We start from the raw sequence: 72,089 nt of genomic DNA on the forward strand, positions 1-72,089 counted from the left end.
CAGTTGCCTCCTTGGCTGGAATTCTCCGGCCGTTCACGCCCCATGCTCAGCCAAATCTCTGTTCACTGCCGAGGATCAAGAGAATCCCACAGGCGTGAATGGCTGGAGAATCCCACCCATGAGATTTACCTTCCCACTTGACATTATTCCTGATGTTAAACTGGGTTGTGCACCCTGAAAATCTGCAGTTGTTCCAATAGATTCCCGGTCTTGTTCCAGAGCTTGTGGGGCTGAGCCTCTTACTGTATCTTAAAAGTCCATGAAAAAAGAAGGGAGCCTGAATGTCAATTTTCACCGGTCCTTTGCTTGGGACCTTTGCTGGGTATCTTGCATTCCATCTTCGGTTGTGTGGCTTACCCACGGGTTCAGGTTGATCAAGGCTTGTATTTCCAATGACTTGGCCATAAATTTATTTCTCAGTGGCTGTGGCAGTTGCAGCCGTTCTACCGGGAGAGGGGAAGCTTGTTGCTCAAATTGACACGGTGCTCCTCTGCCAGACCTTCTGATCATTTTGAATGGGGGGCTGAGAGTTGATGGTGGGTTGACTCAAATGCCCCTCCTGCTGTTGAAGACACTTAGATCATGGGATTTCCTCTAACCCATATGCTTTGTAAATATACTAAGATGCACCATCCTGTGGATTTTTGGGATCATGACGTTCTTGTTCTGTAAAGAGTATGATTCTTGATGAAATCACAATCTGAATTTCTGCACCAACATTAACATTTGTTGCAATGACATATTTCAATTTTATGTTGGGTTTTGCAGCACCTGTGAATGCCTTTTTTCTAATTTCCATTCAAAGATAGGGACATCTTCATTCCCAAGTTCTCTTCCAAGTCACACTCATTCTGGCTTAGCCAAAAATGTCAATTTTTTTCATTCTTACTGTGTCAACGTCTTGAGATTCCAATTTGACACCTTTGAGGGAGCACCATGACCACAGGGATTTCAGAATTCCTAAGATCTTCTCCTGTCAGTTAGGGATGGGCAGTCTTGCCCTCTATCATCCATATCCCAAAATTTAAAAAAAGGAAGTGAAGAAGATCTTGTTTTGCAATAAAGTTCCCTGTAACAATGTGCCCTCAACAGCTTAACTACTTCATTATAATGATCAGTGCAAAAGGTCAGTCCCCTGAATATTCTAATATTCTTAAGATTCATACAACAATATGATTTGAAGCTGCATACAAGAATTCGCATACTGTTTTTCATTCTTTAACTGCTGATGTCAGCTTTGCCAACTAGCAGAAGGGTCTCTCGCTAAATTAACAGTACACCCATTTGCTTGAATGGGTTTTGGACAAGACTTTACATATGCAAGGTCTTATTCTACAATAATTACATGTGCTCTCTGGAGAGATAATAAATAATATTTTCAACAAGATTTCCAATCTCTGGCATGACACCACTGTCAAAAACAGACTACTCACTGTTTGGTTTGGGCCTAAATTATCGCATTTAATTGGTCACCTGGTGGTTAGCCAATAACCTCATCCTACAGGAGGTAATGCTCGGATGGTTGTTAATAGGCTGGAGATATACTGTTCCCCCAGGAGACTCAGCAGTCTGGGAATAAAGCAATTTCCTATGTTGTACTGTGTACCCAGTAGTTAATCCTCTCCACTTATGAAATGCACAGTATTTAGCTCTATGTGTTATTGTTGGCCTACTAACTGCTGGGATGATAATAGGCAGTAATTCTGCAATGTGTGGTCTTCCACATAGAAATCTGCTGCAGCTTGCTGATTTCTAATTAAGTTTGTGGGATGGCAGACTAAACCAGTTAGGACTTCACTAATCTTAATATTAGTTGGAAACCCATGTCTTCCTTTGGGAACCCATGTCTTCCATTTATTTATCATGGTTTCATTTAACCACAATCTACCCACATAACATTAATCAGCTAAGCATATTATAAAGATGACAAATTGTAAATAGAAGAAATGTTTCCGAGCATGTTTGCAACTCTACTATTATCGAACAGAGGAAATCTGCCAATAAAGTAAAACATACCGGAAATGCAATCAATGCTAAAACTCTTGTCGTATGTTTCCATGCATATGTGCTTATTGCCACTTACACAAAAGCTAATTAATGTTATATCTCCACTTGGTGTTCAATGATGTTGTCAGACACTCACAGGTTAAGTATAATGCTTAGTACAAGCTATGTTACACTATTTCATTGACCTCTCAATGCACTTCGCCTCCAGCCTCAGAAGGACGCTTTTTGCAAGGCCAGGTTGAACATTTCACTCAAATCATTCACTAAATTTGGGGTATTTACAATGGTGGGTGGCTATTCCTTTCTTGAAACTGGATAAAATCAAATACAATTCAAGTTGAAATAACTTAATTATATTAAATTATTTTGATACATGCCTCAATAGCATGATACATGCTGAGAAGATGTTTCCCTTTGTGGGAGAATCTAGAACTTGAGGGCACAGTTTCAAAATAAGGGGTCTCTCAGTTAAAATTGAGGCAAAAAGAATTTTGTCTTGCGCAGAGGGTCATTTGGAATTCTTTACCAAAGAGAGCTGTTGAGACTGGTTTAAGTTTAAGTGTTAGCATCACAAGTAGGCTTACATGAACATTGCAATGAAGTTACTGTGAAAATCCCCTAGTCACCATACTCCGGCACCTGTTCAAGTACACCGAGGGAGAATTTAGCAGGCCCAATGCACCTAATCAGCACGGCTTTCAAACTGTGGGAGGAAACCGGAGCATCCAGAGGAAACCCACGCAGACACGGGGAGAATGTGCAGACTTTGCACAGACAGTGACCCAAACCAGGAATCAATCCTGGGTCCTTGGCATTGGGAAGCAGCAGTGCTAATCACTGTGCCACCATACATCAAATGTATTCTAGACTGAGGTAGACAGACCTTTGATTTACAATGGGTCCAAGGGTTATAGGCAGGGGAAGGGGGAGGGGGAGGGGGCGCGGGGTGGTGGGTGGGGGCAGACAGGAAAGTCGGGTAAGATAAGCCATGATAATACTGAATGGTGGAACAGGCTCAAGTGGCCAAATGGCCTACTTATATTTCTTATGTTATTATAACTTGAGGTTACTGAATCAGGCTTAGATCAAGATGAATGGATGCATTTTATTTGCTTAACATACAGGAGTGTGAATGAAATAATGGAGGTAAGTAATGTTCACAAAGAAACAGATAGTTTTCAGTAAAATAAGTGACAAATGGGAGTAAGAGATAGTTTTCGATTTGTAGAATGGCCAGGTGGACTGCAATTGTGTTTTCTGATCCTATTCATGTCCACATTTTAAAAAAAAGTTCATTGTTGCAATTGAGAGTGACAAGAAGAAAAATGATAATCTAAGCTCCATTCATAGCTTGATTCATGAGCAAAATATTTATATACTGCGCTCTCCAATAAAGAGGAGATACCAATTGAAAAAAAAGGTAAAACTGGTTGGAGAGGTAAAAATGTTACATCTCAGCTCCACCACAATACCATCAAGTAGAAGCAATGAGATTCCTGTACATTTATGTTTGTTGAAAATCCCCTCCAAAATGGTTGGCAAGTATTATCTTTCATGAAGACAGTATTTCTTTAAATCCCAGAGGTGATCAATTATTTCCTTGTTTTTAGGACTAGAATCTAAAAGAATAATTTCAAAAGGAATCCCCAAGTCGCATAATCATTGTTTGAATTGTGCTGGAGAAGATGATTTCGAAATCATGTCCCAAGTGGGTTGTAACTTGTGAACTTAAGTTCTCCATTCCTACATCAGCACATAATTGGTGAACAACTCTATTTAATTATGTCTATAACACATTATATTAACCAATACAATTACCATAAACATTACCATTAAAAGGATAACCATGTCACAAATAACCCACTTGACAGGTGCCATACCAAAGCTATTTAAATGTGCCATGGAGTCACAGTTGTTAGTTCATCATTGTTTTCTTGTGGCTCCTTCATGTTGTACCTTCATTACAATACCTTTGAGTGTGCTTTGCATGTGGCAAGAGTACAAAAGCATTTTCTCTTTGCTTACTGGAGTTGCATCAATGAAAAGCGCAAGACCACAAACTTTAGGTAGAATCTAATGTATAAGTTTAATATTTATTGTTGTTATTGTTCTTGAAACCACAGCAGGAATAAGATCCCATTTTCTTTACATTACTTTCAGCCTGTACCTTTGAGGTAACTGCATAGCTTCTGCATTGTTAAAACAAAAATGCTTCACTTTTTATCAGCCAATTTAGTTTGATTGACAATAGAAAATTCTGTATTTAACACACATCTTGATATATTGATTATCATTACTGCAGTGCAGGAAATTTTCTCAGTCCTTACCCGTAAAAGCTTAAAAAATGTGAATATTATTTAATTCTGAATGGAATGATTTGTAAGCTAAAAGGGAATAGAGACTTGAGTCTCAGGGTTAGGGTTAGGGTTGGAACAATCCTGTTCTCAGGATTGAAACAGGCACCACACATGGAGCCAAGCCCCAGTTGGTAGACTTAATGCCAGGCAAATATTGAGCCTTGGTCCTCATTAACAATATTTGCACAACTGCCAAAGCCTGTCACTGTTACAGAAACTGTTAGCCCATTTTGATATTTTATCTATTTTGTGGGATGTGAGCATCACTGACAAAGCCAGCGTTTGTTGTCCATCTCTAATTGCCCTTGAACTGAATGGTTGGCTAGGCCATTTCAGAGGGCAGTTAAGAGTCAACCTCATTACTGTGGATTTGGAGTCACGCATCAGCCAGACCAAGTAAGGGTGGCAGATTTCCTTCCATGCAAGACATAAAGGACATTAGTGAATAACCCCATCCCACCACAAATGGCAAGAGGGTGTTGGGCCATTTGGGAATTCTGTGGAATGGGAAGCATTATTTCTGTTCCTGGTTCTACAGCAATGATTGAAAAACATTTTAAAAACATTATTTTTTTGTTGCCCGATACTGCTAATGCTGCACCACAGTGGAGAATTCTGAGCAGAAATGGCCTGCTTTCTCCCTCTGCACTAATTTTATAGAAGGGGTTTAAGCAGGCATTTTGCTCCTTATCCATAAGCCATTTAACCTCTTTTAGGCAGCTGAATGGGCCATCCTGACATTGAATGGGACATCTTTCAAGTATATTTTGGACCTGGGACTTTGGCCCATTAAATTAATTCTTTTTGAGCCTGTCTTATACCCAACATTTTGATTTTTACATTAGTTTCATGAAGACTATTGCTGGGTAAATGAAAAGAATACAATAAGCAATGCTTTATGAAAAGCGATCTATTATAAATTAACTATAGGGTGGAATTTTCCCAATTTTTGGCTAAGTATGGCTCCAGGTGGTTAAAGCAGTGTATAACCTGCCAGCAGTGGGTTTTCACACTGTAGTTTTAGGAACTCCATGATGCAGAGCATGCACTCCATAGTTCAGGTGCTTATGGGCATCTATGAGTGCTTGTGCCAGAGGTCAGTGGGGCTTCCTGATGTCACTCCAGCTGCCCCTCTATTACAAGGAGGAAGTCAGGGGCCCTCAAGCATCGAGGGGGAGAAGGAGAAGCTGGTGCATTGCTTGGGGCCTTCCATCCAGGAGACTCTGAGAGTGTCCAGCCCATTTGATTCCCCTCTTCCCTTTGACCAAAAACTATCCAGCCCCACAAGCTGAGGAGGGTAGCACTACCACATGGCAGCACCCCAAAAGTAGTCTGGGACCCGCCAGGTCTCAGTTCTCCAGAGGACACGCACTACTGTCATCAGAGACAACAGGTCATAGCAGACAATAGGATGCCTCCACCTCTACTGTGGATCCTGGAGATATACCAGGATGTTGTGGTAGGGTTTGAAAAATTAAGATCTAGTTGCACAACATGGACACAGATGTTAAGCATTTGTAGATAGTGACCATTATGTAAGTTAGCAACTCCTCCTGTAAATGAAATAAATCTTATTCATTACAAGCTCTCTATGGCTTCCAGCTCTCATTAGATTTCTTCATGTAGTGCCACTGAGACAACAGCATCTATGTTCCACTGAAAGGCTAGATGCTCACTCCAGAACCTCCTCCATCTGCTCTCTGCAAAGCTGCCAGCTCATTGGTTGGCATTCCATCACAGTGGCAGAACACATCCATTAAGCCAGTGTCATCTTGGTAATGAGGATGTCCCCACAATGGTCAGAGCCACCTCTCAACCCAGTCATTGTGAATGTCTGATCTCAGCACATGAAATCCAGCGGCTAGACCTTTATGAAAAGTGTGCATCTGCATCCGATGACAGTGAATCTGAGGGGCACACCTAATTAAGGAGGATCTTAGATCACAAGAGATTAAACAGCCCACGTGACATTGCTATTATCTGATTCTGGTAACTGAGAGTTCATGAGTTACTTCAGCCAGACTGGAATGAAACCTTCACAGTAGCTCTTTGAGGGACAATGCATTGTCCATACTGCAAGTCATCATCATTCTCCTGCAACATAGAGACTATGGGCAACCGCTCCCTTCCCATGACATGAGCCACATCAGTGAGAGTGTGCACTGCCAGCAATCAGAAGGAGAGCTGTGCACATGGAAGGGACTTCAGGATGATGGAACATTCCCTTAGGCCCTAATCACCATCCATGAAACAGGAATTTATCAGTGCATCCGAGCACTCCTGCGTCTTCTGACCATCGCCATTGCCTGATAGCCTTCATCTGCTCCCTCCAGGATGTCCTCTTCGTCATCCACCTGGAGGATGTGTCTGCCTCCCCTCCCACCCCCACAAGCCCCAATGATCCCAAAGCCCAATGCCTTCTCAATATGGAGCCTCCTCACTATCCCAAGACCCACTCCTGTTTGAGGCTGAACCCCCAGCAGCAATGCCTTCTCGAGGCTGAAAACCACATCCCACCTCCTGCTGAACCACGTCCTATAGCTGGCTCCCCTCAACCTTTAGTGTGCCATCTCTCCCCCTGAGACTCATCGATGGCCCATGATAAACTGCATGTTTACCTCAAAGGTGAGTTTGCCAGTTTGTCATTTTGTGCCAGCTGTCGTGAAAGGCGCTGACCGTGGGCAGATCTTTCAACGTGAAGGGGGAATTGCTGTGGAGAGGACACTAATGATATTCAAATGAAAACAAGTGGGGTTCAAGTACCCTGTTATGGGGGAGTGGTGGGAAGTGGTGGGAACAATCTCTTTGGGAAATTACAGTGGTGAAAATGGTGCCTGTGAATTCCTGTGGTAGTTTGCGCCCCTGTTGCTACTAACGCCCACAGTGAATGGGGATGCAAAATCCTAGCTGTGGAGTTTGATAAACATTATTATATTTCAATTCTATTTATATATGAGTTTCTGATGAATCGCAACTAACACATCACATTTGCCATAAAATCGATGACGTAAAGCAAAAGGAACAGATAAATTGACTTTTGTTTCCAGTACCCTGAAAGGTTTCTATTTACAGTTACAATTTTCAATAGCTGTAATTTAGTCAGTATTGTCATCTACAATGAAGCTGGTGTTATCAAAGAAAATGCCGATCAAACAGCATACCTACACCTCACTGAGTCACAGCTACTAGAGAAATCAAGACATTTCAATTTCCTGTATCTCAGTGGATGACATTGAGACTGTAGTTTGTTGATAAAATGCATGGTTTCTCAGGTTTCTCTTCCGAGGGACTTTTTATTACCATAATTTACAACTGCCTCCTGAATATCAATGTTTGACTTAACTGATACACCGTCTGATTGATAATTAAACCGTTTAGAAGGAAGCAAACAGGCAGGGACTCATGTGCACTACCCTGCTGAGAGTTATTTGATGATTCAATTGCTGTGACAGGAACATGGTCATCACATTATTTGCACATCTGCAGAGATCTTGCTTCCTAAATGCAGTCAGTAAGCTGGAAAATAAAATAAAAATTAGCCTTTGTCGGATCAGTAAATCCAGCACAGTTAAAGAACGCTCAGGCCAAACTTGTAGCATCCAGTGCAGTGACTGCACAAAATGGCAAATTATATATGCACCATAATTTAAATAGCTTGCACACATGTAAATACTGGAAAACACACAGATATATATATACATGTTTGTAATATGATAAAACCTTTCCTTTTTGTGAGGGATATCTGGTGTACTTTATAACAGGGGAGGTATTTATTAACAATTACATTCTCATTTAAGCAGGGTAGTCTTAAGTTAAAGTTCCTTGTATTGGTTCTGTAAAATTCTGGAATCTATGAATGCATAAATAAGTGAATAAAGATGGTGCCTAAAAATCCTGCTGTCATCGGCAGTGTTTTAAATGTCACCGAATTTGCATAGTTAACAACCAAGTTACATTCAGGAATGTTCTGTATGGTGTGGAGGCAAACACTTCAATGGTTACATTTCTTCACAGGGGAAGTAGAAACAAATAAGACAGACTAAAGATTGTCTGTTTTGCCGTTAAGAAGCAACAGTAATTTCGCAACATGTTTACATCTACACGGGGATGCTTTATTTTGAAAGAACTGTTGAATCGGAAGCTTTAGGTTTTTCTACTGCGTACACGGTCTGGGCATATGCAATCAAGTCAATTGTAAATAGAGATGTATCAGATTAGTCAGAAGCAAGAAGAAGTATCTGAGGTTAGCAGCTGTAATTTCAGTAAAGTGCAGCTGACTAATCTATCACGTGGATCACTCTTTAGGCGAATCAATAATTTAAGGAAACAGCTCCAGCTTTATGGCATAGACAATTTCCTAAAGTGTGAATAACAACTGATTTTAAGTACCCGAACCTTCCTTGTGAAATGTCATTGTTACAATAGTGAGAGAAGATGCTGTGCTAAGAAAACGTATGCTTAACTGACTCAACATTGATGTCTCTTCTTCTCAGCTGAACTTCAACTTAAGTAAGACATTGAAATGTGGCACTGATGTATGAGAAACCCTTGAAGGGACTGCACTGAATGTACTACAAATTATTCACTGGGGTCATTGACATTTAGTTTTTATTTATTTTATTCTTTTGAACGACTTAATTTACACTTTGTAATCATTGTTAGGAGATGCATGTGAACAGCCTCCTGACAACTTACTGATCTGGTCTCCTTCTTTCCTTGAGGGGGATTTACACTCTCCTGACTTGGTAGCCTTCTCCAGAGGCCTGGCAGAATTTGGGAAGCAGCACTATGAAGAACCACAGATGATAGCACAACTCAGAGGTGGGCCAGGATAAGGTGGCACTGGCATTTCCTTTTGTTCTCAATCTCCTGGATGCCACATGAATAGTACTGACATTAATGTGTTTTACCCCAGCACTCAATATGCAATCAATGCTGGAATGCTACTGCATTATGATTAACTGGGAATCAGGAATGGGGTGATGTCACGGAATTGTTTGCCATCTTTCTTTATGATTAAGAAGACTGGAGAAATCATTTGGACAAGAACATACTGGCGATTGGATTTTGATGGTGATGCAGCTGCAGCTTTTTCAATATATGAAATGCATTACTTAAAGCATTACATATTCTGGAATCTTCTACAAGGGTGTCAAGCATTGAAGGGCTGAAAATACTCAACAAACATGAATATAAGCTTAAAAATTTAACCAACATAATCTTAAGCCTGGGCTGTACTATTGCCACAACACATGGTCCAGAGCTCACAATTCATTAAAATATACACAAATATAAAAAAAATCTATGATCAGATTATTGCTTCAATCTTTGTTTTCCATTGCTATTGGGAACAATAATGATCGATGATAGCCAACGCTTGTGTATTACATTGTTAGTGCGATGTTATGTTAAGCCAGAGGTGATACTGGAACTTATTCCATTGAATGGTACTGATACATACATATTGATAATAACGTCCAATAAGCTGATTTTCTTTCTAAGGTGAATTGTGCTTATTACAGCAATTTGAAATAATTTATTATCATTTCATTAAAAATATATATACCATGTAGTTAAGTATATTAATTGTTACTTAACATTATTCTATTTTAGATCATCGCCAATAAATTTTCAGTGAATATTTTTAATTGTGAATTATTAATAGGGCTGCTTTGTTCTCCGAAGCCACATTTCTTCACACAGAAATCTTGACATTCCACAAAGTCAGGAAGGTTCTATGATAAATGCTATAGAAAATTTTAGGAGATTTCGATGAAATTCGCTGGAGGTTTTTTCTTCAAGAAACTTGAGGGATTCTGTGCAAACAGTGTTGCCCTTGAAAAACATACAGAACTATAATCAATAACATGGAGCACACTCACTGCCAACAGCCAGGATGATACTTGCTGCGAGTAGAAAAAGAGTTCCAGAAGACAAGAGAGAGAACCTAACAAGGTTTCTAACAACTCTTGTAAAAATAATAGATATCAAAATATGATCACAAGCCTACCTTAGGAGTTAGGCTATAAATTGTTAAAGATTTGTCAAACCATTTACATTTCATCCATTTTTTTTAATAGTGTGGCATCTGTGTTTCAAAATGAGTCACTTTGATTCTTGAATAAGTTAATTTGCCATATTAAACAAAATATAAAGGTAACAATCATTTTCCCAAGTGATTATAGTCTATGTTGTTTACTGCCCAGAAAACTTTGTTTTATTTTCATCTAATTTTCTCTTGTTCCTCGTAGATTTCAGTGACCTATCCTGGAGTTGAAGGTAAAGGGATAGGGTTGATGTGCAGGGTGGTGGCTCTGAGGTGGAGATGGCCCCACCTCAGCCAAACTCTTTATGTGGGAGGCCAGTTCGTATATGTTACAGACTCTTTGGCCATAGGACCAGATGGCTGAGCCCAACTCTGCACTTCCTTTTCTTCACAAATGTTCACTTGCAATGGGGCTCACACAGCAGTGAATAGGACTAAGAATTGATTCCAGTTATTTACCCTTCTCATCTGAGAGCATTAATACCAGTTAAGAGGCCCCTACCATCCTATCTCACGTCAGCTGATTTCGCAAAGACTTGGCATTAATCTTAGGGTCTTGCAATTTTGTTTGGAGGAATATAATGGGACGTGTTCAAATGGCTGTGCTGAGTTTTCCCCATGTGTGACTCAAATCATGCCCCTGTTCCCCTCCTGGCAAAAATAGGACCTCCACCTCCCAGTTTGTTAGCTGATACATTATTCATATTGTCCCAAACACCATGAGGTCTTATTTCGTGCAATAACTCTGTAGCTCCTTATCAAATGCCTTCTGGAAAGCTAACTACATAATGGGCAGAATTCTCAATTTTTGAGACTAAGTACAATGGCGCACAGCTCAGCCAGTGTCTTTCCCATTGGCCAGAATAACAAGATCCCGCACCAAATTCTTGAAACCTAATTAATTAGGCACAGTTGAGTTCCTCTCCGAATCACATTGCAGGCTGGCAGCTGATTAATCTGTCTGCCATCAGCTTGCGGGCTCAAAGATACCAGTGCTGTATTTGAATGCCAGTCCAGCAGACTCAAATCACTCTCTCCAGCCCACCAGACCATGCAGGATGTTAGCAACCCAGAGGGAAACGGTTAGCAGCTTCAAGAGAAAGTCTGTTCCTTGATACAACCACATTCCCTTGAGCCCATCTTCATGAAGCACCTATGCCCTACTTGCATCTCTACCGACTGCATTGAGTGTCTTTGCACATCTCCTTCCAGTACACAATGTCCCTTTGAGCCCCATGTTTGCGAGCTTTTCATGTAGCCTTTTTGGGGTCCAGCTTCTCTCCAGTTAGTCTTCCCTCTGCCTTCCATCATTTGTTTTCTTCATCCACATCCTTGGCCCTCTGCTTGCCATCATGAGCCCTCGTTTCCCCCTCCCCCCCCCCCCCCCCCCCAACTTGCACAGCCATCCTTCCACATTGGCCCCCTTGCTTTCATCAAGTGGCCACCCCCACTCCCTCCCCACCACCTCATCCCTGGCCTCACCTTGTGCTCCACGCCCAGTCAAACCTCAGATCTTTGTTGCAGTGGCTTCATGAGTCCCACAGCACAATGCTGTTGAGGTAGGCACTGGTGTGAAGCACCAGGGAAAGGAGACCCCAGGCGCAGTACTGATCTGGCTCGGTGATGCCGGAGGGTCCATGGGTCCAGCAGCATGATGCTTTCCATGAAGACCAGCTTGGCATGGATATAGAGAGCAGGAACCAGTCTGTCCCAGCAGAGTGGCATACAGCACAGCACAATGGCAGAAAAACTTTATTGCATTTACTCCAAAGTCTCTGGCGAACTGAGGACCACTTTGTGCAATCCATACTTTATCAATCAGGTTTTAGAGCAAAGTAATTTCACTTTGGCATGACACAAAATTGAAAGTCTTGATGGGATGTCAGTGGGCAGCTTTTTTAATGAGCATTCATGGCATACAAATAAATGCAAATGACATTTGCATCACCACCAGGAAGAGCGACCCCCCATTAACCCGCCATTGGGAGAATTGAAATGTGATTTTCACCGGCATGTTTCCAATTTCTCGGCTCCTGCTAGATTCTCCACCCCTGCCCACCACCAAACCTGCTGTGGGCTGGATGGGAGAATTTCATTCTACATCTATAGGATCTCCTTTATCCATCCTACTTGCTACATCCTCAAAGCAGTCTGATGAATTTGTCAACCAGAATTTATTACCAAGCTGAAGGGTCAAAGTGGATAAAAACTAATTACTGTGGATGCTGGAATCTGAAACCAAAAGAGAAAATGCTGGAAAACCTCAGCAGATCTGACAGCATCTGTACGGAGAGAAAAGAGCTGACGTTTCGAGTCCAGATGACTCTTTGTCAAAGCTAAAAGGCATAGAAAGTGGGAGATATTTATACTGTAGGGTGAGGGAATGAAAGATGAGTCACTGCCACAAAAACAAGGGGAAAGGCTGCTAATGGCAGTCCATAGGGAGAATAAAAGTTGTGATTGGCTAAACGGCAGAGAAGCTGAAATCAGAGGGTAAACTGTGACAGATGAAGAGATAACAAATAGGTTAGACCAAGGAGAGCCAATGGATGTTATCTATCTTGACTTCCAAAAGGCCTTTGACAAGGTGCCTCACGGGAGACTGCTGAGTAAAATAAGGGCCCATGGTATTCGAGGCAGGGTACTAACATGGATTGACGATTGGCTGTCAGACAGAAGGCAGAGAGTTGGGATAAAAGGTTCTTTCTCAGAATGGCAACCGGTGACAAGTGGTGTCCCGCAGGGTTCAGTGTTGGGGCCACAGCTGTTCTCTTTATATATTAACGATCTAGATGACGGGACTGGGAGCATTCTGGCCAAGTTTGCCGATGATACAAAGATAGGTGGAGGGGCAGGTAGTATTGAGGAGGTGGGGAGGCTGCAGAAAGATTTAGACAGTTTAGGAGAGTGGTCCAAGAAGTGGCTGATGAAATTCAACGTGGGCAAGTGCGAGGTTGTACACTTTGGAAAAAAGAATAGAGGCATGGACTATTTTCTAAACGGTGACAAAATTCATAATGCTAAAGTGCAAAGGGACTTGGGAGTCCTAGTCCAGGATTCTCTAAAGGTAAACTTGCAGGTTGAGTCCGTAATTAAGAAAGCAAATGTAATGTTGTCATTTATCTCAAGAGGCTTGGAATACAAAAGCAGGGATGTACTTCTGAGGCTTTATAAAGCACTGGTTAGGCCCCATTTGGAGTACTGTGAGCAATTTTGGGCCCCACACCTCAGGAAGGACATACTGGCACTGGAGCGGGTCCAGCGGAGATTCACACGGATGATCCCAGGAATGGTAGGCCTGACATACGATGAACGTCTGAGGATCGTGGGATTATATTCATTGGAGTTTAGGAGGTTGAGGGGAGATCTGATAGAAACTTACAAGATAATGAACGGCTTAGATAGGATGGACGTAGGGAAGTTGTTTCCATTAACAGGGGAGACTAGGACGCGGGGGCACAGCCTTAGAATAAAAGGGAGTCACTTTAGAACAGAGATGAGGAGAAATTTCTTCAGCCAGAGAGTGGTGGGTCTGTGGAATTCATTGCCACAGAGGGCTGTGGAGGCCGAGACGTTGAGCGTCTTCAAGACAGAAATTGATAAATTCTTGATTTCTCGAGGAATTAAGGGCTATGGGGAGAGAGCGGGTAAATGGAGTTGAAATCAACCATGATTGAATGGTGGAGTGGACTCGATGGGCCGAATGGCCTTACTTCCGCTCCTATGTCTTATGGTCTTATGGTCTTATAGTTCTCTACCTTCTAATTCTTTATTGTCTTTCTTTATTTTTCTTCCCCCCCATACTTCCTCCTATTTTATCCCCCCTTTCCTTACCTGTTCCCCCCTTTTGTCCTGCTTTTTCTCAATTTTACCTCTCTCCCACCCATTTCCCCCCCCCCCCTCCCCCCACCACATCTTAATCTCCCACTTTCTCTGCCTTTTAGCTTTGACAAAGGGTCATCTGGACTGAAACGTCAGCCCTTTTCTCTCCTTACAGATGCTGCCAGACCTGCTGAGATTTTCTCTTTGGGAATGGGTCAAAGTGCATGGTACAGGGAACAAGCATGTCCATAAACAATAAAAGAGATGAGGTAAATGTGGAAGTAGTGATTAGGAAGCACTGAGCTTGGATTTCAAAGTTCTGAAATGTATAAGATGAAGGAAAGACAGAAGATGGAAAGTTGGCAAGATAAATCCTAATTTTGGAATTGGATGATGAGTTTTGAGAGGGGAGCAATGATCATAGTATTCTCAATGAAATAGAAAAACAGGCAAGGAAAGTTATGGTGCGCAGAGAGGCTGTTTGCAGGATAGATGTGAGAGAGGAATCATCTATCACTGAATGATATTGAAATCACCCCAGAGGGAACTGGTTTATGAACATTTAACATGTTTCAATAGTTCTGCCTCATTGTTCTACTTTGCCTTGAACTTTGGCCCCAGGCAGCACTGTTAGACAAATTAAATACACCAAATGGGATGGAGCAGGGTTGTGGCAGGGAGTGGGTATGTGGTTAGGAACAAAAAAAAAAGCCATTATATATGTGTCCTACAAAAGTATATTTGCATCATGAGTTTATAACAAATGCATTTTCGAAGATATAAATAAATTAGAATTCATTATGCCCACATTCGTTAACTCATGCATGAAATCAAAGTTCTTTCAAATGATATTCTGAAGTGTAATACTTTTATATATTTTATGTGTGAGCAATACTTGAATAATGATTACTTTCCCCATTAAAAATATTACAGAAAATGCCAAGCACTGTGCTATCATCGCAAAAGTTCAATTCACTGGAGGCTGCGTACACCATAAACAGAACCACAGCACCTGAAGTACAGACCGCATATCATTTTCTTTCCTCCAGATTTCTGTTTATTTGCTCAACAGGAACGGGAAATTTCCAGCTCCAAGAGTGGGAATTTTGCCATTTTTCAAAGCAGTATAATCCTACTCAATAATGAGGCAAGCAGAGTTCAGTTATGTCCTGGCTAGACTGAACTGAAGACACTTTGATTAGCTTAGATTTATGATCACGGAACAGTGTTCCTGCTTCAACTATTTTTTGCCATTTTTAGTCTAATTGTAGTCTATAATACTTGTTCAGTGCCAAACTGACTGTTGCAAATATATGGCTCGTTACTGTGCTGGGCAGTTCTCTTTGCTGCAAATCCATACATTGGCGTAACTTAATTTTTGGATAGATAAATCACAGGTCGAAATAATAACTTATGAGATTCTGGAGGTGATCACTTGAGTTGTGGTGCACTAAACTCTTTGGATAATTTATGCAATAACAGTCCACAGATAACATTCAGGTGTTAGTGATATATTTTCTGCAAGGATAAACTGTTGCCAAGCAGCTCAAAGTCTCAGTAACCTCAATTTATCACCTTAACAATCCAATAGTTGGAGGCTGAGCTGGCACAGCTGATCCAGTGATAATTCCACTCATCACTACTGACATTTTGAGAGAGATGGCTGCCAAGTTAAGGGAAGTGCGCAACACATTCTAGTGTCTACCCTTCAACATATATGGGAGGTGGAATATTTGGCTGGCCAGATGTGAACATTGCACAATTAGTGGCAGGATGAAGAGTTGTGAGGAACAGACGGGAAAGTGGAGTTGAGGACAAGAAAAGATCAGCCATGATCATATTAAATGGCGGAGCAGACTCGAGGGGCTGAATTGCCTAGCCTGCTCCCAGTTCTTATGCGCTTATGGTATCTACGCACATCTTCATTTATGCCCTTATGATGGAAGGAAGGTTGTTAATGAAGCAGTTGGGCCTAGGACACCACCCTAAGGACCTCCTGCAGTGATGCCCCAGGACTGAGATGTTTGACCTCCAACAACCACAACCATCTTCCTATGTCCTTGGTATGATTCCAAGCAGAGGAGAGTTTTCCGCCTGATTCTCGTTAACTTCAGTTTTGCTAAGGCTTCTTGATGCCACACTGAATCAAATATTGCCTTGATGTCAAGGGCAGTCACCCTCAGCTGATACCTTTTGAACCATGGAAGCAAAGAGTCCCTACAGTGCCGAAGGAGGCCAATTCGGCCCATCGATTCTGCACCAATCCTCTGAAAGAGCATTCCACCCAGGCCCTACCCCCTCGTCCTATCCCCATAACCTCGCTTATTTACCTACCATCTTTGGACGCTAAGGGGCAATTTAGCATGGTGAATTCACCTAACCTATACATCTTTGGAATGTGGGAGTAAACCAGAGAAGATCACCTAACTCTGCAATGCAGATTATCAGCCCACAGACTGAGCAGCACAAATTAAATGAATATGTATGACTATTCTGAACCTGAATACTTCATCATCAAGGGGCAACATGGTGGCACACTGATTAGCACTGCTGCTTCACAGCGCCAGAGACCCGGGTTCAAATGTTCTCCCCGTGTCTGCGTGGATTTCCTCCCACTGTCCAGAGGTGTGCAGATTAGGTGGATTGGCCATTTAGTGGGCTAAATATGTGAGGTTACGGGATAGGAATAGGTAAGAGTCGGTGCAGACTCAATGGGCCAAATGGACTCCTTCTGCACTGTAGGGATTCTGTGATTATAAAGAGGAATAATTAAGAACTGCTATTTGGCAGACAAGTGTGGACAATCCTCCACAGTCATTAATCCTTGATGCTCACAGGTGTATGAAGTGCTTTGCTTGAAAAATAGAGGGAGGTGGAAGATGCCCATGATCGGCATGTGGGTAACTATTTACCCAATCTGAACTTGGACAGACTATGTTACACAATGAGAGATAGATGATGGCCATTCACACCTATTTGTGATTAACTAATTTCTGCAGTTTTCCTTTGTTGGATATCGAGTTTGGATCCAATGGGCTCAGAAGTCTATAAATTTTGAGTTTTGGGTAAACCACAAAGAATAGTAGGTATCAACCCATGGGTGGATTCTCTTTTGGTATGTCCATTCAATGCCATCCATATTTGAAGTTATGAACAGCACAAGCCTTTACTGGACATGACAATATGTTTAGCCACCTACAAAATTTATGAGAGTTTAAGACCCTTCAGAATAAAGTTGGTGTAAAATATTTGGCCACATTCTCCACATGAAGAGTCAATGCAAGCCTAAATAGGTTTGTTAAGCCACTCATCATCGATTTAGCACATTTTGAGAATCAGAGTATGGCAGATAATTTAAGGGATTATTCATATATTATGATTGTGAATGAAATGTCCATGCTGAGTTTGTAGTGCTGCAATGTGTACAATGAAATTCAAAGCATTAAATGTCTAATGGATAATTCAGAACAGATTGCATAGGATCTGAAAGAGTAAAAAGATGGGACTCTGGTTAAAATTTAACAAGTTCTAGCAGGAAAAAATCTTGATATTTAAAACAAAAATGCAACAAGAATCAAGACATTATAGATCAATTAGATTCCTTAATTAGAGAGGTCATTAGTGTACTATTCAATTGTTTGATGTTTGATAGTGTGTGTCTGTGTTTTTGTTTTCATTTATGGGATGTTGGTGTCACTGGTTAGGCCAGTATTTATTGCCCATCCCTAGTTGCCTTTGAGACAGTGGTGGTGAGCTGCCTTCCTGAACTGCTGCAGTCCATGTGGTTTAGGTACACCCACGGTGCTGTTAGGGAGGGAGTTCCAGGCTTCTGAGGCAATGACAGTGAAGGAATGGTGGTAATAGTATGTGGCTTGAAGGGGAACTTCCAGGTGGTGGTGTTTCAATGTATCTGCTGCCCTTGTCCTTCTAATTGGTAGTGGTCATGGGTTTGGAAGGGGCTGTCTGAGGAGCCTTGGTGAGTTCCTGCAGTGCATCTTATAGATGGTGCACATAGCTGTTATTGTGCATTGGTGGTGGAGGGAGTGAATGTTTGTGGATGAGGTGCCACTCAACTGGGCTCCTTTGTCCTAGATGGTGCTAAGCTTCTTGAGTATTGTTGGAGCTGCACTCATCCAGCAAGTGGAGGGCATTCCATTACACTCCTGACTTGTACCTTGTAAATGGTGTACAGGCTTTGGGGAATCAGGAGGTGAGTTACTCACCACAGGATTCCTAGCCTTTGACCATTCTTCATCAGAAAATCCATTCATGCTGTGGGATCAATCGACATTGTGGCCCAAGACCTACTTGTTCGCTATTGAGATGGACTTTCTGGATGTAGTAGTGACCCTCATGAAGGCAACACTCAACAAATCATGGAGCAGAAGGGCAGTGTGTATTTGAGCAGCTTATAGAAGACCTTTGATTATGCTGACACATGCTCTCAAAAATTATTTCAGGTTAAAGAAAAGTATGATGGTCAAATGATACATGTTCTGCCAGAGATATCAGAGAGACCATCACTCTCTGATATCCTCAAAATTGTGCCAAAATTGCATAGATACCCATCAATACCCATCAGCATGAGGGGAGAAATCTCACTCATGCTTAAATTGCAATCATTTTGCAAAAGTATCCATGTCATTTAAGAAGAGGTCTTTATTAGTTTGACATATGTGGGAATGTGGAAAAACAGAAAATGCTGGATAATGCTGTCTGGCAACACCTGTGGAGAAAGAAACAGAGTTAATGTCTCGAGTCAGTATGAGTCTTCTACAGAATTGAGGAGGGATAGAAATATAGAGTAGAATTTTCCCAAACAATTTCAGCAAGGAAACAGGGGTGTTCCACGCTGGCTCCTCTGCTCCTGTCCCTGATGGACACTCGAGCAGTTCCAGCTGTGGGGGCCATGTAGGCCCACGGTGATAGACAGCCTTGGATGGCATCCACTACACCCAACAGAACCTAGGACCAGCAACACAGACCACCACTCCTACTCTCCACCCCCAGGGCATTAGGCTGCATAGTGGTGCCCCTAACCCTCACTTAGACTTGGCCCTGGTGCCAGTGCACAGTCAGAGAACAGGTAGAAGTCAGACTTTTCTTGCACGAGGGCAGCATCACAGTGTGCTGCATAGCAGGTCACTATCACCCTCCTGCCTAGACCAGAAACTCGCGAACACCCAGACTCATCACTCTGGTGTGATGTCAATGGGACCCATGGTGGGGAGTGTGTTTAAGAGGTGAGGGATAAGGGCAAGTGGGTGGTTTGAGGTGGTGTATGCCATGCCTCCCAATCAGAGAGCCTTGCGACGATGAGGGCCTCCCTTCCCATCCTGCCCTGCTGGACCCTTGCAGCCGTCTCGCCTCCATCCTCCGGCTTGTCCTCGGCCTCATCCTCCATATCCTCCTGGGCATCCTCCTCCTCAAAAACATCCGGCCAGTCCTCCTCCTCCTCCTTCAGGATGTCTCCCTGCTGCTGCATCAGGTTGTGGAGCACTCACCAGACCAGCAACAATAAAGGGTCAGGATGGAAGGGAAAGTTCACAGTCTAAAGTTGTTGGACTCAATGTTGATTTCAGAAGGTTGTAATCTACCTCATTGAAAGATTACACACCAGGGGATGTGTATATTATCACCCATTGTAAAGCATCAGGTAAGTTTAAGGATTGTAGAATCAAAATCACAGGCACCTCAGTGTCGCTCCTCATTGATGTTGGTGTGAAAGTATTGACACTGAGAACAAACTCTACCATCTGTTCATTTCACAACTTTCTTTCACTCCTGTGATGATGCTTTTCAAACTTACATTGACTCTACTATTCTGGTTTTGGGAATGATTACAGTTTGAGTATGCTATGGAAAGGTAGCCCTCAACAGGTTCACATTCTACTTAGCTGAATGTAGAAACCTTATTGGGGTAAAGCTTAGCTTCAAACTTGCTGACTTCACTGGAGCACAGATTACTGTAATTGATGACACAGACTACACAAAATGGTATCCTTCCTTCCTTCGTTAGGAGATCAAGGGGTACTGTCATTACTCCTCGTGTTGACACCGCAATTCTGCCAGTGTCACAAAAATTTGAGACGGTTGCCATTTGCACTTCAAGCTGAAATGACACAGGAGATGAGATGACTAGAAGCAGACAGGATCACTGAGCGAATTGATTCATCACCCTGGATATTGAATCTAGTTATTGTGAACTTAGACTATGCATTGACCTTAAGGCAATCAGCAAAGCAGTCATTCCGGATAAATATCCACTTCCAACAATCCAAGAACTATCGGCATCATTTCATAAGTCTGTAGTCTTCACAAAGCTCAACAAACATCGGAACTATCTTCAGATACCACAAGCAGAGCAAAGCTAGTTCTAACAGCTTTTGTCACTCATAAAGGTGTATTTCAGTGCCAAAGAATGCCCCCACCTCCCCCCCCCCCCGCCCTCGCTATGGACTAAGTTCAGCACCAAGCACCACATTCCAGAAAACTGTTTCTTCAATCTTGTCAGATGTTCAGGTGACCGTCAAACTACTTGATGATGTTATTTTCTGTGGATGGGACAAAGCAGAACACAATCAGCGGTACTCACCCTACTCACACAGCACAACTCAGCAAGAACAAATGCACATTCACAAAATTTGAGTTTGACTTTCCAGGAAGCAACTGGAGTAAAACCCACACACAAAAACATCAAAGTCATTCATGCACTTCTGACTGTTTAATGTGAAAGAGTTGCCAACATCGCTCAGTGCTGCCAACTTTTATCCCAAATACATTCCTAAGTACATGGAGATTGAGGAGACTCTTCAAAAGTGACTGTGCAAAGGTGCATAATGGAAATGGACAATCGCACAGTGAACAGGGTTTGACCTGAGTGTCTTCTGGAAATACGTAGAGTAAGCAGATTGTGGAGTTAACGTACAATCATGATTTGATGCCAGTGCTCTATTTGGAAGCTCAATGCTCTAGCCAATGCCATCTCTTGATCTTGTACAACTAGACACACGTTCAGCAGCAGGAATGACTCTCTCACTCCCATTAGCAATATGTAAAATGATCATCCACTTCTTTCAGATTGCTTTGCTGATTGGATGTTGCTGTCATTATAGAAGAGTTTGATGGTTTCCAGAGTGATTTAAAGCTGCTAAGGTCTACAGGGAGTGGTGAGGCATGTGCTGAAGGAGTTGGCCTGACTTCAAGGATTCTGCACAAACTATATGTTTTCAGACATGCGTGCAGTTGTTTGCATCCTCCTTGGAATGCAACGTGACTGGGAGAATGAGCAGGTGTGACACACAACTGGACTAACTGCTGGAAGATGGAGGAGGAGGAGAGGGAGAGAGGTTCCCAACACCAGACTCAGGGTTCACAGGAGGCAATTCTCTTATCTAAACCTCAGGAAAGTCAAAATTTCTCTGTTTAACTAAGGAGGTCCTTTCTGAAATCTAACAGCTGCAAACTTTGAGCACCATGAGAACAGCATTTTCAATGGCTATGAAGGTGACCATGTGTATGAACTTCAACACTTTGAGCTTCCTTCCAGTTGGGACTGGTGATATTTGCGGTATCGCCCAGATTGTCATCTATTATTGCATAAGGGAGCTCACTGACGCTTTGTATTACAAGAAAGTTGAATAAAAATCATTATCTCTTGCCAGAGGAAGCAGTTTGTGTCATGATTCTGTACTAAAGGCACCATTCAAGTGCAAGTTATCAATGTTGTTGTTGTTGATGACATTATAATCCCAAAGATCATACAAGCAAATTAGGTTTTACAGGGGGTTGTGCAGCCTTCCATTCAGAATGGATACATTTAAATTGTTTTTTAAATTCTTCAATGCAACAGGGAAGCACTTCAGGGGTAGAGATTATTTGATTGCTGCTTCAGCCAGTATTCCAAATGCTCCCACTGACTCTGCACTACTAATAGGCCTTCAAAGCCACTGAGCAAATCTGAGGTGAACAGGTAACAGCCCCAAATGGACATTTTCCAACACAGTTCTAATTATCCAAACTCTAAACATAATCTTATTTGGTCATGATAAATCTGGTTCGGACATGATATGTATGGATTTTAATCTCACCCTTAATAAGATTTAGTGGGGTGGGGGAGTGGGGAATAAAATCGATACTGGAACTGACTTTAACAGACATTTGGAGTACCACCTGTAAGTTTCCTTACAAAAAACTGTACCTGTTCAATCTGCTAATTATATTGTTAACTCTTTATTGGCCTCAGAGCATTTTTAAATTCTGATTTTAATCAGAATATAAACCTAATCCTACAAACACTTGTATCAGCTTCAACTCCTGATCAGAGCAAAATTCCAGAAGAACTGATAGAAATATTTCACTTTCACAACACTGCAACACTTGAATTTCAGATAATAAAATAGAGTTAAAATATTTAACTAGATACACTGTGCATCTTTTAAAGCCAAGAGAGCACCAATTCATTGATTGTGACTTATAATCAATTAGAAAATTAGATGGCCAATGTAATAGCTGCGAGGAACTGACAACCAGCAAGGAGGCAGATAAACAAAGAAGGGTTTATTTGCGGGAAAATAACTATATACAAGACAAGGGATAAAAATGCTTCTGAACTCCATGACTCCTCGACTCCAACTGCCAGAAAGTCCATGTTCCCACATCCCGTCGCAATTAGCCCAATAGGTCATGTGACCCCTCTCCCCAAATATCTCACCCCTTAAAGGGGCATGCTACCACAGCCAATGAATAAGCTGAAGCAACATAATTAGTAGATATAGTTAATTAAAGTGAAGTGATCCACTTGGTTGACCGGTGAGCACGAATTCCCAGTGAGTCCATTTCCTTCTGACCTAATTTTAATGTAATAGCAATATGTGCAAATTACTGAAAGAAATCACTTGCCATTCATAATTTAGATCACAGTAGTGTAGAAATATACAGCATCTAGATTCCAACATTTTTGATTGTTGTTTTGAGGTTGAATTAAACCCCCAGTCCCGTCCTATTTGGAAATGGTGCATATGATTCTGCAAGCACTGAGTTTATGATCTTGTAAGGAAAGTAAACATATTGATGGCTGAATGCTGCCTTTGGAAAGAAATTAACTTGTTAAGTGTTATAATTATAACTCCTACATCAAATGCTGCAATTTTCTCCTCTGGTTTGGCAGTAATATCACCAATAGGATCTTTCTATAATCTATTCTGCTGTCAAACAGCTTAACATTAGTAATAAAATGCTGAAGAGAAGTCCGAGTATCTGAACAGGAGCCATGTAATGGTACAAGTGGAAAAGTAAATCATGGAATACAATATCAATGCATGTAAAGGTTTTGTGAGGTTCTTGCTTACAATCGTTTAAAAGGACGATGGACCTAATTATAAGTGTGGGGAAGTTTTTTTTTTTGTTTTCTTTTTTTCTTGCTGGTAATGGCTTCAGGGATGGCAGTTCAGGCAGTATGCTGCATCTCCTGTGGGATGTATGTGGTGAGGAAATCCAGTAGTGTTTCAGGAGATTTTAGTTGTAAGAAGTGCATTAGATTGCAGCTTCTGGAGGAGCGTGTAAAGGAGCTGGAGGGGGAGGTAGAGGAACTCCGCATAATTCGGGAGGCGGAGGTGGAAGTTGATAGGAGTTATAGAGAAATAGTAACTCCTAGAAATGAGGCTTGGGTCAATGCCAGGAGGAGGGGTAAGAAGCAATCGGGAAGACAATCCCCTGGGGCGGTTCCCCTCCATAATAGGTTTTCGGTGCTGGAGGCTACAGTTGAGGAGGAATCAACTGAGCATAGAGAGCAGATCTCTGGGGGTGAGCCGAGTGAGAAAGCTCAGGTGGTTAGGGGCTGTAAAAGACTGGGCCTTGTGATTGGGGACTCCACAATTAAGGGGACAGATAGGAGGGTCGGAACTAAAGGTAGGGACTCAGGGTTGGTGTGTTGCCTACCAGGGGCTGGGGTCCGGGATGTGTCTGACAGGGTATTCAGGACTCTTAGGGGGGAGGGAGATAAACCACAAGTTATTGTACATGTGGGGACACACGACATAGGGAGGATAGGGGAAGGGGATATTAGGCAGGGATTTATGGAGTTGGGGTGGAAACTAAAGGCCAAGACTGACAGAGTGGTTATCTCTGGACTCTTGCCTGTACCACGGGATAGTTTAGAGAGGAATAGGGAGAGGGAAGGTTTGAATTCATGGCTGAGGGGATGGTGCAGGAGGGAGGGGTTCAGGTACTTAAGCAATTGGGGCTCGTACTGGGGAAGGTGTGACCTCTATGAGAAGGATGGTCTACACCTTAATCAGAAGGGGACCAATATCCTGGGGGGTAAATTTGCTAAGGCCATGCAGGGAGGTTTAAACTGATTCGGGGGGGGGGAGGGATCCTGAGTAGTGGGGCTGAAAGTGAGGGATGCATGGATGGGGACTGCAATGCACGGCATTGCAGAGGTGGGGTGGAGCAGGGTTTGAAATGTGTATACTTCAATGCCAGGAGTATTCGCAATAAAGTGGGTGAACTTGCAGCGTGGATCAGTACCTGGGACTTCGATGTTGTGGCTATTTCAGAGACATGGATAGAGCAGGGGCAGGAATGGATGCTGCAGGTCCCGGGGTTCAAATGTTTTAGTCGAAGTAGGGAAGGAGGTAGAAGAGGGGGAGGGGTAGCATTATTGGTCAGAGATTGTATCACAGTGTCAGAGAGGAGGTTTGATGAGGACTTATCTGTTGAGGTAGTATGGGCGGAGATTAGAAATAGGAGAGGAGAGGTCACCCTGTTGGGAGTCTTTTATAGACCTCCTAAAAGTTCTAGAGAGGTTGAGGAAAGGATTGCGGAGTCAATCCTGCTTAGGAGTGAAAGTAATAGGGCAATTGTTATGGGGGATTTTAACTTGACTAATATTGACTGGAATTGTTATAGCTCTAGCTCGTTAGAGGGGTCAGTTTTTGTTCAAAGCGTGCAGGAAGGTTTTTTGACTCAGTATGTAGACAGGCCAACTAGAGGTGAGGCTATATTGGATCTGGTGCTGGGAAATGAGCCAGACCAGGTGCTAGACTTGGAAGTTGGTGTGCATTTTGGTGATAGTGACCACAATTCGGTTACGTTCACCTTAGTGATGGAAAGGGATAGGCATGAACCTCGGGCCAGTGGTTTTAGCTGGGGGAAGGGTAATTATGAGGCTATTAGGAGAGAATTAGGAAACATAGGTTGGACTAGGAGATTACAGGGACTGGGAACGTCCGACATGTGGAGTTTTTTCAAGGAGCAGCTACTGCGAGTCTGTGATAGGTATGTCCCTGTCAGGCAAGGAGGAATTGGTAGGGCTAGGGAACCGTGGTGCACCAAAAAAGTTTCTTTGTTGGTTAAAAAGAAAAAGGAGGCTTATGTTCGGATGAGACGTGAGCACTCGGGTAGTGCACTAGAAAGCTTTAGATTGGCTAAGAGGGAGTTGAAGAGCGAGCTTAGAAGGGCTAAAAGGGGACATGAGAAGACTTTGGCGGATAGGGTTAAAGAGAATCCTAAGGCGTTCTATAGGTATGTCAAGAACAGAAGGTTGGTTAGGGCAAGTTTAGGGCCAGTTATAGATGGCAGAGGGAAGTTATGTGTGGAACCGGAGGAGATTGGTGAAGCATTGAACCAATATTTCTCTTCGGTGTTCACGCAAGGGGACATGAATATAGCTGAGGAGGACACTGGGTTGCAAGGGAGTAGAATAGACAGTATTACAGTTGATAAGGAGGATGTGCAGGATATTCTGGAGGGTCTGAAAATAGATAAATCCCCTGGTCCGGATGGGATTTATCCAAGGATTCTCTGGGAGGCAAGAGAAGTGATTGCAGAGCCTCTGGCTCTGATCTTCAGGTCGTCGTTGGCCTCTGGTATAGTACCAGAAGATTGGAGGTTAGCGAATGTTGTCCCATTGTTTAAGAAGGGGAACAGAGACTTCCCTGGGAATTATAGACCGGTGAGTCTCACTTCTGTTGTCGGCAAGATGTTGGAAAAAATTATAAGGGATAGGATTTATAGTTATTTGGAGAGTAATGAATTGATAGGTGATAGTCAGCATGGTTTTGTGGCAGGTAGGTCGTGCCTTACTAACCTTATTGAGTTTTTTGAGAAAGTGACCAAGGAGGTGGATGGGGGCAAGGCAGTGGACGTGGTATATATGGATTTTAGTAAGGCGTTTGATAAGGTTCACCATGGTAGGCTTCTGCAGAAAATGCAGATGTATGGGATTGGGGGTGATCTAGGAAATTGGATCAGGAATTGGCTAGCGGATAGGAAACAAAGGGTGGTGGTTGATAGTAAATATTCATCATGGAGTGCGGTTACAAGTGGTGTACCTCAGGGATCTGTTTTGGGGCCACTGCTGTTTGTAATATTTATTAATGATCTGGATGAGGGTATAGTTGGGTGGATTAGCAAATTTGCTGATGACACCAAAGTCGGTGGTGTGGTAGACAGTGAGGAAGGGTGTCGTAGTTTGCAGGAAGACTTAGACAGGTTGCAAAGTTGGGCCGAGAGGTGGCGGATGGAGTTTAATGCGGAGAAGTGTGAGGTAATTCACTTTGGTAGGAATAACAGATGTGTTGAGTATAGGGCTAACGGGAGGACTTTGAATAGTGTGGAGGAGCAGAGGGATCTAGGTGTATGTGTGCATAGATCCCTGAAAGTTGGGAATCAAGTAGATAAGGTTGTTAAGAAGGCATATGGTGTCTTGGCGTTTATTGGTAGGGGGATTGAATTTAGGAGTCGTAGCGTTATGTTGCAACTGTACACAACTCTGGTGCGGCCGCACTTGGAGTACTGTGTGCAGTTCTGGTCCCCACATTACAGGAAGGATGTGGAGGCTTTGGAGAGGGTGCAGAGGAGGTTTACCAGGATGTTGCCTGGTATGGAGGGGAGATCCTATGAGGAGAGGCTGAGGGATTTGGGATTGTTTTCGCTGGAAAGGCGGCGGCTAAGAGGTGATCTTATTGAAACATATAAGATGATTAGAGGTTTAGATAGGGTGGATAGTGATAGCCTTTTTCCTCTGATGGAGAAATCCAGCACGAGGGGGCATGGCTTTAAATTGAGGGGGGGTAGTTATAGAACCGATGTCAGGGGTAGGTTCTTTACCCAGAGGGTGGTGAGGGATTGGAATGCCCTGCCAGCATCAGTAGTAAATGCGCCTAGTTTGGGGGCGTTTAAGAGATCCGTAGATAGGTTCATGGACGAAAAGAAATTGGTTTAGGTTGGAGGGTCACAGTTTTTTTTTAACTGGTCGGTGCAACATCGTGGGCCGAAGGGCCTGTTCTGCGCTGTAATGTTCTATGTTCTATGTTCTAAGTATTTGGAGGAGGAAGATATTGCTGTAGTGAACGGATAAACGTGATAATGGGCATAGTCCTTTGTGCATGTGAGTGTTACCAACTTTGGTGGGATTTATTTTTGGAGGTTTCGCCACATGTATCTCAGACACATCCAGTCAGGCTTTATTTGCACCCCCAATATTGTTATAACCAACAAATGGAAATGTTCAAAATAAATGAATAAAATATCCAATTCTTTCAATTGTGCTAAGATTTTTCTCCCAACCTGCTTGCCACAGTTAAGAATTTAACCTTTAATTCCTGGAGATTTCAGGTCAGTCTCAAAGGTTTGGTAAGCCTCGTGCACATTTTATCTCCTGGAACTCAGTTTTATCATCTTCAAGAGCCAGAGGGGAATTTTACAGAATTATGTTTCTAGAATTGGCCCAGGTTATTGGTCATGGGTTATAAAGTACTGGTTCTAGTAGGTATGGTGCTGCTTCTGGAGAATGCCCTCTGTCTAAAAAAAGTCCAGTTCTAATTTATATTAAGAGAAAATGCATTAATTTAAAAAAGGATATTCCACAAAAGAAAGCAAAAATAATTAACTGACTTTGGTCTGAATTACTGTTATATTATAATTTTTTAAAACCCTTCTTATCCTAGACTAGTTTACAGAAAGAAGGATGATAAAATGGATGAATGAGATGAAACAAAATGAAATCACATAAATGGAAATGGGGTGAAGGCGGAGGGGAGAATTTGTGCTCTGAAGTTTTTGAACTCAATGTTCAGTCTGGAAGGCTCTAAAATGCCCAATCGGAAGATGAGGTGCTGTTCCTCCAGTTTGCGTTGGGGTTCACTAGAACATTGCAAAAGGCCAAGGATGGACATGTGGACAGGAGAGCAGGGTGGGTGTGTTGAAGTGGCAAGCGACAGGAAGGTATGGGTCCAGCTTGCGGATGGACTGAAGGTGTTCAGCAAAGCAATCACCTAGTCCGATGTAGAGTAGACTGCATTGGGAGTAACGATTGCAATAGACCAGTTTGAAGGAGGTGCATGTGAAGCGCTGCTTCACCTGAAAGGAGTGTTTAGGACCTGGGGACGGTGAGCAGGGAGGAGGTAAAGGGGCACATTCTACGGTTGCATGAGAAGGTGCCGTGAACAAGGGGTGAGGCGTTGGGTGTGATGGAGGAGTGGACCAATGTGTCGCAGAGAGAACAATCCCTGCGGAATGGTGATGGGGAGTGGGTGGGTGAGGGGAAGATGTGTTGATTAGTGGCATCGTGCTGGAGTTGGCGGAAAATGATCCTTTGAGTGCGGAGACTGGTGGGGTTTAAAAGTGAGGACAAGGAGGATCTTATCCTGATTCTGGGAGAGAGGGAAGGGGGTGAGAGCAGTAGCCCAGGGGATGGGTTGGACATGGTTGATAGTCCTGTCCACCAGTGGGTGAAAAACCACGATTGAGAAAGATGGAAGAACTATCGGCAGTCCTATTTTTAAAGCGGCATCATCAGAACAGATGCAGTGGAGGCGAAGGAACTGAGAGGATGGGATGGAGTCCTTACAGGTTGTGGGCTATGAAGAGCTGTAGTCAAAGTGGTTGTGGGAGTCGTTGGGCTTGTAATGGATATTAGTGGACGGTTTATCACCAGAAATGGAGACAAAGAGGTCAAGAAAGGGAAGAGACGTGTCAGAGATGGATGGTGTAACAGTGATAGAGAGGTGGAAAATGGAAGCAAAATTGATAAATTTTTCCAGATCCGGATGAGAGCATGAAGTCGCACCAAAATAGTTGTCGATGTACCGATAAAGGAGTTGTGGGAGGGGGCCGGAGTAGGACTGGAACAGGGAATGCTCCACATAACCCATGACTGGCATAACTGGGACCCTTTCGGGTGCCCATAGCTACACCTTTTATTTGGAGGAAGTGAGACAAGTTAAAGGAGAAATTGTTGAGTGAGAGAACCAGTTCAGCCAGACAGAGGAGAGTGGTGGTAGATGGGGGTTGTTCAGACCTCTGTTTGAGGAAGAAGTGAAGAGCTGCCACGCCAAGGAAAGTGCAAGCTCTGGGATTTTGCTGCTGGTTGGAGAGGGTCAAAAGCAGAGAAATTGATTGTCTGTCAGGAAACTGTCTCCAACCTCAGGATTTAAGTCCATTGCATTAGGCTGCATCTGAGCCATTCCCTCAGGAATAACAGCTTGGTATTTAATATATAGGAAGGAAGAAAGGTCTTTAATTGACCTGAAAAGTTAATTTTGTTTCTCTCTTCATGGATGCTACCAAACCTGTGAGTATTTCTAGCATTTCCTGTATTTTATTTTGGAATTCCAACATCTGCAGTAATTATTTTTGTTGAATATTTTTTAATTGCTCAATTAGATCTATATTAATACAGACATGTCAGGTTAACATCTGATGCACGTGTTTCCTAGGTTCCCAGAAAGTCACCATGCAGTGAAAGGCAGCTAGCACAGAGGGAGCAGAATTTTTGCTGAAATTTGATTCTTAACACTTTGGAGCTTTGATCGCAGGAGGATTATTTCATCACATTAGGATGGGTGCTGTTTACAGTGATGAGCAACATGACCAGTTGGACAGCAACACCAACACTAGGCAGGTGAATGGTCACAAACTGAAGGCTACATACCCAAGAGGGGGGAGCAGCAAGGGGACCTGTAGAGAGATGCAACTCACAATACAGGAGCTACAGAGGTGGCATTCTTTTCCTCTGAGTCGGGGGAGGCGATGGCCTAGTGGTATTATCACTGGACAATTAATCCAGAAACTCAGCCAATATTCTGGGGACCCGAGTTCGAATCCCATCATGCCAGTTGATGGAATTTGAATTAAATAACACAAAATAATCTGGAATTAAGAATCTACTGATGATCAAACCATTGTCGATTGTCAGAAAAACCCATCTGGTTCACTGCTCTGGTCTACATGTGACTCCAGAACCACAGCAATATGGTTGACTCTAAACTACCCTCCAAGGGCAACTAGGGATGGGCAATAAATGCTGGCCAGCCAGTGACGCCCATGTCCCATGAACGAATATCTAAAAAAAGGCAGCCACAGGTTCAAGTTTCAATTCAGTGACTTATGCACATGATGTTGGTTGAGGTTTTTTTGCTGTACTGAAGCAGTGTTGTACTATTGGAGGTACTGCCTGTCAGATAAGATAGAATGCTAAACAGAGGTCATGTCTAAGCCATCAGATAGATGCATCTTAATGAACTGTCTTAAATCATCCATCCAGAAGGATCATGCACTGTTCCCTTTTTGTACTTGGCTATTTCTTAAATGATTTCAGGATCCTTTTCTTCCATCACTTTACTCAGGTGTATATTTTAAATATAGATCAGACTGTGAGTGAAGTAGAGCACCCTAATATCAGTCCTAACATCAATCTTAAAGTAATACACTCTGATTGTAGTGTATTGAAAATTGCATTGTTTACACTTTTGGAAACAAATTATTAAAACATGCTATGCCTCTTACTTATTAAGAGGACAGATGTAGAGTATTGAAAATTGCATTGTGAAATTTGTCCACTTCAGGTTGCCACACAAATATACCAGCACAGGTACACTAAGAAGGGGAAGAAAATAATCCATGTTTTAACAGCACATACGGACCTGATTCTGAATGCATCTTGCTGAATCTTATTGTTTTTTTCTTGAGAACTTCACACGTGTTGAAAACCCAACCACTTTGCTTGTGTTCGACACTGGTCAGCAAAACCAGCTGAGACCAATACCACCAGAAGGCTGCCACATGTGTGTGCCACAGCAAAGGGCGAGAGAACGTAAAGGCAGATGACCCTGAATATAATTTTGTGCTCTCTTTCAGACACAGTAACAAGCCACATGTGACAGTAACCATTGGCTGCTCAGAGGTAGATGCTCTCATAGATACAGGAGCATCTGTCACTGTCATGGGAGGCAAAATGTTCAACAAATTCTTCTGCAAACCAGGGAATATAGAATTTTCTCTTACAGCAGTGGCAAACCACTGATGGTTCCAGAGACTTTTGAAATATGAGTCTTAATCAGACACTAAAATGAATGTTGTATTCTATATCATGTCTGGAGAATGTGGCACACATTACAGTTCCCACACAGCAACAGATTGCATACATGATTGCTGTGCATTCCAAGAGCACTCTCGAATTGTATGCTGACTGCCTCGCTGACAAACTGAAAGATGTTACAAGCAATCTGCATGTAGACCCTAACTGCCCCAGTCACACATCAATGGTAACGAATACTATTTTATGTCAGAAAGCAGAGAAAAAAAGAACTTGAACGCCTTCTTGACCTAAACATTATTGAGTGCATTAAATATGGGCCTCTGGATCAAGTGTTCGACGATGAAAAAATATCACCTTAGAAGCATTAACATACAGAGGGATCTAGGCATACAGGTCCACAGTTCCCCAAAAGTGGCAACGCAATTCGATAAGGTGGTCAAGAAGGCGTATGGCATACTTGCCTTCATCGGTCGGGGCATAGAGTATAAAAATTGGCAAGTCATGTTGCAGCTGTATAGAACTTTAGTTAGGTCACATTTGGAACATTGCATACAGTTCTGGTCACCACACTACCAGAAGGATGTGGAGGCTTTGAAGAGGGTACAGAAAAGATTTATCAGGATGTTGCCTTGTTTAGAGGTTATTAGCTATGAGGAGAGGTTGGACAAATTTGGTTTGTTTTCACTTGAACGTCAGAGGCTGAGGGGCAACCTGACAGAAGTTTACAAAGTTATGAGAGGCATGGATAGAATGGATAGTCGGAGTCTTTTTCCCAGGGTAGAAATGTCAATTACTAGGGGACATAGTTTAAGGTAAAAGGGGGAAAGTTTAAAGGAGACATGAGAGGCAAGTTATTTTTACAGAGGGTGGCAAGTGCCTGGAATGCATTGCCAGAGGAGGTGGTAGAAGCAGATACAATTGAAATGTTCAAGAAGCATCTTGACAGATATATGATTAGGCAGGGAATAGAGGGATACACACCATGTAGAAGCAAAAGATCTTCAGTTTAGGAAAGTGTCATGTGTCGGCGCAGGCTTGGTGTGCCGAAGGGCCTGTTCTTGTGCTGTACTGTTCTTTGTTCTTATTCACGGAATGTTGAAGCTATTGCAAATGCTGTAGGTCCTACAGACATGCAGGAAGTCTGGAATCTGCTAGGACTCATCATGTACTATAACTACTTCATTCCTGACCTCATTATGCTATCTGGCCCCTTGCACAATGTGATAAAGGAGATCTTAAGGATAAAGGAGTGGGAGTAGACTAAATCTCACATGCAGGCTGTACACCAGAGTGAAGAATGATTGCCTATTCCAACCCTGAGAAAACAACCCAGCAAACTGTGGATGCTTAGATGCAGTTCTTGTGCAGAAAGAGGCGGGCGACCTATCAATCATTGTGATAGCAAACAGATTGCTAAAACCCTTACAGCAATGTTATTTGCAAACAGAGAAGCACTCTCAATCACATCAGTATCTTATACTTTCATGTCTATTCATAGGGAAGTAAGCTTGAAGTAATAAATGATTATGGACCATGAGTAATCTTGTTCAATAATCCAGTGAATACTCAAACTTCAAGAGTACAAGTTCCATGTTGGATATCAGTCAGGCAAATTCAACCCAGCAAATTACCTTTCATTATCTTTGTTGACAGTTGACCCTAATGGTCATGAAAGGAAAGGTTGTAAACAACATCTTAACTATGTGAACATAAATGCGGTGCCAAAGTCGCTAAAACCAGCTGACATCAAAGTGGCAACAAAACAACTATGTGTGATGGATATGGAATCACAAAACATGGAAAGACGAGATCAAGAGAGTGTTTACAAACAAAATTGCTTACAGACATCTTCACAATGTAGGAAATGAACTCACCGTTACAACCACATCTGATCTTGTGTTTTGTGACAACTATATTGTAATTCTGCATTCACTGGGGAAAGTGTTGTAGATATAGCTCATGCATATCACCAGGGAATTGTGAGGACTAGCATCAACTGAACCCCATTCAACAGTCAAGACTTCAGTAAATTTGCACATGCCCTAGGCTTCACTTATTTTGGCTATGAGATCTATGCATACCTTGAAGGAAGTGGGGCAAGATTCGTTGGCCTCCCAGCCACGTCTTTCCCACTGATGCTGTGTTGCTTGCTTGCAGCAGGGTTCTCTGGTCCCGCTTCTGTCAATAGGAATTCCCGTTAATGTCACCCCAAACCAGTGGGAAACCTGCCAGTGGGGGTGCGCTGCCAGTGGGATCGAAGAATCCCCCTTGCGTGAACAGCTGGAGAATTCTGGCTGTGATATGTACAGTTATAGCTGAGAGGAAATCAAAGCAGTGTTGTATTGCTTTCTTCGTAATTATAGAGTAACGCTTCACTCAACGACTGAAAAAGGCTCCAGCTACACTCTTCTCGGCACACCCTATGTGCATGTCTTCTTCAACTATCCTATGGAGCTGGTGATCAACATATATGTGAAGGCGGCTGAGAGCAAAAGGATCAAATAAAAGCAAATACAAAATGAAAAATGAAATTCAGAGCTTCACCACTAAATCTGGGAGATAAAGCACTTGTGAAACATGGCGGCCGGGATTCTCCCAAATAAATTCTAAGTCCCCAATTTGCGCAAAAACGGGAGTAACTCCCATTGGTTTTTTTGGTGGGATTTTCAGATTGAATCTCTGACATTCTGAGCACTGCAGAGTGCCCTAGTGGGATTCCCTCTAAAAATCAGTGGGCAGGCCCTATTCCCACTGGAGAGGCTGGCAGCATAGCGCTGAGCGAGCCACTGCGCATGCGCTGACATGTCAGCGCTGAGATCAGCGCATGTACAGTGGCCCAGCGCATGCGCAGTGCCCTGCACTGCTGGCCTTCAGATCGCTGGCCAGACCCACAACGCCCCATCACTGGCCTAATGACCCCCCCCCCCCACCGCCCTGCTGGCCTCCCAGACATCTCTGAGCCAGCCCTGATGTCTCCCTCCACCAGCCCCCGGCCAGCCCCGAACTCCCTGACCCCTGATCTGATCTCCCCATCCCTCCCCTCTCCCCCGGCAGTCCTGACCACACCCAACACTCTGGCAGCCCTGACCTCCCCCTCCTGGCTCCTCACACCCGGATGGCCAGCCCCAATCGCTGTCCACACTCCCTCTGCCTGCGATCCCTGTGCAAAGTGGCAGCAGGATTCCCACCCCCACCCCCCGCCCCATAGGCCCTGTCTCCCTCTGGCCCCACCCCCTTGTCACTGCCTGACATTCTGGGGGGGGCCTCAATGGCCTCTGCTCCCTCCAGCGGGGTCAGTCACCTGTTCCCATTAGTGGGGTGCAGTTTTAAACCCCTCTAAAGTGAACCACTCCTGGTGCAGGGGCAGGGCAGACTATAGCGGGCCCAGGACGGAAGTCTGACATTGAAATGTTAATTTAAATATTGAGATCAGCCCCGCTCGAGCAGTGCAGTGAGCTGGGAGAATCGCCTGGCGTTCATGTTAGAAAGAAAACAATCCTTTATGATATCCCTCCATCTGCTGTGACCAACACAAAAGGATCAATGATCACTGCTAAGTGTGTTTCACAAGTGATCAGAAGAAATGCGTTATTCTCCAATTCTCCGAATGAGGCCATAAAATTCAGCCCATTGACTCCAATCACAAGCAACATCTCAGATAAAGACTCTGAGCTAAATGAGGCCACACCCAATGTCACATCTTACTCATGAGAGTAAATGTCCACAACACTTAGCGACAATGTTGCAAAGTGAACTGTTATCAGTTGGTGAACATACTTGGGCCAAGGTCTGCCTCTGCATCCTACCCATGGTAAACATTCGTGGTACTTTTCCATGGTTTGGCAATTAATCGCCAAGGACCTGCTTTTGGAAAGAGAACTCGAGACAAAGAAAAACAAATCCTTAACCTCATTGTATATATCTAAGTACCTTAGTAAATTAATACAAATGTTTACATATGTAATATCATTACTGATGAAGTTGGATGTTCAAGTTATCTTAAATTTATCTTTGACAATTTTAAACCAGTCATTGAAATAACACCATACCTTTCATTTACTGGGAAAGGATGTAATATATTGAAAATTGCATTGTACATTTTGTTGACTGAAAGCTGCCACACACATAAAACAGAAGAGGGAGACTAAAAGGAGAATTCAGGTCAAGTATCCTTTATCCATAAATGGAAAAGTTAACACGTTCAAAAACAGCAATTTTTTCAAACGTCATTGACCTTTAGTGCAGGAATTCCCAGACCTGAGCCAACATCACCCAAGCCCACATGAACCTTACCAACTGCACCTGACCTTTAGCATAGGAAGTCCCTGACCTGAGCTGACATGACCCGAACCAATGTGAACGTTGCCGACTGCACCTGACCTTTACCACAGGAAGTCCCTGACCCAGGCTGACACGACCCGGCCAACATGAACATTGCCAACTGCACCGACCTTTAATGCAGGAAGTCTCTAACCAAGTGGACATGACCAAAGCCAACATGAACCCCACCAACAGCACTCAACCTTTAGCACAGAAAGTCTAGTTGTTTGTCTGCACTGTTTACCTTGTCAAAAAGACTATTAGATACCCTTTGGGCTAACAATGAGAAAAGGAAAAAGAAGCATAGTTCATGGCCAATTGTGAAGAAGGCAGAGTTGTTGCAGAAACTTGACCATGGTGTATTTATGTGCTGAATGAGTGAGGAATATGGGGTGGGTATCACCACCAAATATGATTTAAAGAAGCAGAAAGGCAAAATTTTATATTGAAAATGATTCCCAAAACTTAATGAATAGTAGGAAAATTTGCATAGGTGAAAAATGATGCAGATGATGGAGTGGATTCATTGGTGCACGAGTGAAAGGCTTCCGCTGACTAGCCCATTGATCATGCAGCAAACTGAGATCTATGACAAGGAACTGAGGTTTAAAGGTTCATGTGAACACTCAACAGGTTAGTTGTAGAAATTCAAGAAGCATCATGGTATCATGTTCTTGAAAGTTTGTGGTGATAAAGCATCTGAAGATCACGATGCCATTGAAAACATTATTGATGAGTTTTCGCTGCTAATTTCAGACAAGAACCTTTCACCTGAACAAATTTACAACACTGACAAAATGTACCTGTTCCGCCCGGGGAAATTGCAATCAATGGCTGAAGAAGGTTCTTCAATGGGTGTTAAAGATGCTAAGGATATAATGACTGTTCTTGAGTCACAAGTAAGGATTATATTAACACCACAATGAAGCAACTGTGAAATTCCCCCAGTCGCCACACTCAGGTGCCTGTTTGGGTCAATGCACCTAACCAGCACATCTTTCAGACTGTGGGAAGAAACCGGAGCATCCGGAGGAAACCCATGCAGACATGGGTTGAACGTGCAGACTCCACACAGATAGTGATCTAAGCTGGGAATCGAACCCGGGTCCCTGGAGCGGTGAGGCTGCAGCGCTGCCAACCTGCCATCGTGCAGGTAGGGAAACATCAGATTCTGCCCAATCTTTTCATACCATATGCAGCAGTTTGCTTTGTACTGTATCATGCTTTGTTCACAAGAATGTCACAATGACCCTTATCCTACACTGACTGTTAAATTTAATGTTCTGAATGTGCCCCTGTATCCCTCTGCCAGGCTGAGAGGGAGGGTCCCCTGAGGGACCTGGGACTTGGGGGGTGGGGACTCATGCAATGTGGGGAGGGGTGGAGGAAGGGGTTGATCTCGGGGTCTCCCCAGGATGGTGGTCTAGTGGCAGCACTGTTCCTTGTTTCCCTGGAAAAAGAAGTATTCACTCTTAGGATGGTGATTTCAGACAGTAATCTGGTAAAGATATTCATTATTGTCTCTGTCCTTTAAAACCTTTGACGTAGGCTGCCCACATTAAAAACCATGTCCCCCCAAAAAACCTGGAACCCTTCAAATCATCATAGTAGGGGTTGGCTATGGTTAATGTCATAAGCCCCTTCTTGTTAAATTACTTTTTTAAAAAGCTCTTATAGAAAGCACTTGTCAGCTTTACCAGGGAGATCCTCTCGCTTTCTCTCATGAAATCCATCTGCTCTGAAACTTCTTTGAAGTACTTTGATGGACAGCAGGATGTCAGATCCACTGGGAAGATCCCCTTTTAACATTGAAAGAGTTGCATCTGGTGTCTGGCTCCTTTGAAATGCTCTGATTGATAGGTTGGATCACTTACCCACTAGCCAGGAGCTTTGTTTGTTTTTCGGTTGAATGCATCTCAAGTGCTTTGTAAACATTGAGGTTAGGAAAGTTGAACTCAAGCTTCATAGCTAGTGGGTAAATGATCCACCCTGTCAATCAAAGGCAGAATGTTTATAAACAATATGGTTGAATACACCATATATGCTTCTGTTAATGCCTGGTGCCTTGTTAATAAAGACACTTCGACCAAAGGCTGGCACAACCTTTGGCCCATAGCAATGTTCATTGAAGATGATAATATTGACAAAGACTTTAAAGGTTTTCATGTCATGCCACAAATCTGCTAAACCAAGTTCCTTGAGTATGCAAAAGGCACATCAATGGAACGTGCAAATATATTGGATTCTAGGAGCAGGATTTTCCGGCCGTGCTCACCTCAAGACCGGAAAATCCTGCCTGAGGTCAATGGACCTTTGGATGGTCCAATTCCCATCTGCTATGATCCCATGGTGGGCGGGATCTGAATATTCCGTTATAGGTGCTGGACAGTGATAACAATGGTTCCATTATGCATTCTTTGACTGATGGAGAGATTGCAGAAATTGTGTTATCTCAAGATCAACTTGATAAAAACAGGATGATGAAGATGACACCGTGAGTCCGGAGACAGATTGACAGATGCACCCAAATAATGCACGTTTATAAGTGAGTACCCCAGCTGAGATGGGGTGGAAAATAAATACATAACTACATCACGCAGACTACAATCACTTTTATTGTCTTTTAAATGAACAAAGCAAAATCCCTCTTGTATTTCTTTTTACTTCTAATGTCTGACCCTCTCCTTTGTTTATAGAGAAGCAAAAATGGACACAGTAGTCAAGATGTGATTTGACCAAAGAAATGTGTAGTTTGATCCTGACTTCTAGTGACTCTTATTCTACTGTTCTGACCATGTAGTTCAATACTTTCATTGATTCTGTTGATTGCCACTGTGCCTGGAAGTATGGATAGGGTTGGCAGAGTGGCAGAGCGGCTGAGGTTGGAGCAAAGATATATGACCTGCCTGGACATGTTCAGCCAGAGACACTTAGATCTGATTTAACTTAATCCTTAGCTATGTCAGCACTATTCATGAAACATCAATTTTTTTTTGCCTCTGACACCGCACTAGTCTGCATTCAATCCACCCATATACTAACTTTACTTATTCGGAGGTTTCTGATCTTCTTTCTTCTTTTACCCCTCCTAATTCTGTATTATTCCAGGAGCAGCATGGTGGCACAGTGGTTAACATGGCTGCCTCACATGCCAGGCACCTGAGTTTAGTTCTAGCCGTGGGTTACTGTCTGTGTGGATTTTGCACGTTTTCCCCATGTCTGCATGGATTTCCTCCGGATGCTCCAGTTTCCTCCCACAGTCCAGAGATGTGGAGGTTAGGTGGATTGGCCATGTTAAATTGTCCCTTCGTGTCCAAAGATGTGTGGGTTAGGTGGATAGTCCATGGTAAATGTGTGGTGCTATGGAGAGAGGACAGGGGGGAGGGGGATGGGTCTGGGTAAGATGTTCTTTCGGAGATTCGGTGCAGACTCGATGGGTCAAATGGCTTCCTTCTGCACTGTAGGTTTTTATGGATTCTATGATTATCTGCAAATGTAACCAATTTACATTGCTTTTCAGAATTAAAGTCATTGGCAACTAGAAATAATAGTAGTCCCAACATGCAATTTGATCAATTATATGTTCATTTTGTCTATTTTTTTTAATGCAGAGGATTGATGACATTATGAAAAACCCCTCTCTTTCTCTTTCTTCTTTTCTGATGGAATATTCAATCATGAAAATCACATGGACCATTTCATGATATTGTGAGTGTTGACAATATGGGATCAATGTGAATTTGATGATATTTCGTGGTCTGAAAGGAGCTTCAAGAAGTGTGCTTACACAAGTATGGTACCATGTTGTGGACTTCGGGTGATGCTGTTCACTAAAATTGGACAGGTTCTTCAACAGCCATATAATTTTCAGCTATACTATGTACCTTGTTAACCCAATGTGCCCAGGTAAATGAACACAAAAACTTTTTCCAGTTAAAAGCAAAGATTTATGTTTTCAGGAATGTCAAGGTAGAAATGGGGGACTGAGTTGATTCCAGCAACAGCATCTAAGGTGTAAATGCATATTTCTCACATAAATTCTTTCCCAATTCAAAATGCAATGATTGAAAGGAATTCCCAGCAGGATAATCCTCTTCAGAATTTGGTTATGAAAAACTAACCTGCAGTTGGCAATAGGTCACACTTGGAAAATAGGGGCTGCAAATAGAGTCAAAAATGCAACAAAAAGCCTCAACTGAAACAAAGACCAAATGCAGTTTAAATTTAAAGAATGCAAAAGAACTGAAAAACAATAAACACAACAAAATCCTACAATAATAATTCCACTCTCCTCTAAAAATGCAATCTCCATGATTGCCAAAAGGGCCTTAAATGTAATTTCTATTTTAACTGGATTAAACTGATGACAACAGGCAAGTGACATAATTTGTGAATCATTCATGAGAGCTACACATGAAAAATGTGCATAGCTCTCTGTGTAAAAGCTCGAATGGTGCTCTTGGCACATTAGATGAGAAACAAGCCTAAGGCCTGTTCGGCCAACTGCCTCTCCCTGAGCTCGCCTGATCAGTGCTGGGACTACAGGTGCACTTAACTGGATAATCAGCCTTAAATATATTCATTTTCACCTAATAGAGCATTCTCAAAAATTTTATGTTATTACTCCGACCTTGAATTTAAAGAACTATTTGAGAAAGTAATTTTCACAGCGCCCAGTTAATGACATATGCTGCACGCATCCTCGCTGCATAAAAATTTGAGCTTTAACAGAGCTTCAGCAATAAATTTGTTTAACGTTGCCTTAATGTTCAAATGTCAAGTTTGGAGATTTGTTACCAAACCCAGTTCCTGTATGTCTGGCCCCTATCACACTTCCCCAGTTCACATTTGCTCACTGTGCCTTCAAATGCGCAGGCAAACAAAGCTTTGAAGGTTTAGTGTAAGATATATCAAGCTTTAAAGCTATGCAACTACCTAATTATAGTGGGCATCCTATCAAGGCCCCGAATTTGAAAAAAAACTAAGAACCTTTTAAATAAAGGTTTACTCTTGGAGGATTAATGGCTTTTTTTTGGCAGTGGACGGGGGTGTTCGATGTTACAACCATAAGCTCCAAACAACAACGCTTCTTCATTTGGAGAGAATAGTATGTAAATTAAATTATTCCTGTTGCAACTTGAGCATGGTTAAAATGAAAACAGTTCATAGAATCATAGAATCCTTACAGTGCAGAAGAAGACCATTTGGCCCAACAAACCTGCACTGACAACAATCCCACCCATCCCCATAACCTCACGCATTTACCCTGCTAATCCCCCTGACATTCAGGGGCAATTTAGCATGGCCAATCCATCTAACCCACACATCATTGGAGTGTGGGGGGGAAACCGGAACACCTGAGGAAACTTCTGCAGACATGGAGAGAGCGCGCAAACTCCTTTGCATCAAAAAATAAGAGACATTACAAAAGTGTAAGCAATTATTAATATTTTTCTTCTATTTGAATAAGATAAAAAACAACTGATGACAATTAATTAGCTTACATTGTGATTATCCATTCATATACTTGATGATTTTAAATTAAATATTTTGACCTTATCTCATGAAACATTGTAGAGACGATGACCTTATCAGTTCTTATCAGTGCAATCGTTACCAAAATAATGCCAGAGGCAGCCCTGTCCTGTTGTTTTCATCTCGGCCTGTAAGGTCTAATAAAAGTCACCAGTGTAATAGCATATTTAATATATCACTGGTGGTGTCTTCATTATTTATTCTGTTTGTTAATTAAAACTTCTTCCTTCATTAGAGTACATGCACTCAATTTTCACAGCGGAGCCAGATATGTTTCCTATGCTTTACTAAAATTTCACACACACACTGAACATATTGATACTGTGTGAATAAATGGAGGACAGTTGAACTGTTAGTCTTTCCAGTAGTGATGACTAGATATTTTACAAATTAATTAAAACAACCAGGTGTTGACATTTTCTTACTCAGGTCTGAGTCCAAAATTATAAATCAACAATAATTCTGCTCCACTGATGATGTATAAATATGCACAAACATATAGCTATACATATTTATTTTGAGAAATTTGCTCTTCAGGCAAAAATCTTTTGGTTTAATCCTTGAAGCATGGATTGGAGATAAAGCTGTTAAACTTTGCCTTTCCTCTTGGGACTGACATATCCTGATATAGAAAGTGGCCAAGGACTTTAGCTTATCGGGGTCAAGTCTATCATTTATTATTGGTCCCACATCGACTTCAGTCTATGTGTAATGCTATTACCTGCAAGGTTAGTCCAGCATATACTTTTACGACTCCTTCTCCTAGTTAGATATTTGCTTCAGGCCTTTTGATTTCCACCTAGGAGGAAATCATTGCACTTGCTGCAATGAAACACATATAATTAAGGGTTGTCAGTGTTTTTTCTCACTAAAAGAAATTTGCTAAATAGAAAAAGTTACGTCAATGTTTGAACCTTTATAACATCCAATTTTAAAGTGTCTATGAATAGAAGTTTCATACAGTTCTTGCAGAGTAGCTGGTAGATAAATATTTTATAGCGGTTGCAAATGAAAACAGTATAGCTTAGGCTTAGTTTTCAGAAACCACAAAAAGCTAATTAGACATATAAACGTAGTAAAAAACAAAAATAAACCTCCTCCCAGCATATTATTGTCAGGGTACAGTAGCTATATGGCCTAAATCTATTCAACATAATTGTTAATTAATTAAATGAGCATACATAGGCAAGTGTATCAGATTCCCAAGGGCCTGGCACATTTTATTTATTATATTTTACTAGTTATTAGGCCCTTGTTATTACACCCCGGCTTCTAGCCAAAGGGGTGCATAAAGAATATCCTCACAACTGTGACAATATGCAAACTAGAGTCTGAGTGACTTCCTTCTAGTTTTGTTCTATCTCTGTAGGAAGCATTTCAGTTTACTGAGTGCTTTCCTCTACCAGCATGAATGATTGTGAAACTATCCGTTAGAAGAGTTAAATTTCTCTATGTACTGGAATGCACCAGGAAAGCGTACCTTAAAGTGTGACAAAATCCTACATAATTATTCAAGATTTGAAGGCTTCTGTCCACACTCACACTGGTATAATACAGGTTAATAGATAGCTATTCTGTTAACATTTTTTGTGCTTGTTAAGGGTTTGTTGGGCAGCAATTAAGTGGATTTGCACTACATGGTTCAGGCTTGACTGCAATAATGCATCACATTAATGATGCCATAATAAAGCCTGGTGCCCGAACAGTAGAAGGAACCAGCATAGGTTCAGAAAAGATCAAGAGAAACTGGGAGCAGTTGTAATTATAGGCAATGGTGCAAAATTGACAATATTGTACAGGCTACCCTTTGTACACCCCTCCCAATTATCCCTCCCATTACCTTCTAAGAAATCACGGGTGGCTGTTCAATTGAGGTCAAATAATAGGTTTACGGTGAATTTCTGGGGGCAGGAGGAGCATTAATGTTCTTCCTGTACCTCCTCAAAAATCCAGTCAACTGTTGCTTGAGCTATCATCAAATTTATGCCACAATCCACATCCCCCAATCAACTTTTAAGAATGAACTGACAGCCAGTTCTATGTTGCAACTGAGTTGGGACCATATAAAACATTGGTTAGGCCACAGCTGGAGTATTTGTACAGTTCTAGTTGCCACACTATAGGAAGGATGTGATTACACTAGAAAAGATGCAGAGGAGATTCAGCATGTTGCTTGGGCTGGAGTGTTTCAGCTATCAAGAGAGACTGCATAGGCTGGGGTTGTTTTCCTTGGAGCAGAGAAGGATGAGGGGGGACCTGATTGAGGTGCATAAAGTTATGAAAGACATAGACAGGATGGTTAGGAAGGAGCTTTTGCCCTCAGCAGAGGAGTCAATAACTAAGGGGCATAGAATTAAGTTAAGGGTCAGGAGGTTTATAGGAGATATAAGGGAAAACATTTCCATTCAGAGGGTAGTGGAAATCTGGAACTCACTTCCTGAAAGGGCAGTAGAGGCAGGAACCTTCACAACATTTAAGAATGGCGTGGAGATGCTGGCGTTGGACTGGGGTGGGCACAGTAAGAAGTCTCACAACACCAGGTTAAAGTCCAACAGATGTGTTTGGAATCACGAGTTTTTGGAGCATTGCTCCTTCATCAGGTGAGTGGAGAAGTAGGTTTCGCAAACACGGCATATATAGGCAAAGACACAATTGCAAGATAATGGTTGGAATGCAAGTCTTTACAGGTAATAAAGTCTTTACAGGTACAGACAGTGCCTGTAAAGACTAAAGGCTAGGGACCAAGGCTAGGGAAAATGGTTTTAGAATAGATAGGTGCTTGAGGGCCAGTGTGGACACGATGGGTAGAAGAGCCTCTTTCCATGCTGTAAAACCCGTTGACTCAATGATTTCCCACACTGTTTCCAATAAGTGAGTTTCCTATAAGTGCTGATTTAACATGTGCAGCTTGATAGATTTGAACCTCCAGTGTTTGGACCTTTGGTTCCGGACCATCAGTGAATGGGGCCACATGAAAAACACTCTGCTAAATTTGAAAACATTTTAGAATGGGTTAATCAAACAAACAGTCAGACAAATCCCTTTAAATTCTTCACACTAAATCTGGAATGTGCTCTTATCCCTCAGTGAAAGCAGAATACGGTCTTTGTAAGAAGAATAACTGAAGGAACTTAATTCATCCCCGAACTCCACATGCTGAAGTGATAACATAGGAAACCTGCTGTTTTGAATACTCATAATTCCTTTGAAGAACAGACACTTGCCTTCAAAGCTTATCTCTCAGAGAAAGTTGGTTGTCTGAACAATAATATCAAAAACACAAGGATAACCACATGGAATAGTGAGGACTATATATAAGCATTATATAGGCGAGAGCAAATTGTATGTTTTCAAGAAGAAGTTAGATATATCTCTTGGGGTGAAGAGGATCAAAGGATAACGGGCAGGAAGGTGGGATCAGGCTTTTGAGTTGGATAATCAGTCATGATCATAAGGATTGGTGGAGCATGCTCAAAGGGCTAAGTGGCCTAATCCTTTTCCTATTTTCAATGTTTCTATGACACAATTTAAGCCCAAAGTGGATTGTTTTGAATTTAAAACTAAAAATGCTGGATTCAGCAGGTCAGGCACGGGGGCAGAGTTAATGGGTAAGATTTTCCATGCAACTTGCCGTGTGTTTTGCAGCAGCGGTACCTTTGGCTGGCAGCAAGATTTTCTGGTCCCACGATTGTCAATAGGGCTTCCCATTGAATGCACCTGTTGCCACTGGGAAACTCATTGCAGGGGCATGCCATTAGCGGGACTGGAAGATTCCGCTGGCATGAACAGCTGGAAAGTTCCAGCCAATGTTTCAGGTCAACGACCTTTCATCAGAATTGGAAAAGGTTAGAGATGCAAGAACGTCTGAGCAACTACAGGGACAGAGAAACGGGGGATAGGCAGGAAAGAACTTCACTGACCATTATCCACAGAAAGGAATTGGACAACAAGGGAATAATTTGCATCCCCAAAAATGAGCAGACTCAGGCCAGATGGGGGAGGTGGATATGAAAATGTTAAAAGTCCAAATCCCAACCCAAACTCTCCCGCTGCCTTTTTTTAATGGAATCAGGATGGGCACAAGTCACTCCAAGAAGATGTGATAGTATTTTAAATGTTGTGATGTCTTATTTTTACGGGTTTTTTGAGCCTCTAGAAACCTGTCAGATGAATCATGGTGAAAGCTCACTTTATCTGCCAATCTATTGGGCTCAGCAGGCCTAGCCAATCCCTCCCCCCCACCCCAAGACCACCTCCTAACCCATCAGAACTTCCCCGCCTGCCCTGAGTACTCTGAATTCCCCTCCTGAGGGGGACCCACTTCCACTCCAGTTCCTATTGACTCCCAGCCTCTGAATGGTCCCTCTGGCCATTGAAGCCCCCATTCCCACAACCCTCCATACCTCTAACCCCTCAGACATCCAATTTCTGACAGGGATTGTTTTGCAACCCCCCAACAAACCTCAACCAGGATTGAGCCTCCACCCAGCCCTCATATTGGACCCCACCCTACAGTTTAACCATGGAATTGGTCCTGCACCCAACTAAGATAAAGGCAAATTACTGCGGATGCTGGAATCTACATTGGCTCTATTCTCTCTCCACAGATGCTGTCAGACTCCTGAGATTTTCCAGCATTTTCTGTTTATTTGCCTGCACCCAATTACTCTCTGCCTCCCTACCGACTTCCAGATGGAGTGCATGTCGGTGACTTGACATGCAAACTGTGGAGTTAAAATCCTGACCTCCAGGTCATCTCTTCTCTACTGCCCCCCTCATTGCTTTCAGTGGCTCAAGAACATTACAAATCATCCCAAAGACCTACTGCTAACTGTGTTTTTTATTACCAGGTATATTTAGCACATTTTTAACAACAGCACTGAGACAATGAGAGTATAATTCATTGCGGTGGGTAGCACAGTATAAGCAGTAACACAGTATAAGCAGCAGTTTTACACCCTGAGCAATTTTCTTTTCCATTGATTTCAATTGCTCATTGACGGAGCAGACTCCGGTTTTGTTGATGAATGTTGCTGATGTTCCAGTGCCCATGTGTGTGCAGTCAATCACACCCTGCATGAGGAGAAAACCATCCACTTCTACAAGGCCATGAGCTCTGGCCTGTTGACGAATAAAGTCAATGGGGAAGGTGACATTCTGCTTGGCCCTAGCAAATGGACAATTGGCCACCTGTTTAATGCAGCTTTAGCTGTAGCCTGTGCGATGTGGCTGATTTTCCCTGTCAATAGTCCAGAATTTCAGGGCTTGGTGACTTTGAGGCCTACTTGGTGGTACCTCCTTGTTCAGCAGGCCACAGGTCATATTCCAAGAGCTTTCAGAGGTCTGTAACAGGTGGCCTGGGGAAGCGGGGCTGCCTGGTACACTGCGGCTCAGATAGACTTGAGCCCCAATGACCCTTTGTGCTGGGTACGGCCTCTTCTGCAGTAGTTTTCCCCAGCCCCAACCCCTCTCTTGCCAACCAGATACAGAGAGGCCAAAATGCTGACGTTGCTAATTCTACGTCTTAAGTCTTGCTCCATCCAGAAGAAAGAGGCAAGAATGTGATCCATAATTAGCGGAGAAACCTGAATAAAGGTTTGTAAAGCAACAAAAGTGTAAGTGATCTAGGAGTTGGAAAGACTCCTGGCAATCTAGACAGCTAAATCCTGTGATCTGCAGCTGTACCATTCCCTGTCACACAGCTTGACAAGCTCTCAGACATCAATTCTGCTGAATTTTGCGGCTGAATCCAAATACAGGCTGGTCATCCGCAAATTCAAGTTTGGGAAAAATGCAGACTTGTCTTTATATCCCACATAACTTTATGCCAATGAAATATTTTTGAATTTTAGGTGCTGTTGTAATGTAGGAAATGCAGCAGCTAATTGTGCACACAGCAAATTCCCATAAACAGAAAAGTGATGTGGGTTGAGGGATACTATTGTCTTCGACGCTGGGGCTAACTTCCCTGCTTTTCCTCAACGTAGATAGACAGGTAGATAGGCCTTGGAGTTTCAACATCAGATCTGAAAGGTGACACCCCCAGCAGTGCAACACTGCCACAGTTCTGAACTAGAGTGTCAGCCTATGTTACTGTGCTCAAGGTTCCTCGATGAAGAGCATTTGGTGAGGGTGTCTACCAGTCAGATATATCCTATTGCATAAGGATTGGAGTAAGTACATAGAACATAGAACATAGAACAGTACAGCACAGAACAGGCCCTTCGGCCCATGAGGTTGTGCCGAACTTTATCTGAAACCAAGATCAAGCTATCCCACTCCCTATCATCCTGGTGTGCTCCATGTGCCTATCCAATAACCGCTTAAATGTTCCTAAAGTGTCTGACTCCACTATCACTGCAGGCAGTCCATTCCACACCCCAACCACTCTCTGCGCAAAGAACCTACCTCTGATATCCTTCCTGTATCTCCCACCATGAACCCTATAGTTATGCCCCCTTGTAATAGCTCCAACCACCTGAGGAAATAGTCTTTGAACATTCACTCTATCTATCCCCTTCATCATTTTATAAACCTCTATTAAGTCTCCCCTCAGCCTCCTCCGCTCCAGAGAGAACAGCCCTAGCTCCCTCAACCTTTCCTCATAAGACCTACCCTCCAAAGCAGGCAGCATCCTGGCAAATCTCCTCTGCACTCTTTCCAGCGCTTCCACATCCTTCTTATAGTGAGGTGACCAGAACTGCACACAATATTCCAAATGTGGTCTCACCAAGGTCCTGTACAGTTGCAGCATAACCCCACGGCTCTTAAACTCCAACCCCCTGTTAATAAAAGCTAACACACTATAGGCCTTCTTCACAGCTCTATCCACTTGAGTGGCAACCTTTAGAGATCTGTGGATATGGACCCTAAGATCTCTCTGTTCCTCCACAGTCTTCAGAACCCTACCTTTGACCCTGTAATCCACATTTAAATTAGTCCTACCAAAATGAAGTAGCAACGATTGATAGATTAATGGGGACATCATCAAAGAAAGGTAAAGTTGAGTCCTGCTGAAACTTGAATGGATATGAGGGCTGATCTATTGGAGTTTGCAGGACTCTCCCACTGCCTGTTATGTCGGAGTGGGGATAGGATAAGGCCCTTAACTGGGCATTAATTGCTCACTTAAGGGCCTCAATTGGGCCATGGGCTGGTGACCCATCCAACAACCCCCCCGCCCCCGCCAAGTCACCCATAAAAATGTGGTAGAGGCAGGTTTGGGTGGACTGGTGGTAGGTACACCACTGATGCCAGGCACCCTAATTTATGTGTCTGCCCACCTGTTTCCTGACCCACAGGAGGCTCCTAAAATTCAGCCCCATGGGTGAAGTCTGGACCTCCACACAGCTAAGCGTTTTTTTTTTGCATAAACCCATACAGTATAAAATGCTCAGTGGACACGCGACTCCTTCTCCTAATTCTTGTGTTCTTGTTTTATGATTCTTCTGCTATTTTATAAACATACAACACAGTGATGCAACCTTGGGTCAAAAATGTCAATCATGCCAGAAAATACTATTGTACTAGCTCGTAGGCGATAACTTTAGAAATTTGTAAAAGCTGACACAGCACTAACTCAGATACAGTCCGGGCCTACAACCAGGACTATTAGTTTAAGGTGACTGAATAGATTCAACTCCACATTCGTTATAAGGGAATCCAAGATTTTTACCAGTGTTTTGGAGATAATATTATCATTTTGGCCTTTCCTTTGTTAAAATTAAAATGCAATGGCTTTGCCTGTGATAAATCAAGACAATTAATTATACTGAAAAAAACTGGGACCTGTGTTTGTTATAACTTACACTGTAAGTAAATAACGTTTCATTCTATGTACAGCAGGGAGAAGTTAAAATATGCAAAAATGCATTGTCTGCAATGGTGGCTGATCTAACAGCAGCACTACACAATGAATTCGGCACTGTGCCACATAAAGAGATATTAGGACAGAGGGACAAAAGCTTGGTCAAAGAGGTGAGTTTTAAAGGAGACGGGTAAAGGAGAGAACCTCAGAGTCACCAATCTTTTGTCCTCCGAGCATGAGGTGCATTTGTACTTCTGAGTAGACTCAGATGCTTTAGCATGAAAGGCACCAGATCATAGAATCCCTACAGTGCAGAAGGAGGCCATTCGGCTCACCGAACCTGTCCTGACAACAATCCCACCCAGGCCCTATCCCCATAACCCTATGTATTTACCCCTGCTAATCTCCTTGATACTAGGGGTCAATTTAGCATGACCAATCAACCGAACCCGCATACCTTTGGAGTTGGGAGGAAATTGGAACACCCAGAGGAAACCAACTGTGGTGAACCATAGTTGGTTACCACTATGAGTGCTGAGCCATGGATGGTCAGCACTATGGGGTTTGTAGATATGTTACCGTAATTACTGTTGGTGTTAGGGTTGGGCTGTTCTACCTGTTGATATTGTTCTGTGGTACACTCCAGTTGGCTCCGCCTACCAGGGGAAGTATAAAGGTCACTGCACTGCCTGGAGACCCTTTAGTCTGGGATTGTATTGTATATAGTGTGCTCCATTCTTGTCAGTAATAAAAGCCTTTATTTCCCGGGTACATTCTGGCCTCCCGAGTGATTTAATCACGCATCACCGACGCAAACACAGGGAGAATGTGCAAACTCCACACAGACAGTGATCCGAGGCTGGAATTGAACCCGGGTCCCTGGCGCTGCGAGACAGCAGTGCTAACCACTGTGCCACCCATGCAGAGGATGCACATAAACATAGGTAAACTTTGCCTAGCAGCATTCTGGAGAAAACTTGCTGCAGCAAAGGGAAACTTAATTTCGGAATCGGTAGTTACCAGGGAAATCTGGTGAAATACTGATCCTTGACCTGAAACACATGACCATTTCATACTTTCATTATGACCTGATCGTGAAGTATAGCTTTTCTATCCATCTTACCAATGTTCCTCTTTTAATGTTTTTTTAAATCTCCTGGATTTACAATATAATCTGTTGAGAAAGGCTCTTGTAATATTGCTTTTAATGTTTTTGTTCAGTAGCAATAGTTTGATCTGAAACAGTTATTTGTTGTTTGGACCTAAAGAAATAATGAAGTGGGCCGTGTGAACCTGGGATCTTTAAGACAAGCTGGCTGTAATCGAGCAGCGTTGGATAACCCAGACACCAGCTGAAATGGAAAAAGATCAGGTAACAGCATGTTCTTCAGTGTACACTTTCTTGATGAATCAGAGTGGCTGCAGAGTTGTTACGAGGTTATGTAACTGACATTTATACCACACAATCTGCCAATTATATTAGATCTCATTTATCCTTTGTGTACATTATTTAAACAGATAATTTACTACACTAAGGTAATCTAAAAATAGCGAGAGGCACAATCATGTACTGAGACCCAAACAGAGATTGTAAGAAGAGCGCTGAAGAAAAACACATCTTAGCAGGCCACTCTGGACATCACTGTTTACCCAGGAATCCTGTGCTCTTCCATTCACATGATGGAAACACAGCTTACAGCACACAAACCGTTCTCAAGGGATTAGGACAAAAGCAGGTTAGTAGAGCGGGTTGCTAGGAAACCAGTGCACACATCACCACTGTCCTTGCAGGCAGTGAATTTGTATAGATTTTCTTGAGCTTAGCAGCACACTCAAGCTCTGGTCTAAAAGAAGGCAATTAAGGTAGTGGGAGGAACCTCACTGATGTACATAAGATACATTTAAGAAGTGTTCTGATAAGGTAAATAGGGACATATTATTTTCACTGGCTTGTCAATCAGTAACTCAAGAGTCTAAATTTAAGATCACCACCTAAACAATAAAAGGAGATGTTTGGAGAATTAACTTTATATGGACTGCTGCACAATAAACAATAGTGTAAACAATTTCTGTAATAGTCATAAAAGTGAAGTAGGTACATACTTAAACAGGAGGTTAATAGCAGGGGAATTGGCCAAAGCAGTTGGCTCTTTCAGATAGCTGGCATGGTGGACTAAATGGTCTCCTGACTCCTGTTTTGTTGTAAATTTCTGAGTTAAATAATATAGATAGGAAAATCTAAAATCTTACTTCAAATTAATGGACCAAAAGACAGAAAAGGAAATGCACAAACAGTTATATTAAAACTGATAAAAGCATGTCTTTGTTCAGAATGTTAAATCTTCGGAACAATCTGCATTGTGGTGCAAAATCATTAAGATGACTGAGAATAAAAAGACCTTCAGGTACAAATACTGGAAACATGAGCTTCAGTGAGTTGATCAGTCTTTTCCCATGCTTGGCTTTTCCTTTATGTCATCTCAAATCTTTCCTCCACATCCTGCCCAAACACCATGTTGTTGCCAGTGCTTTTAACTGACAATTTTCATCCAATATTCACTGAAAATGCAAAAAAGAACAAACTCTCATCATTTTACCAATGTTACTCAAAGATGAAAATTGTAATGCTCCCACCACTGTCAGTTCCTCATTAGCCCATGGTTTTACTAAATTAACTAACTGGTGGCAACTTGAAGATGTATTGGTAACAGAATGCAGCAAACAATAAAATAATCTGTAACCTTCACCTAACGTTCATGTTCCTTTCTGACAATTTATGAAATTTTCTCTGTGGATAATTGAAGGATTGTTGTAGGGTTAAAAAAATATTGATCGTGGACTATGGGCTCCTAATTACAGCACTTAATAATTAAACAAGAATGAGCTTGGCAGCCTGAATTAATTGCTGATTACTGCATACCGCACCAGGATTAGTTGGTGCAATGGCAAAATCAAGTGGAATTATTAGTCCTGTAGTGCATTAACTATCAATTAATGCATACCTTAAGGCTCAGTGCTCCTATTATATAATGCTTTTAAGATCAAGTTAGATTGAAGAAATATGTTTTTCAACTGCATGTAATCATTTTTTAATTACATTGTATAATTGTTAACGCAGTACCCATTTACCTCAAAGAGTTTGATTCTTCACAATGTACTAGTTTAAGTAGTTTCATGCTCATTATGGAACAATTAACAAATTATGGGGTTAATTCTCCAGGCCCGTTAGTTCCTGATGAAAATCTCGATGGTGAGGAGAATCAGGCGTCGGGCAAAAAATGGGTTTTGTGCCAGGTGCCAAACTCATTGCGATACTCCTGCCTCGTCATACCCGATCGGGTTCTTGCCCATAGCAGGCAGGAACCCAATAAATATTCAAATTGGCCAGTTAACATGTAATTAAACAGGCTTGAAGCCCGATTCAAATACCTCCCACTATTCACTCATCTCCCCAGCAGGATAGAATCATAAAATCACTACAGTGCAGAGGGAGGCCATTTGGCCCATCAAGCCTGCATCGACGTTAATCCATCCAGATCCTATCCCCGTAACCTCACGTATTTACCCAGTTAATTCCCCTACTACTAACGGCCAATTTAGTATGGCCAATCCACCTACATCTTTGGAGTGTGGGAGAAAACTGGAGCATTTGGAAGGAACCCACACAGACACAGGGAGAATGCGCAAACTGCAGACAGACAGTCACCCGAGGCCAGAATTGAACACGGGTCCCTGGCACTGTGAGGCAACAGTACTAACTACTGTGCAACCGTGCTGTCCTGGGATCTGCAATGAATGGGCTTTCATACAGGTCCTCATGAGCGAGAACCTGGCGTGTTAGATCTCGAGGGTCCAGGAAGCACCAGCAACCCCTCGGAATGGTGATTTCAGGCATCGCTGGGATTAATATCTGCATTCCTGTCTGTCAGCTGTGCAAATGCTCAAGTGACCAGGTAACTTTAACATCCATGCACCCCCCCCCCCCCCCCCCCCCCCCCCCCCCACCACCCCACCCCGATGTCACCTGGTGGGATTTTAAATCACTGTGGCACTCCATTCAGCAGCAGAGATTTCCCTTTCTCCCTGTCAGAAGCTGCTGGTGAGAACAGATCCCTTTGAAGTCCTCTGACAGAGGAGAAGACAAATTCACCTGGGGCGGTTGGGGGGGGGGGGGGGGGGGGGGGAGGGTGGGGGGTCGAGGGGGTGGCGGAGGGAATCTGGCCAACGGGTTGCTCAAAATGAGTTCATCTGCATCTTTCAGCTGGGTGAATCACTCTTGTTTTCTGACCTGCGTGGGCATTTAGCCCCAGTTCAGGAGAATCACAGCCTATGGGCCCTATTTTACCATTTTCATTCTACAGGACTAATAATTCCACTTGATTTTGCCATTTGCACCAACTAATCCTGGTGTGGTATGTAGTAATCAGCAATTAATTCAGGCTGCCAAGTTCATTCTTGTTTAATTATTAAGTGCTATAATTAGGAGTGCGTAGCCCATGATCAATATTTTTTAACCTTAACCCTTAATCCTTCAATTATCCACTGAGAAAATTTCATAAATGAGGAAGGAACATGAACGTTAGGTGAAGGTTACAGATTATTTTATTGTTTGCTGCATTCTGTTACCAATACATCTTCAAGTTGCCACCAGTTAGTTAATTTAGTAAAACCATGGGCCAATGAGGAACTGACAGTGATGGGAGCATTACAATTTTCATCTTTGAGTATTATTGGGCAGGCTTGAAACTGGGAGTGTTTCAAAACCGATTTTGAGTCCCGTTCTCAGGCGCTGCCATACACACGCTGCCTGAAAAAATAGCAGTGATTCTGAATTGCGCTGCAGAAGCCTATGGGTGGGGCTTAACACACCCGAAATGCTGCAGCTCCGATTGGCGCCTCCAACTGCGCATGCACAGTAAAAAAAGATTTAAAAAACGCTCTGCTGCCACATTGTGCCCGGGTTGGATAATGCCTCCCCCTGGCCCCCATAGACATTGCCCCACCCCCAGAACATTAATGACCCCCTTATCCCCCCAACCCCCCACTACCCAGACCGATCGTGGCCCCCTACCCCCTTTCCCCCCCACTGATCACATGCAGAGTTTCAGCAGAACCACCCTGCCTATCCCCTGCCACCTCCCACTGGAGCCATTGACCCACCTCCCCCACTCCCCCTCCCCCCCCGCCCCCCCCAATCTGAGTCAGAGAGCCATCTGACCCACCTCTCTCCCCTCCCTGCACCACCGATCTGACGCAGAGAGCCGGCAGAAGCTTGCAAATTACTGAAACGGACCTTTTACGGGCCATGTCGGTTTCGCGCCGAATCTGGACGGGCGAACGCAGTGCTAAAGGGGGAAGTGCCGGTAAGTTTGGGTGTGCAGCCCATTAAGTCAATTTAAATGCATGCAAATACATTTAAATTGATGTCATGCCCATTTCAGACGCGGTCCTGACAACAGCCATTTTCGGCCCTTGGTAAAGGGGGAACCAGAGCAGAGGCGGGCGTGGATCTCACTACTTGCCTCACGCCCGACTTTACCAAAAATGGGCGCACCTTGATGGTAAAATCGGGCCCTATATCTTTAAAAAATGTATCAATTAAAAAATGGTTAATTTATGCATGAATAAACTTTTTTCTTCACACAATGATAGAAATGATTATTTAGATAGATTTCAAACTTAGCTAGCATCTTATATCAAACAATATAAGATTAACATTATTGGATCATTTAGACAGATACACACAGGATCCTACACACACATTTTGCAAAATTGTATACTCTGTGCTAAACGTACAAATAAATTTACACTTTGTCGGTAATTAATTGTGTGGATAATCTGGGAGATAAAATACCATGTTGAGAGTTATTGGATATGTGATTAATATGATTTGTTCCATGGTGTGTGTATTCTCAGTTGTCCAATATTATTGACCTCAACATGAAGCCTTTTTTTCTATCAATTCCCCATTAAATTTAACAGTTTCTTCCTGTCCAACTTTCTCAGTCAAGGGTCAGGCCCGTATCCCCCTGCGTGCTCCTTCAGCTACCGATCCCTAGACAGTTCACCATCAATTTGGAGCCTACAGAGCTCACATGATACAATTGTCTTTCTTCTCTCTGGCCAGTCACTCTTGAGATTATCCATCAAGATTCTAACATTCCAAGCTTCAGAGTTTTCTTTCTTCGACTACAAAGATAGTGAATCTACAGGTTCACCTGGTTCACAGTGGTTTCCCAGCTACGAGTAAGTGGGACTGCCTATGGGGTGAGCAAAGGGTATCTTGAAAAGGACTGCTCAGTCACAGATGCTGCTATCTAAAGGCACTTCTGTCCCAACACAAATATCCAATGAACTTAATGCGTCAGTTGCCTGTGTACAGATTCTTGACTAAGGACTCCCAGGTTTACAGCTCTGCCTCATTGCGAATTCTGCAATGGGACTTGACAAATGGACCTTTAGTTGAAGCCTATGTGTGACTTTGTTTAATGTGGGAATTTTGGAGTGCCATCATTGTCCACACCCTTTTGACAGATTGGTGGCCAGATTGCGGTGACGTGTCAAACCATGATGACTGGATCATCTTGCTGCTGGAGGCTTCTTTCATCTTAACAGCCAATTACGTGCACAGTCTCCTTTATCTGTTCAGCCATTGAGGACTTCTTGAAACTCACTTTGTCTGGGACCTTCTCCTGACCTTGCTGCCATGAGTGCCCCTAACCCAGGAGCAGGATGCTCCTGACGGTGTTATTCGAGGGATCATTGGTTAACTGAGATGGATCGCCACCTTTTTGATTTGATTTTGATTTGATTTATTCTTGTCACATACATTCGTATACAGTGAAAAGTATTGTTTCTTTCGCACTATACAAACAAAGCATACTGTTCGTAGAGAAGGAAAGGAGAGGGTGCAGAATGTAGTGTTACAGTCATAGCTAGGGTGTAGAGACATATCAACTTAATATAAGGTCGTTCCATTCAAAAGTCTGATGGCAGCAGGGAAGAAGCTGTTCTTGTGTTGGATGGTACATGACCTCAGACTTTTGTATCTTTTACCCGACAGAAGGTGGTTACAGGGAGTATGTCCAGGGTGCGCGGGGTCCTTGATTGTGCTGGCTGCTTTGTCGAGGCAGCGAGAAGTGTAGACAAAATCAATGGATGGGAGGCTGGTTTGCGTGATTGATTGGGCTTTACTCATGACCCTTTGTAGTTTCTTGCAGTTTTGGACAGAGCAGGAACCATACCAAGCTGTGACACAACCAGAAAGGATGCTTTCTATGGTGCATCTGTAAAAGTTGGTGAGAGTTATAGCAGACGTGCCGAATTTCCTTAGTTTCCTGAGAAAGTAGAGGCGTTGGTGAGCTTTCTTAACTATAGCATCGGCATGGAGGGACCAGGACAGATTGTTGGTGATCTGGACACCTAGAAACCTGAAGCTCTCGACCATTTCCACTTCATCCCCGTTGATGTAGACACGGGCATGTCCTCCACTACGCTTCCTGAAGTTGATGACTATCTCCTTCGTTTTACTGACATTGAGGGAGGGATTAGTGTCATCACACCAATTCACCAGATTCTCTATCTCTTTCCTGTACTCCGTCTCATCATTATTTGAGATCCGACCCACTACAGTGGTGTCATCAGCAAACTGGAAAATCGAGTTGGAGGGGAATTTGGCCACACAGTCATAGGTTATAAGGAGTGTAGTAAGGGGCTGAGGACACAGCCTTGTGAGGCACCGGTGTTGAGGATAATTGTGGAGGAGGTGTTGTTGCCTATTCTTACTGATTTGTTTCAATGTTCTTGGATAGAAAGATTGTTGATACACTTTCTTGGGAACAAATGATCTCGTAGCTTGTGTGAATGGTTACCACATGCTTTGTCTTTGCCGGAGGGCATCAGTTATTTGTTTCTGTCAACTTCCACCAGTCCATTCCATATTTTGTAGAACATAGCTAGTCTGTTTTCCCCTGTCTAGTGATTTTCTTTCCAAATCTTTGATCAAGGACGTGACACTGATATGTTTCCCATCATGATTCATGCAAAATCAGGTCTTTGGATCACTTCAAACTTATTTATATCTCTTACCATGTAAGGATCCCACACACCACTCCCATACTCCAGGATTGTTTGGTCAGTTATAACTGATATTTTAATTGCTATAAAAAAAGACTTCTAAGGAATCCAAGAACCCTGTTTACTTTAGATGTTATCTGCTGAATGTGGAATCCCCATTGAAGTTTTAAAGTTTAAGTTCATTAATTAGTGTCACAAGTAGGCTTACATTAACACTGCAATGAAGTTACTGTGAGAATCCCTCGTCGCCACACTCCAGCGCCTGTTCGAGTTTACAGAGGGAGAATTTAGCATGGCTAATGCACCTAACCCAGCACATCTTTCGGACTGTGGGAGGAAACCAGAGATCACCCAGAGGAAACCCACGCAGACACAGGTGCGGTGCAGACTCTGCACAGACAGTAACCCAAGCCGGGAATCGAACCGGTGTTCCAGGCGCTGTGAGGCAGCAGTGTTAACCACTGTGCCACTGTTATGTCATTCTTTAGGTCAATGATCCAAGTGATGTCTGTATCACTCAATCCATGTGGGGATTGTTGCCTGCTGGACAGATCATCAAACGGTTTCATCAATGATCAACATCCACCTAGCAGAGAGACATCACATAGCCCAAAGGTCTAAGAGAAAGAAAATCATTGTCTCAGAAATCAATGTCTCAGTCCTAAAGCTCTCGACTAAAGAGAGGAACTCTAAGTGCAGCTCCTGAACAATCTCTACACACCCAACTCTATTCCAGGACAGTGACAAAGAAAGTCAGCTGTCCAAGAATCCTGTGCCCAACTCACTAGATTTGAATATTGTCATCACCTAGGCTGGTTTGAAGAAAATGATGCTGAAATATGTGACCTTCTGGAACAAAAATGTGCAGCCTTCATTGCCTGGCTGAACATAACAAGATTACAAGTAAGCATTCCAACAGCTCAAGGCTGATGCCCAAAGGCAAATCTGGAAGATGAAGGACACATGGTGGGAAGAGAAAGTCCGAGAGATCCAACAGTATGCTGACCATCAAGATATACAAAGTTTTATTGATCCACGATGGCCACCTATAGACTGAAGTCAAATGGACAAAATTCCCTTCATTCGCAGGATGGAGTTTTTCTTCTTAAGAATGACAATTTTGTCCTTCAAAGCTGGAAATAACATTTTCAATAACACTTCAACCGTGAATCTACAGCAGCAGCTGATATTCTCCAGGCGATCCCTCAGAATCCTGTGGTAGAATCCAAGGGTGAATCAGCATCGATAGGAGAGCTGGAATAAGCAATCAAATGGATGAAAAATAACAAAGCCTCTGGCCCCAATGGTATTCCAGCTGAGGTCTTCAAAGCCAGTGGGGTTTTGCTCACATCAAGACTCCATGCACTCACCCTATCGACTTCAGTAATGTGACAATTGTAACTATCTTCAATCATGCTGTGGAAACTAGTAAGGTATTCCCCTCTTGTCAATTGCAAGAAAACTACTGGCTCACATTCTTCTGAATTGCTGACTTCCTGTGACTGAGAAAATCCTCCCAGAGACATAGGGCCCTATTTTACCATTTGGAGTTGAAGGGGCGGTTCCGTGCGTAATAGAGATCCGAGCCCAGAATCCTCTTTGCAGCATGCCCATACACCTTTTGCAGGCTCCGGTCCGATCTGCGCAGTGGGCGGGGCTTAGCGCTGCCGGAACGATCGGAGCTCTGAACTGTGCGTGCGCAGTTCGAAAAAAAATCTGAAGCAGCGCGCCCGGGCGTGAAAGAAAAAAACAGCAGAGAGAGCAGAGAGTGGCGGGGGGGGGGGGGGGGGGGGGGGGGAGAGGGGGGGAGGGGGGGGGGTGGAAGGATGCACTTGGGAGAATCTTGCAAACTGAAAATAATGTAGCATCTTCTTTGTGCTGCCTAATTATCTATGGGAAAGGTAATTAAACTATAGTGTCCTAGTGAGCAATTAGTGACCTGTATAATACATTTGTGATCTGTAACTGGATTGTTAATGTCCCTGTAGCCATGAGCCAGGTGCTCAAATGTTCAGAGTCATGTGGTGAACTTGGAAGAATTGTCCCCGTGGTGGAACTTGATTGGAAATAAGATACAAGGAGATTACTAAATCTGGGAAATCAACCATAGTGAAAAGAAGTTTGTATTGGCAACTCTTCGCTCACATTCCATGGCAGATGTGTCCCTACTTGTGAATGTGATTTGCATGGGCAACATTGGGTGCAGCTAATCTGCCTCTGGAGCAGCCTTGGATTCTTTCTTTCATCTTGTTTTCATTTGAACATTGTACAGAATTAGAGGAATTCCCTTTGGAAGATAATGTCAAAATTATAATCGCAAGAACTAAAAACTTGACAGTCAAACATTTGGGAAAATATTTCAAAATATATATCCCCCCATTCATATTTTGAAATATTTCCCCAAATTTTTGACTGTCAGGTTTTTAGTTCCTGCGATTATAATTTTGACAGTATCTTCCAAAGGGAATTCCTCTAATTCTGTTCAATGTTCAGATGAAAACAAGATGAAAGAAAGGATCCAAGGCTGCTCCAGAAGCAAATTAGCTGCACCCAACATTGCCTATGCAAATCACATTCATAAGTAGGGGCACATCTGCCATGGAATGTGAGAGAAGAGTTGCCAATACAAGCTTCTTTTCACTATGGTTGATTTCCCAGATTTAGTAATCTCCTTGAATCTTATTTCCAACCAAGTTCCACCACGGGGACAATTCTTCCAAGTTCACCACATGACTCTGAACATTTGAGCACCTGGCTCATGGCTACAGGGACATCAACAATCCAGTTAAAGATCACAAATGTATTATACAGGTCACTAATTGCTCACTAGGTGATGCGCGACAATCAAGCACGTGGAACAAGGCTTCTGTATTGAAGGCTTTTATTGTCTAACAATGGAACTACTAACACGAATACACCAGTTCAGACTGAAGGGGTCCTGCCGGAGCAGAGGGTCTTATACCTCGCCACCGGAGGCGGGGCCCCACCGGGATGTGCCATGATAACACTTATAACAGGTAAACACCCTAACCCAACAACATTGTACAACCCCCACAGTGACAACACCCTAGCCCAACAGTAACATAATAACAACCCCCAGTGGTAACCAACGATGGTTCACCACATTCACCCCTCCTTTAAAAACAAAAGGCGGCGGGGTGCAAAAAAACAGGTCATATGTACAGAATTCACAAGTCCAGACGGTCTGGAGGACCGCACCGACGCTGTGATCTCCTCAACACCGGTTGCGAAACCGGAGCAGGTGCTTGCAGTGGCGTTCTCTCCAAAACAACGTCCGGCTGTCCCCTCAAGGACTCCCGGGCCGGTTGGCCCTGGTGAGGCGATGGTGCAGGGGATCCTGCAACCTTCGGTGGTGGCGCCGATCTCCGAGTCTCAGGCAAGCTGTACATGGGAGTAGAACTGTTATGCACTGGTCCCGGTGCTGACCGCGCCACGTCTGGGGAAGCAATGAGGAGTAGTGGATTCGTGACAGGGGGAATAGGAGCGACAGGAGTTGCTACGTCCCCTGCGGGCGCCAGGTCTCTAATGGAGACACTGTCCTCTCGCCCGTCAGGATATGCCACATAGGCATACTGAGGGTTGGCGTGGAGGAGTTGGACCGGTTCGACCAAGGGGTCGGACCTGCGAGCCCTCACATGTCGCCGCAGAAGGACGGGTCCTGGGTACGTCAACCAGGCTGGTAATGAGATCCCCGAGGACGACTTCCGAGGGAATGAGAACATCCTCTCGTGGGGAGTAGCATTGGTTGCCGTACACAGGAGGGAGCGGATAGAGTGGAGCGCATTTGGAAGGACCTCCTGCCAACGGGAGACTGGAAGGCCCCTGGATTTCAGTGCCAGTAGGACAGCCTTCCAGACTGTAGCATTCTCCCTTTCCACCTGTCCGTTACCCCTAGGGTTGTAGCTCGTGGTTCTACTAGAGGCAATCCCGAATGAGAGCAGGAATTGCCTCAAGTCGTTGCTCATGAACGACGAGCCCCTGTCGCTATGAATGTAGCAGGGGTACCCGAACAGGGTAAAAAGCTCACTGAATACCTTGATGACGGTGGCAGTCGACGTGTCCGCACAGGGGACAACAAACGGGAACCGGGAGTACTCGTCTATTATGTTGAGGAAATAGACGTTCCGGTCCGTTGAGGGAAGGGGGCTCTTAAAATCCACACTCAGCCTCTCAAAAGGGTGAGTGGCCTTGACCAATTGTGCCCGGTCTGGTCGATAAAAGTGTGGTTTGCATTCTGCGCAAATCCGACAGCTTCTCGTCACTGACCTGACATCCTCCACCGAGTAGGGCAGATTGCGGGCTTTGACGAAATGGTAGAGTCTGGTGACTCCAGGATGACACAGGTCATTGTGGAGGGCCTTCAAGCGGTCCTCCTGCATGATGGCGCATGTTCCGCGCGAGAGGGCATCCGAGGGCTCATTGAGCTTCCCTGGACGATACATAATATCGTAATTATAGGTGGAGAGCTCAATTCTCCACCGCAAGATCTTATCGTTCTTGATCTTGCCCCTCTGCGTGTTGCTGAACATAAACGCCACGGATCGTTGATCCGTGATCAGAGTGAACCGCTTCCCCGCCAGGTAATGGCGCCAGTGTCTGACAGCCTCCACAATGGCCTGAGCCTCCTTCTCCACTGCTGAGTGCCGAATTTCGGGGCCTTGAAGGGTGCGGGAAAAGAACGCGACGGGCCTGCCTGCCTGGTTTAGTGTGGCGGCTAGGGCGAAATCAGATGCATCACTCTCCACCTGGAAAGGGATGGATTCATCCACCGCGTGCATCGTGGCTTTCGAAATGTCGCTTTTCAAAGCCTTGAAGGCCAATTGGGCCTCCGGCGTAAGTGGGAAGGTCGTGGACTTGATGAGCGGACGAGCTTTGTCCGCGTAGTTGGGGACCCACTGCGCATAGTACGAAAAGAACCCGAGGCATCTCCTCAGTGCTTTCGTGCTAGCGGGCAAGGGAAGTTCGGTAAGGGGGCGCATACGGTCTGGATCAGGGCCAATGACCCCGTTTTCCACCACGTATCCGAGGATGGCTAACCTGCGCGTACGGAATACGCACTTCTCCCTGTCATAGGTCAGGTTCAGGCGAGATGCGGTGCGCAGAAAGTGTTGGAGATTCGTGTCATGGTCCTGCTGGTCATGGCCGCAGATGGTGACGTTATCCAGGTACGGGAAGGTAGCCCGCAACCCGTTCTGGTCCACCATTCGGTCCATAGCACGCTGGAAGACCGAGACCCCATTGGTGACACCAAATGGAACCCTGAGGAATTGGTATAGACGACCATCCGTCTCAAAAGCCGTGTAGTGTCGGTCCTCTGGGCGGATGGGGAGCTGATGGTAGGCGGACTTAAGGTCTATGGTAGAGAACACTCGGTACTGCGCAATCTGATTGACCATATCAGAAATGCGCGGGAGAGGATACGCATCCAGCTGCGTATAACGATTAATGGTCTGACTGTAGTCGATGACCATCCGAGGTTTGTTCCCGCTTTTGACTACCATGACCTGCGCTCTCCACGGACTAGCACTGGCCTGTATGATCCCTTCCTTGAGGAGCCGCTGAACCTCAGATCTAATAAAGATCCGGTCCTCAGCGCTGTAACGCCTACTTTTAGTAGCGATGGGCTTGCAGCCTGGTACCAGATTCTCAGTAGTGATTTTCAGAGTGGAAAGATTGCATGCGGGGCGCTTTGGGCAATTTGGAGGCTGCGGCTGATTCCCTACTGCCAGTGAAGGGAGTGGCCCACCGTACTGTAGGATCACACTCTTCATGTGGACCATAAAATTTAGTCCGAGGAGAATTGGCGCACAAAGGTGAGGTGACACAAGGAGCCTGTATTGCTCGTAAATTGTGCCCTGTACCTCTAGAGTTACCATACATCGTCCTTGGATCGGTACAGACCGGGACCGTGATGCCATGGAAATTGTCTGCTTGGCAGGGAGAACCCGGAGTCCACACCTTTTAGCAGTTTCAGGGTGTATGAAACTTTCGGTGCTCCCACTGTCAAACAGACAATTCACAGTTCGACCATTTACCTTTATATCCATCATTGAATTCTCAAGCCTGTGGTGCTTAGTCTGGTCCAGGGAGATCGACGCCACCGTTGGCCCCTGGGCGTCACTGCATGCCGCCGATGTTGATGCTGAGGACCCCTGCTGGTCACTCCTAGTCGTCGTGGACCATGATGGCTGCCCCCATGAATCGCACGTGGGCGAGGGCGCCAAACGCAGCGACTCCTGGTGGTCTTCCTCCTCCTCCGTCAGCCACGATGGCGCCGTCCTGGGTTCGCACGTGGTCGGACCTCGTGGGTACTGCGACGCCGAAGGAGATTGTCTCCGCTCTGGAGGGTTACAAGCTGCACTGCCGTTTTTAGACTTCGACCTGCAGACTTTACCGTAGTGGCCTTTTTTACCGCACTGGCTGCAGATAGCCGTTCTTGCCGGACACTGTTGCCGTGGATGCTTGGCCCCACCGCAAAAATAGCATCGCTGGCCACCTGGAGCTGCCGCCGTCGTCGGATCGATCTGGGAGCACGGGTTTGCGGGGCGAGGAGGGAGCTGAGCTTGCTCCTGCCACGTTGACTGCACGTGGTCCTCGGGGTACAGCGCCAAGCTTTTCGACGCCGCTTCCAGCGTCTCAGCCATCTCCATCGCTTGGATCAAGTCGAGGTTCCCCTTTTCCAGCAATTTAAGCCTGATGTACGAGGACCCTACCCCTGCTACGAACGCGTCTCGGGCGAGGTCGTACATTTATTGTTCGGCTGATACGTCTTTACAATCGCAACCCCTGGCAAGCTGCAGGAGCTCATTGGCGTAGTCCTCCATGGTTTCGCCCGACTGCCGACGTCGTGTAGCGAGGAGGTAACGAGCGTGTATCTCATTGGGTGGTTTCGTGTATCGTTTCTTCAGGAGCTCGACGGCCCTCGGGTAAGTGGGAGCCGCACGAATCGCGAGATAAATCGTGTCGCTTACCCTTGCGTGGAGGACTTGGAGTTTGTCACTGTCTGTAGTAATAGCTACAGAGGCAGCCAGGTAGTCTTCGAAACACTTCCACCAGTGGTCGAAGGTGTTAGCGGCACCGACCGCACGTGGGTCCAGCGCCAGACGATCTGGTTTCAAGATCTGTTCCATACTCTTTTTTTGTACAGCTGAGAGTTTTCTGTTAGACAATAAAATTGATGCGCGACAATCAAGCACGTGGAACAAGGCTTCTGTATTGAAGGCTTTTATTGTCTAACAATGGAACTACTAACACAAATACACCAGTTCAGACTGAAGGGGTCCTGCCGGAGCAGAGGGTCTTATACCTCACCACCGGAGGCGGGGCCCCACCGGGATGTGCCATGATAACACATTGTACAACCCCCACAGTGACAACACCCTAGCGAAGGATGGGCTTCGGAGGATGAGCTTCAGAGGTTCCCCTGCAGAATAGAAATCCGCTTCGGATTTTTATTCTGCAGTTTGCTTACAGCGCGGATCTGGAACGGACCAGAAGACGGTAAAGTGGGATTTGGCGGTAGAGTTGGGCGTGCGGTTCATTAAGTCGATTTAAATGCATGCTAATGCATTTAAACTGTCGGGCCGCCCAATTTGGGCGCGGACCGGACCCGTGATCTACACGCATGATCTACAGTTTGCGGGTGAAGCAGTGTTGTTGCCCATTCTGCGTCACATTGAAAAGCCACTGTCAACCTCCTCAATTCTGCAAACAGGAAACTCAGCCTGTCCCTGAAGATTGCCAAATCAAAACTTATATATCAGGCCACACCAGAAGAATCAAATATTCCACTTCCCATATATGTTGAAGGTGAGGCCCTAGAATAGTTTGAGCACTTTCCATAGCTTGGCAGTCACCTCTCTCAAAAAAACACCATTAATGAAGACTATATCAGCTACTCACTCTTGTTCAAAGTACAGCAGTAAGTGTTTGACAACAAGTTCTGCAAGTCAAATAAAGTCCTGGTGTACAGAATAGTTGTTGTCACTGCACTCCTGTACTGCAGTGAGACCTGGACGGTGTATCAGTGATACACAAGTCCTCGGGAAATTCCATTAGCAATATCTCTGCCACATCCTCCGGATTCAGTGGGAGGACCATTGAACAAAAGCTATCGCCAAAATCTTGCTGCCGGTTATGCCAGTGACATCTTACAGTCTCACCTATGGCACCTCCCTGTCATGGATTTCCCAGTGGTGAGGGTGTGTTCAATGGGAAACCCCGCTGACAACAGTGGGACCATAAGATCCCACCACCAGTGAGCAGCATGCCGTCTCCCGCTTCCATGAAACATGCCATGGAGGGGGAGGAAAATTCTGCCATGTGTCTTCTTGAAGCCAGCTGCACAAATATTCGGGCAAAACTGGCTGAACACTGTGTCTGGATGACCAGAAAGCACTTTCCCCAACGGTTCCTGTTTTCCCAACTCTCAAATGGCCAACATTCAAAGGAAAAACAATGAAATGTTTCAAAGGCATTCTAATGCTCTCCTTGAAGTTTGGCAGAGTTGACATTAGTGACTGGGAGAGGAACTTGCTATCAATCATTCAAAATGGCAACTTCTTGTCCATCAGGCTGCATGCACTGTGTGTCATAATGTCTTAATGATGAGGCAGTGTGGCAGCGGAGAAGGAAAGAAAGGGAAGAAAATCCTGCGTTCTGGATCCCATGACTCTGTGGGTCACCCTGCCTTACACGATCTGTGGGTCGAGGATTGACCTTCTCAATCATAAGACCACCCATAGCTGAAACCCACAACACCGAGTAGATGCCATCATTGAATCAAGGGACAGTCGACGGTGACAACAACTTTTTCCCGGATTTAGATACCGTGATTTGACAAGTCAACATTCACTGATTTCTCTGCCATAGCAAAACATTTTTCTCTAACATGTATCTTGAACAACTTAATCTCGATATACATTCCTCATTTTTATATTACCTTCTGCTGTTGCTTTATGGTATTATTCATTTCCCTTCTTACAACCCCCTTCCAGTTCTTCAATATGGTTCAAGAATACTGCCATTCTTTTTTTGGACTGGCCCGCTGTGCCAAAATTATTTTTCTAATTCTCCACAACATAGTCTACTGGGACCTCTGTGGCCCAGTTAATGAGGCTGTCTTTCAGTTTTGATACTGATCCAAATTTGGAGTATTCTTCAGCTAGTATAACAAACTTTCAGTCATTTATATTGGATAAGTGGTTCTCTCATTCCTTGAAATGTAGGAAATTATCCAAACCAAAACAGTTCTTTTAATTAATGGTTTAAAAATGTTTTCCATAAAATGGTTTTTTTTAATGATTTTCAAAAAAAGAGAAAGTACAATGACATCTTACTTAGCAATCAGAAAAATACAGGTGTAAAACTGTGTTGAGTTGGAAACAGTTTGTGTGTTAGTGTTAGTTGTGTTGCCTCTCGCTCTTATACATGCTCCTAAAATTGTTTCTGGTAGTAAAGAAGTGCAAAACCTACCGATGTGCCCAACACAGCTTTATCAGTTTCTTCGGCTCTGAATCGGCAATTAATTGGATTTGCATAAAATTTCTCAGGTGTAATGTCAAGTACAGAATGCATCAGTTAGGCCTATTGAAGATTCAATAATACAGCAAAGACAGGTAGCTGCATCTGACCTGAAACCGGCAGTTTTATAATGAGAAAAAACGGAAATGCTGAGATAAATGACAAGCGGAGTGTCGAAACAAGGCTGTACACATGGCAAAATATTTCACAAAGCTGCAAACACTCCCATGCGGCGGTTTAAGAACTGTGTTACCATTGATGTCGAGAGCATCAGTTATACTGCTGTGCTACAACAAATGTACACCTTAGGAGGCAGAGTTGAAGAATAATGGCACTAACATTTATTAAAATGTGAACTTTGCATTACAAATGACTATGTGCTGAGACTCAGCATGTTATTAACAAATGTGCCTTCATCTACTGTATTTGACATTCAACCTATTAACATAGCATGATCAAATGTAACTTTTAAATAGACTGCAGGTATTCAATTTTTTTATTAATTCATGGGATGTGAGCATCGCTGGCAAGGGAAACAATTATTGGCCATCCCTAATTGCCTTTGAGAAGATGGTGGTGAGGAACCTTCTTGAACTGCTGCAGTCCATGTGGTGTAAGTACACCCACAGTGCTGATATGGAGGGAGTTCCAAGATTTTGGCTTTATGACAGTGAAGAAACACCAATATAGTTCCACGACTATCATCTTATGAGAAAAGGTTGGAGAGGTTAGATTTGTATCCATTAGAGTTTAGAAGAGTAAGAAGCGACTTGATCAAAGCCATTAAGATCCTAAGGGGTATTGACAGGGTGGATGTGGAGAAGATGTTTAATCTTGTCTAGAACTAAGGGTCACTGTTTAAAAAAAGTGATCGCTTACTTAAGACAGAGATGAGGAAAGTTTATTTCTCTCAGAAGGTAATGAGTCCCTGGAACTCTCTTCCTCAAAAGCTAGTGGAATCAGAAGGCACAATCTTACCTGCCATTCACACCATGCTCCCGCTGCAGGGAGGTCAGAGAATTTGGCACTCAGCCAATTCTCGATACACTGCGGTGGGATGGGAAAATCCCGCCGGCGTGAATGGTGATAAGATTCCGGGCAGTGTCTCTGAATATTTTAAGGCAGAGATTGATAAATATTTACACTTGATTGGACACAAAGGGAGCACAGGATTCTCACAGTCAATGTGTGCAATCAGCACACCCCTCACTTCATGTGCCCTTGCTTTATGCGCTATTATTACAGTCATACTGGTAGGAAAAAAGATACGCAGATGGAAACCAGCAGAATGTGGGCAACAGTCGACAAAATATCTTGTGTACTGTACTCAGAACCCTGATGGGCCACGTGTGGCCCTGGACTGCAGGTTACTCACCACTGGCCAATAACCAACAAGGTTAGCATGACACTTAAGTTTGATGCAAAAGGCTCCCTCTAGGCTGCAGTAGATGACATTGGCAACATCTCAGAGTTGCAAGCTACCATTGTTCAGGGAGTTCAGCAGTTGTTCTCAAAATGAACAGTTCCACGTACAGAATGAAGCCGGGTGTCAGAGAATGAGGCTTCATGCATATTTCAGGCTTCCCCACGATCCAAAGTTCCGGAGAGAACAATCATATTCTGATCTTAACCTGCATGATTCTGCAGATAGATATGCATCTGTCTAAAGCAGGCTGGATTCACAGGAAGTTATGTATATCAGTCCCTATTACATGAGGTATTGACTTTGACCTGAATACGGAAGCTAATGCTACTTTTCCTCCAGTTTGAAGATGGTGTCGAGGTGGCTTGCAGAAAGAAAATCCCCTTTCCTTCCCACAGGGGCCATCCGATCTATTGGATACGACTCTGCTCCCTCTTCACATCTGTTCCAAATAGGAAGTGAATCTATGCCATTTAAATAATGGCCAGCAACTAAAATCACCACAACATTCTGCTGCCTCTAGAAAATGAAGTCACCTGAGATGTTTCCTATCAGATTGTGCAACTAAAATTTAGAGATGCTAGAATTAAAATTCTTACCATAACGAATTATTCTTTCCATTTGGTTGCTCCTCCATCTTTCCTGCAAGTATTTTGCTCAGATTGCATGAAAATGCACTTTTCTCATTCATTCCTTCACGGGATGTGGGCATCCCTGGCAAGGGTAGTATTTGTTGCCCATCCTTAATTGTCCTTGAGAAGGTGGTGCTGAGTTATCTTCTTGAGCCGCTGCAGTCTATCTGGTGCAGACATACTCACAGTGAAGAATTTCCAAGATTTTGATCTCATGATGGTGAAGAAACAACAGTATATTTTCAAGACAGGATGGTGATTGACCTGGAGGGGAACTTGTAGGTAGCTTCTGCTGCCCTGATCCTCCTAGGTGGTAGAGGTTGTGAGTTTTGAAAGGTGCTATCGCAGGAACCTTGATGACTTGCTGCAGTGCATCTTGTATAAAAAAAACACTGCTACCAGTGTGCATTGGTGATGGAGGAGGGAACGGCAGTGCAGATGCGTTACTTTACATCACCCTTTCATTTACAGTAGCTTCTGGTATAATGAAGTGAAAAGAAAAGATTATCGACACTGAAATTGAACATGAATACTAATATTTCTATTATTTTTTAACATTGTGAACATTTGCATTCTCGAAATATTGCCTCTCTTGTTCAGATTTCATTGCATGAACTATGTTTCCTTATTGTCATGCTTTAGAAGTTTTGACCATTTTTCTAAAGAAAGCATTTGGAAGTAAGTTCAAACTAAGTTGTGTGTTTTAAATTCAAGTGAGTTCATGCACATCTAAAATTACCCTACAGCAACTGAGAAGTGGAGAAATTTAGACATTAATGAGCAAGGCATTGAAGATGAATTGGGAGGGTGGTTAATTCGTTATCCTGTCTTGAGCTTCCTCCGAACATCCATATCTATTATCATTGAGATGACCTATTCATTTGAGTCCAGCTTGTACATCTATTAAAAATTCACTCATGGGAAGAAGGCAGCTAGTTTTATTGAAAGGGCTACTGATGAGTCACTAAACTGTGAAGAAGGTGGAGGAACAGTCACACGGTCTCTGTGGTCAAAAGTTAACAGTAAGAAGAGAAGAACACATTCTTGGTCAGTTAGCATACTGAGAGGAGGTTGTTTATTATAAGACTATTGTGTCAACAAAGCCAGTGCAACCCTTTGACTGTTTCAGTGTTAAATTGATCACAAGAAAGCATTAGTCAGCCAATTAACCAAGGGCAAGGCGGCATGATTTATTATTTTTCTCATTCGTGAGGAGGGGGGTTGAGGTTAAGTGAAATAATTGAATTTTGATTATAACTTTCATTCCATACATTCACCTTCAGTCTGCAAATAAAGATTCATATCCTACCTCTTCCGACTGAAACCGTTTTAGCCCACGTATTGAAAGGTTAAAGAGGGGCACAAGTGAAAGATATGTGCATAGAATTTGGATTATGCATAAATTGGGATGTAATCCCAATGCAGCTGACATAACGAATGCAAGATTGAGTCCCACAGATTTAATGCAGAAGAGGAGCACTCAAACTCCTCCCAGCTTCACATTCAATCTAAGTAAGGAAATTAAAACACACTTCGAGAGGTAATCTCCAGCTGTCCATTTAAGGACAGATCTGGCTGTTGTAGCAGACGCATTTCATGCTGCTGTCAGTCGCTAACAAATATTGGACAGGGGGCCTCAAAAAAAATGTTAGGCCAATATTTGCATATCAAAAGGGCTTAACATCTGTTCCAGGTGTCAGTACAGGAGCTTTCCTGGTGAGTGGTGCAATCCAAGCATTGAGTATATGTGGGTAAGGTTCTTACCAATTGGACAGCGAGGTGCTTGTTTTACACATGTAAAATACAGCACAAATTAATTAATTTCAAGGACATGGCATGTGGCACAGTTCACAAAGAGTCGTATTTTGATCACTGATATTGCATGATTAGATATTGAGCAGACAGACACAGCCCTTTAAGATCCTGAGGGTATTGACAGGGTGAATGTGGAGCGGATGTTTCCTTTTGTCAGAGAATCTAGAACTCGGGGGTCACTGTTTAAAAATAAGATGTTGCTCATTTAAGACAGAGATGAGATCTTTCACTTGATGTTTGTTCTCTGGGGGTCCCGAATCTCTGGAACTCTCTTCATCGAAAGGCAGTGGAAGCAAAGTCTGAATATTTTTAAGGCTGAGTTAGATAGATTCTTGATTAACCAGGGAGTAAAAGGTTATTGGAGAGACAGGAATTCAGGATTGAAGTTACAATCAGATCAACCCTGATCTTATTGAATGGTGGAACAGGTTCGAGGGACTGAGTGGCCTGCTCCTGCTTCTAATTTATATATATTTTTATTTATTAGTGTTACCAGTAGGCTTACATTAACACTGCAATGAAGCTACTGTGAAAATCCCCTAGTCGCCACACTCTGGTGCCTGTTTGGGTAGACTGAGCGAGAATTTAGCATGGCGAACACACCTAACCAGCACATCTTTGGACTGTAGGAGGAAACCGGAGCACCTTCTGTTCGTATGATAGTAACACAGACAGGTCACTTGTGGGAGTGAGCAGCATCACTCAAGCCAAATGTTATCTGAGGCAAACCTGAAATTTTTAACAAAACATTAATTGCAATTATTTACTTATTAGATGGCAGACCTAATCATTTGATGCCAGGCAGATTTAAACAGCGTGTAGGTGCAAATCTTTGGTTTATAATTAAGTGCAGCATTATTTAGGATGCTCTCTGTTTATCAGAGGGAAATAATCAGCTCACTTAGAAACAGTTATAAATAACCAATGCACGGAAAGTATCTGGGTGAAATATAGCAACTTTGCATAACTAAACTTAACAGATACATTAGAAATCCAGAGGACCTAGGTCCTTGGCTGTTATTTAAATGATTATACAGTGCCTAAGCCTAATTGCCAATTACAAGTGTAATACTCTACTAAGTAGATAGCTGAACAAAATATTCAACTCAAGTATATGTCTATCAGTATGTCTGTATGCTTATCTATCATACACAACTCATTAGCACTGTCAAGTTCATAATGAGTGACTTCATTATAAACTCCGATGTGGATAAAAGCTAACAATGTAAGGCAAAAATTCTTCCCCTCTACTCCTTAAGTCATTCGAATACAGATATGGAAACTAAGGATTGGGATGCAAAATTTTGATTCAGCTTTGAAGTTGATGGGACCCCAACAGCTTCTTGCACGTTCAGCCCACTAACCCGCTCTATCCCCATACCC

Source organism: Mustelus asterias, chromosome 6, assembly GCF_964213995.1.
Source record: "Mustelus asterias chromosome 6, sMusAst1.hap1.1, whole genome shotgun sequence".
Classification (NCBI taxonomy): Eukaryota; Metazoa; Chordata; class Chondrichthyes; order Carcharhiniformes; family Triakidae; genus Mustelus; species Mustelus asterias.